The sequence below is a fragment of the Megascapheus bottae genome, chromosome 7 (genome assembly GCF_031878675.1).
Source record: "Megascapheus bottae isolate mThoBot1 chromosome 7, mThoBot2.hap1, whole genome shotgun sequence".
NCBI classification, from domain to species: Eukaryota; Metazoa; Chordata; class Mammalia; order Rodentia; family Geomyidae; genus Megascapheus; species Megascapheus bottae.
Genome location: NC_143515.1, coordinates 925,006 through 985,953, shown reverse-complemented (window position 1 = coordinate 985,953; position 60,948 = coordinate 925,006). Strand labels below are relative to the sequence as shown.

General features: G+C 46.1%; 2 protein-coding genes across 3 annotated transcripts; one reads left to right on the top strand and one right to left on the bottom strand.

The window, feature by feature from the left end:
- Positions 1-3,944: 3,944 nt before the first annotated feature.
- Positions 3,945-10,989, top strand: LOC150060161 (coiled-coil domain-containing protein 138-like). Its single transcript, XM_090336071.1, has 3 exons — positions 3,945-4,117; positions 6,886-7,024; positions 10,819-10,989. The coding sequence occupies exons 1-3, from the start codon at positions 4,102-4,104 to the stop codon at positions 10,967-10,969; spliced, it is 306 nt and encodes a 101-aa protein (XP_090192197.1). The 5' UTR covers positions 3,945-4,101; the 3' UTR covers positions 10,970-10,989.
- A 9,569-nt stretch (positions 10,990-20,558) lies between these two features.
- Edar (ectodysplasin A receptor) lies at positions 20,559-49,160 on the bottom strand. Of its 2 annotated transcripts, none has more exons than XM_090336069.1 (11): positions 49,110-49,160; positions 48,136-48,258; positions 46,823-47,004; positions 39,486-39,571; positions 32,767-32,853; positions 31,046-31,174; positions 30,876-30,950; positions 30,614-30,686; positions 26,481-26,640; positions 25,256-25,316; positions 20,559-20,881 (listed from the first exon to the last, which is right to left on the bottom strand). In XM_090336069.1, exons 1-11 carry the CDS (start codon positions 49,158-49,160, stop codon positions 20,559-20,561), a joined length of 1,350 nt encoding a protein of 449 aa, XP_090192195.1. The 2 variants fall into 2 exon arrangements, with proteins under 2 accessions (XP_090192195.1, XP_090192196.1); XM_090336070.1 differs by having other exon boundaries at positions 31,046-31,171.
- Between the last annotated feature and the right edge of the window lie 11,788 nt (positions 49,161-60,948).

Here is a 60,948-nt window from a genome sequence, read left to right as displayed (position 1 = left end):
AAGAAAGAAAGAAAGAAAGAAAGAAAGAAAGGAAGAAAGGAAGAAAGGAAGAAAGAAAGGAAGAAAGAAAGGAAGAAAGAAAGGAAGAAAGAAAGAAAGAAAGAAAGGAAGGAAGGAAGAGGAAGGAAGGAAGGAAAAGGAAGGAAGGAAGAAAGAGGAAAGAGGAGGAGAGAAGGAAAAAGCAAAAAGAAAAATTAGTAGTCACATCAAATGCAGGTGAGGATATGGAGAAACTGAACTATTCATACATTACTAGTGGGAATATAATATGGTGTGGCTACTTTGGAACAATTTGGCTATTACACACACACACACACACACACACACACACACACACACACACCCCTTTCATGCAATCCCACAATTGCACTGAGCATTTTCCCCAGAGAAACAATGATCTGTGTTCACATAGAAACATGTTCTGAAATGTTTATAGCACTTTTGTTCACATGGACCCTAGCTGGAAACAACCCAGTTGTCCATCAATAAAGGAAGGGTTAACAACCCTGGCCTGTTCCTACCAGGGAACACTGCTCAGAAACAGAAAGGAATGAACTCCTGACACACGCAACAACCTGGAGAATCTCCAGTGATTATGATTTACGAGGAAAACCAAAGCCACGAGGCTACATGCTGTATGATTACATTTTTTCCTTCCTCTCCTCCTTCCCTCTTTCCCTCTCTCTCCCTCCCTTCCTTCCTCTCTTCCTCCCTCTTTCCCCTCCCCCCTCTCTCTTTCCTTCTTCCTATCTTTAATGCTGGTACTGGGGCTTGAACTCAGAGCCTCAAGTTCTCACTTGGTGTTCTCACGCAAGGCTGGTGCTCTACCACTTCAGGCATACCTACCTCCACTTCCAGCTGTTTGCTGGATAATTGGAGGTAAGAATCTCAATGACTTTTCTGCCCGGGTTGGCTTTGAATTGCGATCCTCAGATCTCGTTTCCTGAGTAGCTGGTTACAGGTGGAAGCCACCAGCACTCAGCTCTGGTTTCACTTTTATAACATTCTTGAAAATTTGGGGAGCAGATTTGTGGCTGCCAGGGTCTAAGTGAGCAAAATAATGTAGCTATAAGGGGGTAGTAGGAAGGTCCCCTGTAGTCATAGAAAGGTCTCCACCTTTTCTTTTTTCTTTTTGCCAGTCCTGGGGCTTGAACTCAGGGCCTGGGCACTACCCTTGAGTTTTCACAAGGCTAATGCTCTACCATTTGAGCCACAGAACCACTTCTGGCTTTTTTCTATGTATGTGGTACCAAGGAATGGAACCAAGGGCTTAGTGAATGCTAGGCAAGCACTCTATCACTAGGCCACACTCCCAGTTCCCTGGTTGTGACTTTTATGTATGGTTTTACATGACATTCTCCTAAGGGCCTGGATAATGACCACACAAGGTCCCATTGTGTTACTTTTTATCATTGTATGGTAAAACTGATCCAAACGTAGCCAGGTTTCAGTGGTTTACGTCTGTTATGCTAGCTACTTACACAGGAGGCTGAAATATGGGGAATCTTGGTTCAAAGCCAACCTGGACAGACTCCTATCTCCAATTAACCAGCACAATGGCAGATTGGAGGCATAGCTCAAATGGTAGAGCACCAGCTGTGAGCAAGAAAGCTGAGCAAGAGCCTAAGGGCCTGAGTTCAAACCCTTGCATTGGCACACGCATACAAAAAAGAATGATCTCACAATACAAAAAAAAAAAACAACCTTAAAAAACTCCAAAGGATTAAGAGATGTCAATGTATGTGGATGTCTAGGGCTCGCTCTCTTCAATAACGTTAGGTCCTTCAGGGGGATGGATTGGGTTGGGTAGACAGGTAGTTTTGGGATCTCTAGGGAAGATCTTACTAGCTGATTCTGAGACCCTTAGCCAAGGCTGTGCTGGGATCGCGTTGGTGTATTCAGATGCCCTTGCCAGGGGTGGGTCAAGGCACAGGACTTCATGCTTTCACCCTTCCAGGATTCTCTGTCCTCAGAGTTCCTAAAACTAATTTTAATATCGCTGCCCTAAAGGTATGGACTCTAGAAGCCAAGGCATTCTCGGGAACACAGAAGAGCTTTTGGAGTGCTGGAATGCAAGCCTCGGACCAACCTTCACTGGGCAGACAATAGCCCCTACCATGCCAGGCTTGATCAGGCAGGCTGACCAGGCAGGTATTTATGGAGTGGCGCCAAACTTCAGCTGGCAATCAAGAAGACATTTTTTTTGGCCCTGAAACTCATGCTCAGCGGTTTTGTTCTGGCCAACAGAGCACTCAACCAGCCTGCTCAGGCTTGGTGGACTGCACCAGAGTCTGAGCACTGTCCTTGGGCTTTTTCAAGGCTAGAGCTCTACCACTTGAGTCTCAGCACCACTTCTGGCTTTTTTCCATGTATGTGGTACCGAGGAACCAAACTCAGGTCTTCATGCATGCTAGGCAAGTACTCTACCAGTAAGCCAAACTCCCAGGCCCAGATTTTTCTTTTCTTTTCTTTTCTTTGGGTCCCAGAGTCTTAAGACCTCACATTTACCAAGTTTAGGTCTTGTGTTCATGATTTGATATTGGTACGTGCCCCCCCACACATACAAAGTGTAATGATACAAGTATCTAATACTTTATTTACATTAATCCAAAAAAAAAAAACTAGTGCAAATCATCCATGGATCATCTTGAGAGTTTCTGTGACCTAAATTCTGCAGGCACCATTATAATGCTGGCCTTAGTAAAACTTGCTGCCATTGTTGGTTGTAGGACTTGAACTCTGGGCCTGGGCGCCCTCCCTTGAGCAATTCAGATCAAGGCTACCATCCTACCCTTGAGCCATAACACCACTTCTGGTTTTCTGGTGATTAATTAGAGATTAGAGTCTCATGGACTTTTGTGCCTGGGCTGGCTTTGAACCACGATCCTCAGATCTCAGCCTCTGGTGTAGCTAGGATTACAGGCGTGAGTTCTGTACCTGGCCCACAAGTTGCTGCCTTTCTTTTTCTTTCTTTTCTTTTTTTCTTTTTTTTTTTCCCTGTAGGTCATGGGGCTTAAACTTGGCTTGGGTGCTGTCCCTGAGCCTTTCAGCTCAAGGCTACCACTCTACCTCTAGGCCTTGGTGTTGTACCTGAGCTCCAGCTCAAGGTTGTCACCCTATCCCTGAAGCCACAGCCCCACTTCCCATTTTTTGGTTAATTTTCCCATTTGTTGGTTAATTGTAGATAAGAGTCTCTCATTTTTTACTTCGGGGGCTGGCTTTTAACCATGATTCTCAGATCTCAGCCTCCCGAGTAGCTAGAATTACAGGCACGAGCCACTTTGCTGGGCCAACTTGCTGCCATTCTTAATGATAGATGTACATAAAAATAGCACACTGGAGCAGTCTTCCTGTGTTGTCATGGAATGGGCTGTTTTTTCTTTATTACGAGTTAGGAAACCTTATTTAAAACTCATTCGGCAAGTTTGTGTAGTAATATTTTAAAATAGATAGCAAAGGTAGCATAGATATTAATGTTCAGATGTCTAGAAGCATGTATATAGAATATAAACACTGCTATCCTATTGTAGTATGAATCATCAGTTTTTCTTTTTTTTTTTTGCATTTTTTTATTGTAATTAGTAAAAGGATTACATGATATTTGCCAGATAGAAGGTGCATTAATTCACATACATTGATACCCTTTCACATGTCTTGGTACCCATTTCCCTCCCCCCATCAGTTTTTCTTGACATAAGAAAGTAAGCTTATTATTATAATGTTAAAATTCAAAAATGCTAAATGAAATTTACAATAACATAATGCTTCTCTCTCATTTGAATTCCTAACCAATTAAGAGGATGTTCGTCTAAATTTAGCCTCTGATCTTTCCATCGTTTAACTTGTGTATATCTTTGATTTTGTTACTATGATGATGCTTTTTTCCTTTTTTTTTTCTGACTACCTGCTGATAAACAGGTGATTTTTTGTTGTTTTTCAGCTGATTATCTGGCTCAAGCATTTGATTCTCTCTGTTTGGACTTGAAGACAGATGAAGGGAAATTATTGTTTTTGGAGTATCGAGCTGTTCCAGTAATACTAAGTCACCTGAAAATATCCAGTAAGGGGCTTTTATCCAACGTCATTGACAGTCTGCTCCAGATGACCGTAGAATCTAGTAAGCTTTTGTCTCCTATATGTAAAGAGACTAAAGAGGAGTGATTTTTCTGTCTTGTGGTATATACATGTTACTCCATGTTATTCTGTGTAATTCAAATGTTTTTGGCAATTGAGTACCTAACATCATTGAGAGTCCAAACATTCACCTTTTGTGTAGATTTTCACTGATGTTAGTAGCTTGCATTAATAATTTGTTCTGTGGGTACACTGCAGGCATCACGTATTTGAACCTCCTTTTCTGTTTGCTTGTGTTCTAACATTCTAGCAGATTCTGTTGTATATTCTGTTTGCTCAGATAAAGTGAGAGAAACTCATTTCACTGCTTATAAAATGTTTACATGGCAATTTTTTATTAATTTATTAACATTGATTTTACATCATATTTCAAATGAAATATTTAACAAACAAGTATTCAAGAAGGGAATCTCCATATACACTTAGATTTTAGGACATAATTAAAATTAGGCTGAGGGTTTGTATGTCATAGATACATATTAATCTATGTAATAAAACATTATGTCTATGGAGTCATAGATTTTTATGTCTATATAGTTGTGTTTATATTTCCCATACCATGTCCATAGCATTGGGTATGCAAATATTGAGTCCTTGGCTCTTGTACTGTTTGGATCTAATAGCCACATATTAATGATACCATGCGCCTTTTGTTCCTTTGGTCTTGTCTCACTGGTCTTGTCTCACTCAACATGATTTGCTCTAGATTTACCCACTTCCCTGCAAATGCCATTATTTTATCTTGTCTGTTGGCTATGTAGAATTCCATTGTATATACCACATGTTTTTATATCTATTATTCTGCAGTAGGGCATCTGGATTGTTTTCATTGCCTGGCTATTGTGAATAGTGCAGAAATGAACATAGCTGCGTTATGATGTTCAGGATAGATGCCCAGAAGTGGTATGGCGCGATCGTAGGGAAGGTCTATTTTCAGTCCTTTAAGAAACCTCCACATTGCTTTCCAGAGTGCCTGAACTAGCTTATCCCACCAACAGTGTAGTAGGGTTCCTTTTTCTCCACAGCCTCGCCAGCATCTGTCATTGAGTTCAAAATCTTGGCCATTCTTGTTGGGCAAAGGTGGTATCTTAGGGTTGGTTTTTTTTTTGCCAGTCCTGGGCTTGAGCTCAGGGCCTGAGCACTGTCCTTGGACGTTCTCAAGGCTAGAGCTCTACCACTTGAGCCTCAGCACCACTTCCAGCTTTTTTCTATATGTGGTACTGAGGAATTGAACCCGGGTCTTCATGCATGCTAGGCAAGCACTTTAACCACTAGGCCAAACTCCCGGCCCCATTACATGCCAATTTTTTTTTGAAGATTATAGGAAAGCAGGAAAAGACATCTCACTAGACTTGGTAGATGTCTTTTGGAACTAGAAGGCAGTGCTTGTGGGCTGTGAGTAGAGGAAGAATCATGTACCCGCTGCACTCGGTGTGGCATGATGGGAAGGGATTTCCACAGGGATGAGTCTCATGGACTTTCCTACCCAGGCCCACTTCAAACTGTGATCCTCAGATCTTAGTGTCCTGACTAGCTAGGATTACAGGTGTGAGCCATCGGTGCCTGACTCATGTGCAGTGTTTTTTCTTTGTTGTTGTTTTTTGGGTTTTTTTGTTGTTGTTGTTGTTGTTGTTCTTTTTTGGTCAGTCATGAGACTTGAATTTTGGGCCTAGGTCCTGTTCTTGAGCTCTTCAGCCCAAGGCTAATGCCCTACCCCTTGAGCCACAGCCCCACTCCCAATTTTCTGGTAGTCAATTGGAGATGAGTCTTACGGACTTTAGTGTAGTTCCCAGCAGGCTGGCTTTGAACTGCAGTTCATAGATCTCAACCTCCTGAGTAGCTAGGATTACAGGTGTGAGCCACTGCACCCAGTGGTGTGCAGTGTTTTTGAGAACTAGCAGAAAAGCCATTGTAAGTAGAGTAAATGAAGACAGTAAAATGAGTAAGGCAAAGAAAAAGCTGTGGTGTTTTTAAAAATATAATTTAATACTCCGAAATTTCTTATTGACAGTTGTCTGAATGAATTCATAATTATGAGCTTATTGAGAAATTCTATTTTTTCCTTTCAAGCATGGAATTTGAAGTTTGTTAACAGAAGTCTCTCAGTAGGGAAAATAATCTCTGCAATATTAAACAAAAACCAGTGGATTTTATATTTTGTGTGTGCTAGTCTTTGGGCTTGAACTCAAGGAATGGGTACTGTCCCTTAGCTTTTGTGCTCTAGCCTAGTACTCTGCCACTTGAGCCACAGCTCCACGTCTGACATTTTTTTTGGTGGGTAATTGGAGATAAGAGTCTCACAGACTTCCCTGCCCAGCTAACTTCAAACTGTGATCCTGAGATCTCAACTTCTTGAGTGGCCACTGGCACCCAGTGATGTTTTAATTTTTGAAATAATAATTTTGCCTCAAAATTAAATATGACGGAATAAAGATTCAAGGTAGGGGCCGGGAGTTTGGCCTAGCGGTTAAAGTGTTTGCCTAGCATGCATGAAGACCCGTGTTCGATTCCTCAGTACCACATATAGAAAAAAGCCGAAAGTGGTGCTGAGGCTCAAGTGGTAGAGCTCTAGCCTTGAGAAAGTCCAAGGACAGTGCTCAGACCCTGAGCTCAAGCCCAGGACTGGCAAAAAAAAAAAAAAAAAAAAAAATTCAAGGTAGTACTTATAAATATGTCTCATTGTTTTGTTTTTGTTTTAAGTTTCCTTTTTAGTTATTCCCTCACAGTCAACATGGGTTATTTGTTTTGCAGGATCCTTGCAGCCTTTCTTGGAGGCCTGTAGCAACTCTTTATTTTTTCGCACTTGTTCTGTGTTGCTGAGAACCCCTAAGCTTGATCTCCAAATCCTGGAAAAGCTCAGTATTATTCTACAGAAGCTGTCCAAAATCAAGTAAGAATGTCTTTTTCATCATTTCTTTAGTCTTTATTTCATTATTTAGGCCTTGGTTATTAATAAGTCAAAATGCCCATGCATAGATAACCATGCAATGGCATATGCCTGTAATCCTGACTAATTAGGAGGTGGACACCTGGAGGCTTATGTATTTATGCATAAATACATAAATAGAATTCCAGTTTAGGTCCACCAAGACATAAATGGGAGATCCTGTTTAAGAAATAATTAAAGCAGAAAGGGCTGGAGTTGAAGCTCAAATGTTAGAGCACTTAACTAGCAACTGTGAGTCCCTGAGTCCAAAGCTTAGTCCTAGCAAAAGAAAGAAAATCAAGATTCATGAATATTAATACTTATCAAAGAGCATATATTTAATAACAGACAGGGATTATAATCTGCATCTTAGACCATCTAATTGTTTCAGCTAAAACAAATTCTATAGTATATAAATCTAAGAACAGTTTAATGTTTTTGTGTGTGTATGTGTGTGTGTGTGTGTGTGTGTGTGTGTGTACATGCTCATGTGCACATGCATCAGTGTGCTGTGGGTGGCACCCAGGACCTCTCATGTATTAGGCAAGTGCTCCATCACTGAGTTCTAGCTCCAGGCCAGTGAGAGCCAGTCTTAGCAAACAAATCAGAACTAATCATGCTATATTGGCACTCTATATGCCATAGGTGAAATTTTAAAAAAGGTAATGAAACTATTTTATAATTCCTTATTACAGACTCAAATGAGTTAGAGGAAGATGGCAAATGAATTTTAGATGATTTTACACTGGGGTTTTTCTTAGGAAACTATTGTGGATTTTCTACTGCTGCTGATTGAGTTTTACTGTGAGAATCAAGGACTTTCTTTTTCCATTTTATTCTTTACCCTGATTTAAATATTGGTATGGCTAGTTTTTTATTTTATTTATTTTACTTTATTTTTGCCAGTCATGGGGCTTGAACTCAGGGCTTTGAGCACTGTCCTTGGACTTTTCTCAAGGCCAGAGCTCTACCACTTGAGCCACACAGCACCGCTTCCAGCTTTTTTCTATGTATGTGGTTCCAAGGAATCAAACCTGGGCCTTCATGCATGCTAGGCAAGCACTCTACCACTAGGCCAAACTCCCCGCCCATGGCCAGTTTTAAAATTACGAATCAAAGACAGCTTTTGAGCTATTTTCTCTCCCCTGGATTTAGCATAGTCTTGTATTTTCCTTTGCAAATTCACCTGTCCTATCTATCCTCTCTCTTCTTTCTTTTTTATCCTCCTTTACTCCTCTCCCACATTCTCCTTTTCCTTCTCTGTTTTCCTGGTCTTGGGGCTTGAACTTTGGCCCTGGGCACTATCCCTAAACTCCTTTTACTCAAGGCTAGCACTCTTATCACTTGAACTGCAGCACCACTTCTTGATTTTTCTGTCATTAATTGGAGATAAGAGTCTCACGGGACTTTCCTGCCAAGACTGGCTTTGAATCCGGATCTTTAGATCTCAGGCCTTCTGAGAAGCTAGGATTACCATTATGAGCTACCAGTGCCTGGCTTCTTTCTCCCTCTCTTAATGGAGATATTATCTTACTATGTGGCTAGCCTGGGCTGACCTCAATCTTGAAATCCTCTGCTTCCACCTTCCAAATGCTGGAACTGAAGGTATGTAGCACTGGGCCCAGCACATGTTAGTCTTTGTATATGTGCCAGTATTGGGACTTGAACTCAGGGGCTGTGTGCTCTCCTTTAGATTTTTTACTCAAGGCTGGCACTACATCACTTGAACCACACCTTCATATCCAGGTTTTGCTAGTTAATTGCTGCCCAGGTTGGCTTTGAACTGTGATTCTCTGATCTGAGCCTCCTGAATAGCTAGGGTTACAGGAACGAGACAATAGTGCTTGGCTGTTGTAAATTATTATTTTGTGTGTATATATGTGCTAGTACTAGATATTGAACTCATAGCTTCATGCTTTGCTTGTTTGTATACATATGGTATTGTACTTCCACTTAAGCCTCACCTCCAACTTGATTTTTTTTTTTTTTTGCTGGTTAATTTAAGAGCATCTCACAGACTTCTTTGCCCAGGCTAGCTTCAAATTGAACTTCTCTGATTTCAACTCTTGAGCTAGGATTATGGGCAGAAGCCACAGGTACCCAGCTATATAAATTATTAATTTCCAAGTTGTGGTATTTTTTGGTGTTTTTCTTATCCTGGGGCTTGAACTCAGGGCTTGTGTACTATCTCTGAGCTGTTTTTCTCTGCTCAAACCTAGTATTCTACTATTTGAGCCACAATTCAACTTTTGGCTTTTTGGTGGTTAGTTGGTGGTAAGAGTCTTGTCCTTTCTCCCCTGGTTGGCTTCCATCTCACATCTCAGCTTCTTGAGTAGCTAGAGTTATAGACATGAGCTTCTGTACCTGGCCGTAACATATTTTTTTGTTTGTTTGATTGGTTGGTTGGTTGGTTGGTTGGTTGTGAGGCATGAACTTAGGCCCTGAGCCCTTTTGCTCAAGGTTAGTGCTCTACCACTTTGAGCCACAGTGTCACCTACAGTTTTCTGATGGTTAATTGGAGATAAGGAGTCTCATGGACTTTCCTGATCAGGCTGTCTTTGAACTGTGATCCTCAGAGATCTCAGCCTCCTGACTAATTAGCATTACACGTGCGAGCCACTATAGCACCCAGCTTGTGACATGAATTAATTTATAAGTTACCCTTATAAATTTTATTCCCTCCCTTTTCTTGGAATCTGTACCATGACTTTCTGGTTTGTTAACGTCTCAGTGCAGCCTGTTGTAGTTAATCTGTGATGCTGTGAAAGTACAGTAACACTTAGTTCTTTTTTTTTTTTAATTCATGGAGTTTTAAAAAGTAGTCCCCAGCTAGGAAAATTGAGGGTATGAATAGGATTGAGAGGGATAGGATAGAATAATGAAAGGGATGATATCCATCAAGATATATTGTACTTATAAACTGGCATGTTGCCTGGAAACCCCATTGTACAAGTACTTAAAGATAATGAAAATATGCTAAGAGTAAAAGTAGTCTCCATGTGGAAGCTTACCTTTAAGCCAGATGCTTTTTCCATGAAGTGTTTTGTTGCCTAAGCAAGCAAATATAAATCCTATTTTAAAGAGATGGTAGGGGCCAGGGATTGGTCATAGTGGTAGAGTGTTTGTCTAGCATGCACGAAGACCTGGGTTGGATTCCTCGGTACCACTTACATAGAAAAAAGCCAGAAGTGGTGCTGTGGCTCAAGTGGTAGAGCTCTAGCCTTGAGAAAGTCCAAAGACAGTGCTGGCTTGCGAGAGAGGAATAGTGATCATTTGATGATCTTCCAGGAGACAAGAAATATTTCTTGTCTAGACAAGGAAATAAGACATATGTTATTAGAAAATAGGCCTCTTACTGATGGAAAATGAAATGATTGACTAGCTGTTAGAAAGGAGTAGTTGAAAAAGTATTCTGGAGCTAATCCCAAAGGTAAACCAGAATGGTGCCATTTTATAAGCTAGTTTACTTATGATAACCATGTGTTTAACTTTCAGGCTGCCTGCTGGGAGATTTGGGGGAGGAGATTCTTCATTTTTAAACTGTGAATAGGGCATAGTTTTCAGGACTGTGAAACCCTTTTAATACTTTTTGGTCTCAGATCTGTATCATAAAACTTGTTTTTGTTTTCTAGCATTTTAATTCATTACTCAACCATCGCCCCCAGTATTTGTAAAAAAAAAAAAATGCCATGTCTCCACCTTTATATATAACCTATATATCATGTGTATAATTGAGTAATATGCTATTTCCTTTTCAGGAGTAACAAGAAGCTCTTTGAGCTTTTTACAATTCATCTGATGCTACAAGAACTGCAGAGGACCACTCACCCAGAGCATGCCTTCCTCTGTATCAATCTCAACTCAACTCTCTTCAACTTGGGCTTAACAAAGTGCAATACAAGCCAGTAGACTGGTGAATTTGTCCCATGCAGGTGGATGTATATATGTATATAAAACAGGTGTTACTTATTTGTAGACGTGTAAAAAATCACCACAGTAACAGATTCTACTGAGTAGAGCAGAATCATCTATCATGAAAGATTATTGGCATTTTTTCATCTTGGTAAATGAAAACTCTATAAGCTATGGAAGTTTTATGTACAAGATGACATTTTCAGAATTTATGACATGGAGGTTTGGGATACTTTTTATAAAAGTACTTTAGGAAATCTTTATTAAAATTATGTAATAATTTGAAATAAATTGGTTGCTTATGTGGGAACAATTAATCATGTTGTTGTTCTGAGTTTTTGTTTTTGAATTCTCCTGGGATTTGAACTCAGGCCTGTCATATTTGCTAAGTAAGCACTTTATCACTTTAGCTACATTCCCAACCCTATTAACTTTTAGCATGTAGCTTTAGCTGTTTTTGTTTGTTTTGTTCAAGTAGACCTCAGTTTTCCTGTTTAGGCCTCTTGTGTAGCTGAAATGATAGATGTGTATGTCTCATTGTGTTCAGCTTTATAGTTGAGAAGAGGAGGGGTCTTAGTAACTTTTATAGGGGTGAGTCTCAAACCACAGTCCTTTTACTTTCCATATCTACGTGGCTGGGATTTACAGATGTGAGCTGTACAGCTGTACCTGGCTGTTTATATACTAGAATCCCTCCTTTTGAAAGAAAAAATAGGCATTTTTAAATGCTTTTTTAAAATTGTGAGCTTTTTTTAAATTGCAGTACCTTCTGCATGGTAGACAAGCACTGTACTGTTGAGCCTACACCCCCAGTCTGAAAGTACCCTTTTCTAACTGGTTTAACTATCAGGGTAACCGACAATAGGCGCCCCAGTGAAGGTGTTCTGAAGACGAGAACAGTAAATGAAGCACTGCAGTGCTCCAAGACAGAGTTAAGTTTTTCCACTTAAAGGAACTGCTGTATGTATAAATTAAAAGGCTCCCCAGAAAAATCAATGAAGAAACACTTTGTAATTAGGTACATCTTGACAAAAGAATAAATTATAAGGTCAAAGCAAGACAAAAATGGTTAAACTATAAAATAAGACAAACAAGCTAGCCTAATAGAACTCCAGAAACTTAACAGGAAGTTACAAAAAGGAAAATTTTTAAATTTTTTTGCCAGACCTGGGGCTTGAACTCAGGGCCTTGGCACTGTTCTTGAGCTTCCTCAAGGCTAGAACTCTACCACTTGAGTCATAGTGCCACTTCCAGCTTTTTCTATGTAGGTCAAACTCAGGGTTTCGTGCATATAAGCAAGCTCTCTTTTACTAGGCCAGACTCCTGGCCTAAATTTAAAATTTTTATAGGTAAAGAAAATAGATAGTTTCAGACAGGTAAGTGATCAGAAATCCTACTATGTGCATACTCAAGAAAAGAAACATTAAATTTTAATGTAAGGAATGCTAAGGAAAACAGTTTGTGTAGATCATACTTATCCCGAAAGACTAGTGAACAGTAAAACCACTTAAACATAAGCTTAAGTGATTGTTCTAAATAGGTTTATAAATTGGAGTGAGGTGTTTTTACAAAGGGTAAGTGAAGAGAAAGCAGTAATTTAGTAAATATTTGGCTAACGCTGTGTACTAGACTCGGAGCCTGGTTCAAGGGGTAGAACGAAGTGAAGTGAATGAAGTGAAAAAAGAATGACGTGCAAAAGCTCAAGTACAGCACCCAGGCCTTAAGGTCAGTCTCTAGTGCCAGCACACACAAAAAAGATTAACTTGATTAACCAAAACCGAGAATTGGTGGAAGAGGAATTGTCATACATTTGTGCTCTCTATTCTCATCAGAATGCTGGGAATCCTAGCTCAGAATCTCAGAAGGCTAAGATTTGAAGATAAGGTTTCAAGCCAACCTGAGCAGGAAAGTCTGTAAGACTCATCTCTAACCATTAAATAGCTGGAAGTGGAGCTGTAGCTCAAGTGATAGCATGTCATCTTTGAGTGGAAAAGTTAAGCAATAGCACCCAGGCCCTGAGTTCAAGACCCAGGGCTCCCCCCTCCCCCCCAAAAAAGGAGGTGAGAAGGACAGGAGGAATAGAGCATTTGCTAATTGTGTGGGCTGAGAATATGAGGCCCTATGTTTGATTTGATTCTCAACACACACACACACACAGACACATTAGTACTAACTTTGACAGAATAATGTAGTGCAAAGGATATGTATTTTTTTTTTCCTAAAAGCTGGCTCTCTACCTCCTTTTTTTTTTTTGACCAGTCCTGGGGCTTGATCTCGGGGCCTGAGCACTGAGCTTGGGCTTTCTCAAGGCTAGTGCTCTTGAGTCTCAGCACCACTTCCAGCTTTTTCTATGTTTGTGGTACTGAGGAATCGAACCTGGGTCAGTGTGTAAATGTGTATGCTAGTGCATACTAGGTAAGCACTCTACCAATAGGCCAAACTCCTGGTCCTGTCCCTCTGGCTCTTGAAGCACACTTTCATTTCCAGCTTTTTGGTGGTTAATTGGAAATTATATACATATATATATATATATATATGGATATATGTCTGGGCTGGAGTTGAACTCTGATCCTCAAATCTTAGCCTAGGTAGGTAGGAATCACTGAGTAGGTAGGTAGATGTGAATCACTGGAACCTGGCTTAAAGGAGACTTTTAAACAAGCTGTAGAGGAATGCTGTTAGAGTCAGGGGACATAATGTCCAAGTTATAAGAAAAAAACTATATCGATAGAGTAACAGGAAGACAAATATGAACAGAATATACAATAGAAATTTCTTTTTAATAAATTTTTATTGCCCCTTGTGATAAATTTGAAATCTATATAAAAGTTTTATAGAAGCATTACCAAGATTGTCTTAAGGAATTTTTAATAGAAAATATCAAAGCTTTTAATAAAATGATCAATTCTTTTAAACAGTGGCAGCAAGTACTTTGCAGGTAAATTAAAATTTTAATATGAAAATATTTAAAGTTATACAAACTATCCTGAAAGGTAGGAAATACGTAAAGTCATATTTTACAGAGCAGTAATCCAATAGCAAAAGATTGTCAGAGAAAGTAAGGAAGAGTAAAAGTCATCCCTAAGTATTAAAGAGATTATGAACAAATCAAGGTGGACTGCATATAAGGAGAGCCTTAAATCAAGTCGAAGGGATAACATGCAGCCTGCTGATACAAGAGTTTCTGCTGGGAAAATGCATTGTACTGTATTGATGGAGCAAAGGAGTAAAGCTATGTTCTCATTCAGTGCCTGGAGATAAATGTATTCCTGATAATGGTATTCCACTGTGTTTAAGGAACCAGGACAATAATGAGTTTACCGTGAAACACTAGAGATAGGCCTAGTAAGGTTAGGAATAAAATGAGGGGTCACTATTTTTGTATGGTATAATATATTTAAGGAGCCATAATGTGTTGGGAAGGAGCAAATGATTGTTGATTCAATTACCTAGAAAATTGTTGGGTTATTATCAACTTTAGTACGATAATATGCTACAAAATAACTGTAGAAAATGAAGTTATCATTTTAGCCATGGTGAACTAGGAATCTATATCTATCGATCCATCAATCTATCAATCTACCTATCTATCTTTTTTTTTTTGCCAGTCATGGATCTTGAACTCAGGTCCTGGGCACTATCCTTAAGCTTTTTCAAGTGCTCCAACACTTGAGCCACAGCACCACTTCTGGCTTTTTCTGTGTATGTGGTACTGAGGAATTGAATCCAGGGCTTCATGCATGGTAGGCAAGCACTATACCACTAGGTCATACTCCTAGCCCCTAGGAATCAATATTTTACTGTAATATTTATCAAACGAATCAAACCTAAGATACTTCCGGAATCTAAGTGAAAGACTGAAACGTCCAGCATTTAACTGAAAGACAGTCAACAATTTTCTGTTCTCTGTTGCCATTATAATACTTTGGAGACAGGACACTTGATAAAGAAAGGGAGCTTATTTGACTCGTGCCGGGGGCTGGGAAGTTGAGTGGTGCTAGCATTTGCTCAGCATCCGGGCAGTGTCTCCTTGCAGATGAAGGCTGATAGGGGGAGACTTGGCAAGTATGCTAAGACTTCTCTTCTCAGGAAGTCACTAAAAGGAGGGCCACCCACCCCTGTGGCCTCACCTTTCTTACTGCTTCCTCAAGACTGTGCCTCCAAAGACTGTTGACATCCAACTTTAGGCGTTAAGTTTCCAGCACACAAGCCATAGCAGGACCTAGCAGCTTATATCCTTGTCCCTTGTGGCTTCTGTGGAGCTCATGTCTCTCTTATAAATTGGCCCCATGATTTCCAACTTGAGTACGTTATCTGCTTCCTGGTTGGCCAGTGTCCCTCCAGACAGTGAAAATGTCAGTTCCTAGTGCTCGGCAATACCTGATAGGCCTGATTGTGAGTGTCAAGGAAGATAATGGACACTTGGGAAATTTAAATGAATTGTCCGAATGCAGGGTAGCTCACGTAGAACGTGCCTATAAATCGACAAGTGAACACACTGGATGGTAAAAAAAAAAGAATGTATTTGGATATGATAAACTATACAAGACGGTAGACATTCACACAGTGAGACCAAAGGAAGATATTCTTGGGAGAGGATCACAAAGGCTTAATCGCTATGTACATGTGATCGTGTAAAATGATGCATATCAAAATGAAGTCCCAGAGATGGAAGCAAGTGGTTTTTTGTTAGTTTTTTCCACCCCCTCACTTTTTTTTCCCCCTGTACCTTTTGTTTTGCATGTAAGTTTTATCTGTTTGGAGAGGGCAGGGATATGGTGGGACAAAGGATAAACAAATGTTGGAAAGGATCTGAGCAACTTGTTGTGGGGGGGGGAAGCCCCCGCGGGCTGGTCGGGAGGGAAAAACAGGGAGAAAAGGAGAGCAGGGAGACACTGTTCAAAAAGAAGTGTACTCACTGGGCCGGGAGTTTGGCCTAGTGGTTAAAGTGCTTGCCTAGCAAGCATGAAGACCTGGGTTCGATTTCTCAGTACCACATACATAGAAAAAAGCCAGAAGTGGTGCTGAGGCTCCAGTGGTAGAGCTCTAGCCTTGAGAAAGTCCAAGGACAGGGCTCAGGCCCTGAACTCGAGCCCAGGACTGGCAAAAAAAAAAAAGAAGACGTGTACTCACTACCTGACTTCTGTGAATGTAACTGTACATCACCTTTGCTCTTAACACTAAAAGGTGCAAGTAGCAATGCCCTCACAACGGGCAGCCTACCCCAACTGGAATGAGGACCTGCCTTGGGGAGAGTGAAGGACCTTGGTGACATGAGGCACAGCCTGGTTCCACTCTGAACAGTTGTGTGAAAGCAAAGCAAGAAAGTACATCCTAGTGGAGACGAGAGTGGGTTTTTCTTTGCATTTTTGTTTCTCTGTGATTGTGATGGCCTGCTTCAACTAGGGCCCCTGAGATAAGCCCATAAGGTCAAGGCCAGCCATACAAAGCGACTGTCTTGGCAGAGGAGCAACGCAAGCATGCTGTGGCTGTGGCTGTCCAGACAAGTCCCCTGTCAGCTAGCTAGTGTTTGTCCTACTGGAAAGAACTTGCTGGAAGCTGCCATTTTTGCATCTTCAAACTGAGAAGGGCCACTTGTGTTCTCTCTCCAAGGACAGGCATGCCACCACTGGGCGGGGTGCCTGCCTGCTGTCCTGACTGCTGGAATTTCCCTGTGTGCAAAATGAGCGTAGTGATGAAGTTCTTTTGCAAGAGTCTCTGCAGAGTATTGCCAATACAAACCTCCCAGGGCTGTGCTGGCAAGGGAGTCTGGAGAGAAGAGCATCCCTCCAGTCACTCCTTGCTCCGGGCCAGCAGTACGGGGCTACTGAGGGTGAATTTGTGTGTGGACAAATGACGTGTCAAGGGGCATGTTGTCTTGACATAGACTATGAAGCATTACTCCAGCACCACGGTTCATAGATAAACCCAGTCCCCATGCTGGGGGAGGACAGGTTTGATGTGAAGTCCTCCTCTAGGTTGCCTTGTGAATAAACTCTTCCTCTCAAAAGAAACACCAGTTCCTGCATAACTCATGCTTCAGTGATTACCATCTGCAGGCATGTGACATGGGCCTAGTACCAAGGTCACCTTGCCCTCTAAGGCACCTCTTCTCTACTGCTGTCTACTTCAGGGGCTCCTGACCCTGGGCTGCATGTGTATCTCTGAACCCTGGCCACAAATTGGGACCTAAAATAGGTAGGTCAAGCAAGAAATGAGACCATATCTTAAAAATGACCAGTGAAAACCAAGGCCAGAGGCATGAATCATGGGATTGTTTGAGCCTCCCAAATGTGAAGGCCTTAATTCAAATTCCCAGCACACGGCCCACGAATTTCAAAGACCAAAAATTTTTAATTTCGGCACTGATTAATGCAGATATTCTTAGTCTTCTGGTATAGTCAGCAATTGTCCTATGATCTGCCGAGTGTTTTCCTGCCCTTAATTTTGTGAAAATCTGCCTTCTGAAATGCTAAATGGTGCCATAAAAACAAAGCAAAAAGTGAATGTGCTTAATTGAAGTTAAAAAGTGGAAAAGTTTTAGATTTGTTGAAAGGTAGCACAAGTTGGGCCATTTAGGAGAATAATGAATCAAGTACCCACACAATACAGGACTAAGTTCTGTATCCTGAGCATGCGTGGTTTGCCCTCAGTGATGGTCTCCCTAGAACCATTCACACAGAAAAACCGGGGGTGTGCTTGCTTTTGCGGAATAAATGGCTCAGGTTACAATTTCTCAGGCATTTCCTTTCTGAGTGACTGCAACTTTTCAGCCTTATCATACCCAGTACAGCAATCAGCAGCTTCTCTACCCAACACCACCTCCAAACACAAAGAGTCGGCAAGACACCAGTCTGTAGATCTCTTTTTTATTATTATTAGCATGTCTGCTGAGGATATAAAATATAATAAGTTATATATACAGTGTTAGATAAAAAATACCCACAATTAAGACTTCACTGGCTAAGGGCCACACACAGCCTGGCGGGGGTGACAAAGGGGTCTTACTGAATTAAGCATTACAAAATAAAGACTGTCTCCAAACAAAATGCAGGCACAGTGTCCCGGCTTTGGTCAAGGAAAATCATGATGGCCCCATTGATTTCAAGTTCCATTAACACAGGCAAAAGCTCATTTCCACATAAGTAAATGCTAAGGGAAGGTGTAACTGTACAAGGATTAGTTCTCACAGAAAGTCAGGAAGTGAATGGAACAGACTCTGATGTGGGCTTCCTTCTGGCTCTGAGATCTAATCGGGTAGAATAAAGTCAATTCCTTATCGGCTGAGCACAGCTGTCCTTCCCAGAAAGAGGTGCAAACTGTTTTCCTGGACCTGTTCATTCATCACATGTGGCCTTTCCAATCTAAGTAAGAGCAAATCTTCACTGAGGCTCAGGCCTGTAATGCCAGTTACTCAGAAGGCTGAAATAGGAGGACTGCAATTCAAAGTCAGCCTGGAAAAGTTTATGAGGCACTTATCTTCAAACAGCCAGGGAGAAATCTGGAAGTGGAAGTGTGACTCAAGTGGTAGAGCACCAACCTCGAGCAAAAAGACAAGAGTTTGAGGCCCTGTGTTCAAGCCCCAGAACCAGTGCACGCACGCGTGCGCGCGCGCGCGCACACACACACACACACACACACACACACACACAGAGGGGAGACAGTCATCATTTCTACCAGGAGAAAAGGGCATTCTGAGAGAAACTGAGAAGATAATTAAGCCCCAACTCAGGGTATTTAGTTTGTAAGAGGTACCAGATAGGTTCTGGAAAAACAGCAGCAAATAGACACAATGAATGATGGCATTAAACATTCAGGCCTACGTATGGTCCTCTCACAGTACACGTTACATTCAGTGGTGGGAACTGGCTTGTTGGCTTTCAACCTGGAACTACTTCTCCTCCCCAAAGCATTCAGTCATGTGGCTTATATTTTAAAATTATCATTTTTACTTTGCACCAGTAGCTCAACACTTGTAATCCTAGATTGTAGTTTGAAGCTAACGGGGGCAGGAAAGTCTGAAAGACTCATCTCCAATTAATGCCAGAAGTGGAAGTATGGCTCAAGTGATGGAGCACTAGCCTTGAGCAAACAAAGCTAAAGGACAGCATTTAGGCCCTGAGTTCAAGCCCCACTGACTGATATGGAGAAACAAAACAAAAACAAATACACAAAACAGCAAACTAAAGACAGCACTTTCTAAGTCAGAGGCTCTGTGGTACTTCAGGAACCATCCCAGGCCAGCCTGTGCAGAGGTAGTGCAGCACACAGCTCGGCATTCATGCCTCCGGGCGTTCACTGCCTCCCTGGTTCCCTGCTCCCTGGCTCTTGGTAGTTACAAGAATGATGAGAGGCATGCCGGCTTGCTCAGTTGATAAATAGTATAGCACACAATGGCCAGCTCTGATTTTTTCTGACGTGTTTTCACATTTTGTGTGACAGCCTGCACTGAGTTCATTCATGGAAACTTCCAAGGCCCAGCCTTCGCTGCGGCTCCGCTTTCTTCTTGCTCAGTAAGATTTCAGCCTTACTTCCCTGATTACAGACACAAGATAAACCTCTGATTTCTAGAAGTGAAACTTGGGCTAACAAAGGAAAAGAAAGTAGCCCAGTGGTGACCAGTCAGGGCCCAGGACAGAGGGCTTTGCCCTGCCCTGGCCCCAAGGCTCCACAATTCCTGATTGGCTCTGAAGCCGGCATGGGAGACTCCCAACCCCTGAGCCTCACGCACACATGTCAGTCATTCTTGAAACCTAGACAGCCAATAGGGCTGAACGTGTGGGTCATCTTCATTTCCCTCCCTAAGTGGAGCTGACCACACACATCTGCTTAAAATAAAAACAGTTTAACACACTAATTTAACCTGCTGGGTCCTTGAGCTTAGCTGCTCCTGGAGGTGAGCTCTGCCTTGGACAAGTGTGGGAGAGCATGTAACCCAGACCTCAGATCAGGGAGACACACAGCATGTCAATAGAATTGGCATGTGTGCCCGGATGGACAGACACCTTACATGTTGGTTTCAGAGCAGAACACAGATGGCAAGCATCCACCATTGACTGGGAATGACCTCAAGAGCAGCTCCAGTGAGCACAAGACGACCATGGGAGGTGATGGCACCCAGAGGAGGGAGCTGCGACCTGTACTCACTGCCTCAGAACGTTCGAGAGAGTTCCTTCCCAAGGATCTCCAGCTCCGTCACCCGTGGGAACTTTGATTACGTTTTCTTGGCCCTTCCTTTCAGCTCCTGATGGAATAGTCTACCCCACACCTCTGTCTTCTACTATTAGGACCACTTCCTCCCTGAGGCCATCCACGAGATCGCATGCATGCATCAGGTGTCTTGAATGAATTCATGGTGGCCTGCTAGGCTGGCTAGAGTAGTGAATCAACATTCATTCTTCCCGGCAGGGAGTGGGTAAGATCCCAGCTTTCCATCAGTGTCTGCTCCTTGGAGCAGCCTGAGGCACGTGTGACCCATCAGAAAGCAAAACCCTTGAGTTCTGAAAGTCTGATGGCAGCACAGCCCAGTCGTACAGGCCTGGCTCTTCTCCAGCTCTTCTCAGGGAGGGCAGTCCGAGGCCCCCCCTCACGATGCAGCTGGGGGTGGGGACACGGGGGGCACAGCCCCGGCCCACTCCAGGATGTCTGCACACAGTGACTCCACCGCATCCAGCCGCTCGATCTGCACCAGCTTTGTGAGCAGCTCAGGGATGCTGTAGCCCGCCGTGCTGATGCGGTCAAAGAGCTGCATGCCATCCGTCATGCCCCCGATCTCATCCCTCTTCAGCCCGAAGCTCTCGGCCAAGTGGCGCCAGGTTTTCACAATAGCCTTCTCTGAGTTGTATGTGGAGCTGAGCATGCGGCTCGTCTTCTCCAGGCAGTCGAAGGGCAGCTCTGTGGGGCTGAGACCTAGGGGACGACATTTACAGTCCCACATCACAAATGGCAGCCATTGGGAGTTCAATGCGTAAAAACTAAATTCAAAAACGTTTACATGAGAACACAAGTTCTATGCTGTTCCAGAAAATGAAAAAAGAAGAAATAGTTACCAACTTTCTACCTGAACTAGGCCAAGATAATAAATATAAAACTATAAACATATGTGTATATACATATACGTGTGTGTGTATATATATATATATATATATATATATATATGTTTGGGGAACTCAGGGACTCCTCCTGCTCTGGCTTTGCTTTCCCAATTACAGCGGATGCTTTACCACTTAACTTTCTTTCCAACACTTCGCTGGTTAATTGGAAACAAGAGTCTCTTGAATTTGTTTGCTCAGAGTTGGCTTTGAGACACAATCCTCAGATTTTAGCCTCCTGAATAGCTGTGATTATAGGGGTGGTGTACTACTTATAATAGAAAAAAGCCCCGGGGGCTGAGAGATTGGCCTAGTGGTAGAGTGCTTGCCTAGCATGCACGAATACCTGAGTTTGATTCCTCAGTACCACATACATAGAAAAAAGCCAGAAGTGGTGCTGAGGCTCAAGTGGTAGAGCTCTGGCCTTGAGAAAGTCCAAGGAAAGTGCTCAGGCCCTGAGCTCAAGCTCAAGGACTGGCAAAAATAAATAAATAAATAAATAAATAAATAAATAAATAAATAAATGAAGAAGAAGAAGTAGAAAAAGAAAAAGAAGAAGGAAAGAAAGAAAGAAAGAAACCCAGGGAGAGTTCAAGGCTGAGTTTAATCCCCTGTAAGGTACAGAAAGAAAGAAAGAAAGAAAGAAAGAAAGAAAGAAAGAAAGAAAGAAAGAAAGAAAGAAAGGAAGAAAGGAAGAAAGGAAGAAAGAAAGGAAGAAAGAAAGGAAGAAAGAAAGGAAGAAAGAAAGAAAGAAAGAAAGGAAGGAAGGAAGAGGAAGGAAGGAAGGAAAAGGAAGGAAGGAAGAAAGAGGAAAGAGGAGGAGAGAAGGAAAAAGCAAAAAGAAAAATTAGTAGTCACATCAAATGCAGGTGAGGATATGGAGAAACTGAACTATTCATACATTACTAGTGGGAATATAATATGGTGTGGCTACTTTGGAACAATTTGGCTATTACACACACACACACACACACACACACACACACACACACACACACCCCTTTCATGCAATCCCACAATTGCACTGAGCATTTTCCCCAGAGAAACAATGATCTGTGTTCACATAGAAACATGTTCTGAAATGTTTATAGCACTTTTGTTCACATGGACCCTAGCTGGAAACAACCCAGTTGTCCATCAATAAAGGAAGGGTTAACAACCCTGGCCTGTTCCTACCAGGGAACACTGCTCAGAAACAGAAAGGAATGAACTCCTGACACACGCAACAACCTGGAGAATCTCCAGTGATTATGATTTACGAGGAAAACCAAAGCCACGAGGCTACATGCTGTATGATTACATTTTTTCCTTCCTCTCCTCCTTCCCTCTTTCCCTCTCTCTCCCTCCCTTCCTTCCTCTCTTCCTCCCTCTTTCCCCTCCCCCCTCTCTCTTTCCTTCTTCCTATCTTTAATGCTGGTACTGGGGCTTGAACTCAGAGCCTCAAGTTCTCACTTGGTGTTCTCACGCAAGGCTGGTGCTCTACCACTTCAGGCATACCTACCTCCACTTCCAGCTGTTTGCTGGATAATTGGAGGTAAGAATCTCAATGACTTTTCTGCCCGGGTTGGCTTTGAATTGCGATCCTCAGATCTCGTTTCCTGAGTAGCTGGTTACAGGTGGAAGCCACCAGCACTCAGCTCTGGTTTCACTTTTATAACATTCTTGAAAATTTGGGGAGCAGATTTGTGGCTGCCAGGGTCTAAGTGAGCAAAATAATGTAGCTATAAGGGGGTAGTAGGAAGGTCCCCTGTAGTCATAGAAAGGTCTCCACCTTTTCTTTTTTCTTTTTGCCAGTCCTGGGGCTTGAACTCAGGGCCTGGGCACTACCCTTGAGTTTTCACAAGGCTAATGCTCTACCATTTGAGCCACAGAACCACTTCTGGCTTTTTTCTATGTATGTGGTACCAAGGAATGGAACCAAGGGCTTAGTGAATGCTAGGCAAGCACTCTATCACTAGGCCACACTCCCAGTTCCCTGGTTGTGACTTTTATGTATGGTTTTACATGACATTCTCCTAAGGGCCTGGATAATGACCACACAAGGTCCCATTGTGTTACTTTTTATCATTGTATGGTAAAACTGATCCAAACGTAGCCAGGTTTCAGTGGTTTACGTCTGTTATGCTAGCTACTTACACAGGAGGCTGAAATATGGGGAATCTTGGTTCAAAGCCAACCTGGACAGACTCCTATCTCCAATTAACCAGCACAATGGCAGATTGGAGGCATAGCTCAAATGGTAGAGCACCAGCTGTGAGCAAGAAAGCTGAGCAAGAGCCTAAGGGCCTGAGTTCAAACCCTTGCATTGGCACACGCATACAAAAAAGAATGATCTCACAATACAAAAAAAAAAAACAACCTTAAAAAACTCCAAAGGATTAAGAGATGTCAATGTATGTGGATGTCTAGGGCTCGCTCTCTTCAATAACGTTAGGTCCTTCAGGGGGATGGATTGGGTTGGGTAGACAGGTAGTTTTGGGATCTCTAGGGAAGATCTTACTAGCTGATTCTGAGACCCTTAGCCAAGGCTGTGCTGGGATCGCGTTGGTGTATTCAGATGCCCTTGCCAGGGGTGGGTCAAGGCACAGGACTTCATGCTTTCACCCTTCCAGGATTCTCTGTCCTCAGAGTTCCTAAAACTAATTTTAATATCGCTGCCCTAAAGGTATGGACTCTAGAAGCCAAGGCATTCTCGGGAACACAGAAGAGCTTTTGGAGTGCTGGAATGCAAGCCTCGGACCAACCTTCACTGGGCAGACAATAGCCCCTACCATGCCAGGCTTGATCAGGCAGGCTGACCAGGCAGGTATTTATGGAGTGGCGCCAAACTTCAGCTGGCAATCAAGAAGACATTTTTTTTGGCCCTGAAACTCATGCTCAGCGGTTTTGTTCTGGCCAACAGAGCACTCAACCAGCCTGCTCAGGCTTGGTGGACTGCACCCAGCCCACGTGGGCCAGGGGTGGTGGAATGTGTACCTGGATTCATCCCTCCAGCGTGGCCAGACTGGGGAATGTGTGGAGGAATGCCAGGAAGCAGAAGCAGGAAAATCCTTACCTCAGCAATGAGGAGTTTAGCTTCAAGGTGAATAGAAGGTAATTTAGGGACTGGCTTTTGTAGCAATTGGGATATCTGTGGATTAGGATTTCAGAAGGAAAGGTTTATCTTCCTAATCCTGTCGCTTCTTACCTGCCTCTACCAGATACATCTTGGTTTTCTGTGAGGGAATCTGACTTTGCTGCTCAGGTGGCAACTTTTCAAGGAGGTAGGATATCTGGTTAAGACTAGTTGGTATAAGCTGTGAGGCTCAGGACTGGAAGGAGGGACTGCTCGACAGAGCCATGTGCTCTACGATGGCCTTTCGTCTATGACAGGGTGAAAATACAACAGTGGTCTCCTAAGATAACCTTGCCAGGGGACAGTATAGCCATCCTGGCTTGTGCAACTGCACTAAAATGTTCACATACAAACAAATCACTTAACTTGAATGGAGGCATGGCTCAAGTGCTAGAGCACCTGCTTATCAAGTACAAAGCCCTGAGTTCAAAACCTAGTACTACAAGAAAAAGAAAAAAAAACCCACAAAAGTTGCCTAACTGCAATTTTGTCAGGACACATTTCCATTATTGATTGGCATTGATTATACTGGATTGATGTCAGGTATTTGCCATCAGACATTACCCATTCCAGGGATACCGGCGCTGATATTATGTGGTTCCTGACCTCACTTGACCCTGTCATCTCCTGTCCTGCAAGGGAAAGGGCAGCTAGAACACCATGAGAGGTGCCTCAGTTAGCTATTGCAGTCAAATTCCCTTTACTTCCAGAGTGGAAGTAGAGTCAGGCTGCAGTTCTTTTTTTTTTTTTTTGCCAGTCCTGGGCTTGAACTCAGGGCCTGAGCACTGTCCTTGGATTTTTCTCAAGGCTAGAGCTCTACCACTTGAGCCTCAGCACCACTTCTGGCTTTTTCCAAGTATGTGGTACCAAGGAATCGAACCCGGGTCTTCGTGCATGCTAGGCGAGCACTCTGCCACTAGGCCAAACTCCCGGCCCCTCAGGCTGCAGCTCTGAGGGACAGGTGTTGTGGGCTGGTTCCCTCCAGGCCCCACACAGGACTGTCCTTCCAGGGCTGACATCCAGCAAGCCCGAGGGAGCTGCCAGGAAGTGGACCCTCAGAGGCTCTGCCATGCTCACCTTCAACAACACCACACACATTGGCATACACATCCAGTATCTTCTTCCTTCGGCTCTGGATCTAGAAAACAGCAAGTGTCAAAGGAAGGTTAATCTTCAGGACGGGAGAATGGCAGTAGGTATTCAGATGGTTTCATGCAGGACTGTCAGCTACATGCTTTTCCCTGATAGCTCCAGGATGCTTCTGGAGGGCCTCGGGAAAAGCAGCCCGAGGCCCCAGGGGAAAGTGGTTCCTTCATGCAATCATCCTTGATGCACACTAGAGCTGCTCCTGGGACTCAGCTGCACACTGAGACCACATCTGGCAGGAAGGTGGTAGAGATCTCAGTTGACTGGCAAGTCAGTTAGCACATCCAGGGGTTTCTCTCCTCCTAGGGCCAGACAGCTTTCTACAAAGACTGATGCTGAGAGGCCTTGGGTGAAAAGTCCCATGGGAGAGTGAACACACCCCAGAGCCTGTGTTCACATCAGGGGTCACAGACACTGCAGGGTGGCCTGCTCTGGACAATTTGTGCATGCGAGCTTATTTCTATATAAATGATACATACAGAAATGTGTGTGTGCGTGTGTGTGGTGTGCATATATAAAAGTATTCCGTGATTTGGGGACTGGTCTCAGAAGCATGAGTGTATCAAAATCTGCAGCTGCTTCAGTTCTTTGTATAAAATGGTTCAGGAGCTCCATAAAGGCTGCACCTGCTCTCTCCATTGTACTTCAACTCATCTCCAGATTACTTCTAATATCTAATACAATGTAAATGCTCTCTTGTTATAACACTTTACTCGGTCAGAAAATAATGACAAGAAGAAAAGTGTGTATTCAGTATAAATTCAATTTTTTTGGTGATTATTTTCTCTTCATGGCTGGTTGAATCCCTGGATTTGGAACCTACAGGTCACGTCTATGTTTATACTTAGAAAGTTGATTGGATATCTACCAGTATGTTTCCAAGGGTTTCTTGTTTCATTATTCTATCGCATTTCAAGGAATTCTAACTTCTTCCTTTTTGCTTATGAGCTTCCCAACTCTTCTATAAAGTATGCAATATGAGTCTTTTTTTTCCCTTTTCATCTGTCACTGTGTCCAGTCTCCTAGCAGCGGTTCCTGGGAGAAGTGTCCTGTCTTACAGCAGCTCATTCAACACAGGGGTCTTGTGTGGGGCAGGGAGTCACTGCAGGGGTACTCTGTGGGTCTTGATACAGTGCCATGGGCACAAGGGCCTCACCCCAGCTGATTTGTTGCTGGTGGCTGACTTCTCCCTGGCCAGGTGAACAAGTGACAGCAGACACAGCTCTGGGGACCCTTGTTTATCAGGGGCCGGCTCCTCATCGCTGTCCACGCTGCGGCTCAGCAGCTGCTCATTTTCAGAGGAGGCATCGTTCTCACTGAAGAAACACAAGGAATACTTGTTAGTGGGGGCCCTGACTAGTTCTCCCAGGGGTGAGCTTGTCGGCCAGGCACACACAGTGGTGGACAGTGACTTGTTTGTCAAGAGTTTCCTGTGCCCCTTGAAAGATCTAGGCACGAGGACCTGACATATCCTTGTGCCTTGCTCTTTTCCATATAAGCAGCTCTGGTATGGGTGTGGCTGGGGTGACTGCAGGTCTGGGGTTCACAAGGTACATGGGAACCTGGAGAAGTTCAGGCTGCCACTGAGGACGACGTGGGTGAATCTCTTCCACCGTGTGACATGTAGAGGATGCGTAGAATGGAATGCTTGAGATTCCCGTATTTAGACTTAGTAAGTAGACCAATCTCATATCTTCTTGCAAGGTAATATGTCTGGATCTGTGCAGGGTTTTGTTTTTGTGTTTTGTCAGTCGTGGGGCTTGAACTCTGGTCTGGGCACTGTCCCTGAGCAATTCAGCTCAAGGCTATGGCTCTACCCCCTTGAGCCTCAGCGCCACTTCCGGTTTCCTGGTGGTGAATTGGAGATATAATCTCAAGGACTTTGGTGCCAGGCTGCCTTTGAACCATGATCCTCAGATCTCAGCCTGTGCAGATTTTTTAAAATGAAAGAAAATGAACTAAGCAGAGCCTTGTGCCTGGGACATGCTTTCTGGACTAGGGGCTGGCTGAGGCTCTGGAAGGCGGGCAGGGCGGGCAGTCACACAGTCTGGGGAACAGGGTGGGCAGTCTGGGCTCCTATCACAGCACTGCTCACTGCCCTAGCCACAACAGGACCGGTGCTGGCTGGCCCCGACCTCTGTGGCGTAGAGCCTGAATTCGTAAACCATTCCAAATATACAAAAAAAACAACATTCTTTTTTGTAAGCATTCTGCTTACTTCCTGTGGTTTGGCTAAATACCTTAAAAGAAAGGGATTATATTTGCCAGTTACCAAGTTACAGCCATGAAGATCTTAGGTAAATAGTCAGGATAATACAAAGACAATGAAGTCCCACTGAAATCCCCAGCAGAGATACGTCCTCCCTGGGCTTCAGGGCCTCACAACTGAGTCTGCTAGCCCATCCCTAGGCCTCACCTGCCACAGGCTGGGGAAGAGCACACTGTCCCCACACACCTGTGTCCCCAAGACCCGAAGGCCATGTATGCAAAGAAATTATCAGGCCTGGCTTAGCACCAGTGGCTCACACTCAAGAGGCAGAGATTTGACATCATGGTTCCCAATCAGCCAGGGAAGACTAGTCCGTGAACTTCTCCAAAAAGTCTGAAGAAAGAAGGAAGAAAGTAAAGAAGGAAGGAAGGAAGGAAAGAAAAAAGAAAGGAAGGAAGAAAGAAAGGGAAAGGAAAGGAAGGAAAAAGAACTCAGGCTCTGATGTCTTTAATGCTTCTATGTCAGGTTAAATTTTTTTTCCTCCAAAGATATTTATTTATTTATTTTGCCAGTTCTGGGCTTGAGCACTGTCCTTGGACTTTCTCAAGGCTCTACCACTTGAGCCTCAGCACGACTTCCGGCTTTTTTCTAGCACGTGGTACCGAGGAATTGAACCCCGGTCTTCATGCATGCTAGGCAAGCACTCTACCACTAGGCCAAACTCCTGGCCCCCAAAGATTTATTTATTTATTTTTGTAGTGATATTTTTTAACATCATATTTCAAATGACATGTTTAACTAACAAGTATTCAAGAAGGGAATCTCTGTATACAATCACTGGCACTTAGTTTTTAGAACATAATCAAAGTTAGGGTAAGGGTTTGTATGTCATAGATACATATTAAACTAAGTAATAAAGCATCATGTCTATAGAGTCATAGGTTTTTATGTCTATGTAGTTGTGTTTATCTCCAATACCATGTCCATAGCATTGGGTATATAAATACTGAATCCTTGCTCTTGTACTGTTTGGATCTAATAGCCACATATTAAGGATACCATGCACCTTTTGTTCCTTAGGTCTTGACTTGTCTCACTCAGCATGATTCGCTCTAGATTCATCCACGTCCCTGCAAATGCCATTATTTTATCTTGTCTGTTGGCTATGTAGAATTCCATTGTGTATAAATACCACATTTTATGTATCCATTCATCTGCAGTAGGGCATCTGGATTGTTTCCATCGCCTGGCTATTGTGAATAGTGCAGAGATGAACATAGCTGAGCAGGTGTCTTTATAATATGCTGGGTTATGCTGTTCAGGATAGATGCCCAGAAGTGGTATGGAGGGATCATAGGGAAGGTCTGTTTTCAGTTCTTTAAGAAACCTCACATTGCTTTCCAGAGTGGCTGAATTAGTTTACAATCCCACAAGCAGTGCAGTAGGGTTCTTTTTTATCCACAACCCCGCCAGCATCTGTCATTGTCTGAAGGTTTAATTTTTAATTATTAATGTACAAAGTTAGTATTAATTTTCTCTAAGCATTGTCTTGCAAATTTCCACTATTCTTAGGTGAAACTTAAGCCATGAGGCGTACTCCAACACTTTGCTCTAATTTTTCTAGTTTTATAATTTAAGGATGCTGGGAAAAGAGAGCTGAGCCAGAATTGGATTATATTGACTAATGACTGGAGAAACAGATTTTTGTTGGTTTTTTGGTGTGTGTGTGTGTGTGTGTGTGTGTGTGTGTGTGTGTGCGTATACGTGTGTGGGGGGTCTGTTTGGCTGCTACTCAGGTTTGAACTCAGGACCTAGGTGCTATCTCTTTGATTTTGCTGCTCAAAACTGGTACTCTCCCTCTTATGCCACATCTCCACTTCTGGTTTATGGCTGGTTAATTGGAGATAAGTGCCCCAGAGACTGGTTAAGCTGGCTTCCAACCATGATCCTCAGACCAGCTTAGCTGGCTTAACACACACACTACTTTTCTTGCCTAGTATTGTTGTGGTTTCAGTTTGCCTACCGGTTCTGGTGTGGGGAGAGTTGAGATATGCTAGGACTTTCCACGTGAGAATGTACTAGATTCGGTTCTCAATGCCACAGCACTGGAGAGGCACTTAACTTCATTATTGCTAAGTAGAAAAGGCTTCGCAAGAGTCCTTGCAGTACTGAGTCAGAACTCCAGGTTAGGATTACAAGAGGTTTAATGCCTTGACTCCTGTGCTTGGCTCAGCAATGTCTCTGCCCACTGCAAAAGGAAGTGTTGGGTAGATGGTGTCCTTTCCCTGGCAGGGCTGGTAGGGAGGGATCCCACTGTGACTTGCTGGGACTGAAGCCCTGGGATTGATTTTTGGGACTTACACGGGACCTAGTCCAAATAACCAGCCAGTGTAGAGAATGAGGATTTTCTTCCTCCCTCATTATTATTATTATTTTTTAAGGCAGGGCTGACCCCACAGCTCCACGTGTGATGACTATGATGAATGTCACAGGTGAAGCCTCTTCCCCTGGACACTTATTGCACTCAGGTTCAATGCATCGTACGGAGAGCTGGATTCCGACCCCAGCTCGCTGACAACTTTCAAACGTTGGAAGCAGGCTTGGTATCAACATGTGCTGCTCGTGGTCCACAGCAGAAGGACACGTTGACAGAGTGGGCACAGCACCTGGCAGGCAATGAGCCCTAAATACTCCATAGCTGTCATCACCATCGTTATCACCCACACAGTGGCAATGCCAGTTCTGGTGCTCTTGAGCATTGCTGGCAACTGGAACCTAAGCCAGGGTTTAATTTCTGTCCTTGGCTTCACCTACATGGCTTCCCACAGCATGGAGAAAGGGAGCAAAGGCAAAGGCCCACAGCATTTGGGAGGTCACAGAGGCAGGGCCTGAGTGGGAGCAGCAGGCATACCTGCTCCACATGTACCTGCTGGCTCACCCGAGTGCACCCCTCTGTCCAGGAGAGTCGGCCAGAGAGTACCCCTCTGCGCCAGCGCCACATCGGAGCTCCACACGGAAGCCCAGGCTAAAGGTTCAAGGTGATTTCACCTAAGACTGCCAGCCTGCCTGGCTCCACATACCTCTTAGTGGTCTTGGCTGGGGGTGCTGTCAGTTTCTCGAATTCATCCTTCTCGGAGAAAATCACCACACTGTCTGTAGGGAGACGAGCAGTGGGGAAGGGAAGAGTGAACAGAGGCAAAGCTCTGAGCTGGGCCTCCCCTTGCCTGACTGTCACAATTCTGTCCCGGAAGCAGCACGCGATGGTGCACTGTCTTCCCTAAATGGCATGAGAGCAGAGATGGATGTGAGCCATGGGGCTGAGTGTGGTCAAGATGTACCAACCTGGGGCCTCCTTCTTCTCCTCGTCCTTACTCACGGGGACGTCCACACTCTTCCCTGGAGGGCTGGTGCAGCAGGCTGGTCGAGACAGAGGGGAGGGAGGGGGTGAGCTACTAGGAGGGCCCACAGGAAGGAGTGGGAAAGAGAGGGCACGGGGTGGGCGGAGCTGTCACCTGGGGTCGAGGGCTTGGTCTTCATGATGTAGAACATGATGATGAGGACAATGGCGATGGCCATGATGAAGATGGTGGACATGGCGATGATAAGGGCGGTGGCCAGGTGTCCTTGGCCAGAGAGCTCTGCTGACACCAGAGGAAGGTGACGTGAATGCCCCTGCAGGCCCTCCAAGCCCAAGACCCCCACCCCAATGGCCCCGCCATGGGAACGGTTTTCAGGGGCCTTGCTCAAGAGTTTAGCTCTCAGAGTACACTACGGTCACCAAGGCAGGCCTGCCCACCGGCCCCTCTCACTGCTCGCTAGCAGGCTTGTCCAGATGTGGCCAGCAAGGCCAGAGTGTGGGTTCTCCTGCTTATTCTGGGGTGCCTCCCCTGGTTTCTTAGACTGGGAGCCCACAGGACAGGAAAGTACACCCTGCAGGTCAGAGTCCTGGTCTGCTTCTGTCTACGCCATGAGCAATTTCAACACCTCAGCGCAGTAACAAGAGTCCAGGAATGAAGGGCTATGGTGCTGCTGTGCTTCCATCAGGGAGGCTCACTCAGTCCCCATTGTCAGGCATCCGCTGACGCAGGTGCCTTGAAGTTTTCTCAAGTTCTCTAAATCAGCCAACTAGAACTTCTGTTCTCAGGAAGCAAGGTGCAGGTGACCCCTCCCTCCTACCCACACAGGCGGAAGATGCCAGAACTGAAAAGTCAGCTTAGCCCTCAACAGCTATGAAGGGCATTGAACAGAGGAGAGGGAAGGGATGTGTTGGCTCGAGGACCTGTGGGGCAGCAGGCATAGTCATTCCCGTCGGCCAGGAGCTAGGGAAAATGAGATGGAGTCCTTCAACTGACCAGGAAGGGGCCAGGAATGTGGCTTAGTGGTAGAGTGCTTGCCTAGCATGCATGAGGGCCTGGATTTGATTCCTCAGTACCACACACTCAGAAAAAGCTGGAAGAGGCACTGTGGCTCAAGTGGTAGAGTGCTAGGTTTAACCAAAAGAAGCTCAGGGACAGTGCTCAGTCCCTGAACTCAAGTCACAAGACTGGCAACAACAACAACAACAACAAAAAGAACATTAAGGTTGGGCACTGGTGGCTCATGTCAGAAATTCTAGCTATTCTGGAGGCTAAGAACAGAGAATTGTGATTTGAAGCCAGCCTGGACTGGTAAGTCTGTAAGACTCAACTACAAAAAGAAATAAGGAAAATTGCCAGAATTGGAGCTGTGACTCAAGTAGTAGAGTGCTAGCCTTAAAAAGCTACGAGACAGCGCCTAGGCCCTAAGTTCAAGCCCCAGTACAAGAAAGAAAGAAAGAAAGGGAGAGAGAGAAGGAGGGAGGGATGAAGGAAGGAAGGAAGAAAAGAAAAGGGCTATTAAAAGTGTGACAGGAAGGTGCCTAGTTTATATGAAAGCCAACAATCGCATTGCCCCTGACTTCCGCTGAATTAAAGTGAGGAAGCATCCATCTGTCTACTCTGCTCTGGCTGCCCTGCCACGTGCCTTTATTTCTAGGGTCTCCTAATGGGTCCAGGACACCCACTGAGTATCAATTCCACTTCTTGCAGAGATAATTACTGACTCCCACAGCTCAGCCTCCAGCTGTGACTCAGTCACATTAGGGAAGCGCTGGAAGAGCACACTGGCGCCATCATCGCTACCGAGGTTTTCCCCTTGCTCTCAACCCATGCAAAGCCCCTAGAACCCGGAAGTCACCCCCAGGGGAGCTCCTTACCTTTATGGGCAGGCTGGAAAGGGGACAAGGTGCTGCCGCCAGAGGTGCTGGGGGAGTTGGCAGAAACTCCGGATGTGGCTCCTACACCTGCAAGGAAAACACAATCACCATGAGTGGTCTGGGGAAACACCACCTTCAAGGGTTAAAAAAAGTCAGACACAGTGATGAGAATTGACCTGGAATCCATCTTGTGACTAGCTGTGGGGAGCGGGCGGGGGAGGAAATATTTTTATTTCTTAGCATATTTAATTATCCCTAACCACTTCTATTGTGACCTCTTGGGATTCTTGATCTCTAAATAAAAAGACACATGGGCCACTTCTGCTAGGAGAAAGCAGTGTGCGCTGGTGGATTGCAGGCTCACTCACTCCATGCTCCCGGAGAAAGTTTATGACCTATCAGGATGAGAGAGGCTGTCTGGGAAAGTGTTATTAGTACGTGATTGATTTTTTCAATTACAAAGAAGAGTGTTCTTAATACCCTTCTAGCTATAAAAGTAATATGTAGTCATTATTAAAAATCTGGGAAAAATAAAGAACATAAGAAAGAAGGAAAAAATCATCTGAGTCTCATTGTTTGACATTAGTTTTGGTATATTTTCCTCTAGGATTTTTGCTAATACCTACTTTTTTTCTTTTTTCTTTTCTTTTCTTTTTTCCAATCCTGGGGCTTGAACTCAGGGCCTGAGCACTGTCCTTGGGCTTTTTCAGGGCTAGTGGTCTACCACTTGAGCCATAGCACCACTTCTGGCTTTTTCTGTGTATGTGGTATTGAGGAATTGAACCCAGGTCTTCGTGCATGCTAGGCAAGCACTCTAACACTAGGCCAAGCTCCCAGCCCCTCTTTCTTTCTTTCTTCCTTCCTTCCTTCCTTCCTTCCTTCCTTCCTTCCTTCCTTCCTTCCTTCCTTCCTTCCTCTCTCCCTGCCTCCCTTCCTCCCTCCCTTTCTCCCTCCTTTCCTCCTTCCTTCCCCTCCCCCCTCTTTCTCCTCTCTCTTTCTTTGTGTGTGTGCAGAGTGTTGGATATTATTATTACTATTTCTTCTCCCTCATATTTTTTTGGTCTTAAGATTTGAACTCAAGACCCCATGCTTTCTAGGCAGGTGCTCTACCACTTGTGCTATGCCACCAGTCCCTTTCTGTGTTGGTTATGTTTGAGATAGGGTCTCACTTTATACCCGGGCTAGCCTGGGCTGTGATCTTCCTATTGGCACTTTCCTTTGTTATTGGAGGTAACAGGTACATGGCACTGAGCAAAGCCATTGTGCATCTCCCATGGTTGGGATGTTAAGTGCATGCCACCATAGTAGCCATTGATTGAGATGGACTCTTAAGAACTTTTATACCAGGCTGGGAGTCTGGCCTAGTGGTAGAGTGCTCGCCTAGCATGCATGAAGACCCAGGTTTGATTCCTTGGTACCACATACATAGAAAAAGCTGGAAATGGTGCTGAGGCTCAAGTGGTGGAGCTCTAGCCTTGAGGAAAGCCCAAGAGCAGTGCTCAGGCCCTGAGCTCAGTCCCCAGGACTGGTACAAGAAAAAGAACTTTTATGCCTAAACTGCTTTGGAACCAAGATCCTTCCATCTCTATCTCCATAACAGCTGGGATTTTAGGCCTGAGCCTATAACCCGAGTGTCGTGGCTCATAGCCCAATTTTCCATTTGTTGCTCTTTGACTCTGCCAGTTCTGGAGATGTTTGTGAAACGGATTTGTACTTTGTGAGTCCAGAACAGTGGACAGCCTACCTCCTTAGTAAGCCTGGACCCTCTTTGTCTAGCTCAGCCTGACCAAGAGGAGTGACTGGAGGTTGTACACATGTCAGCTCACCCTCCTTTAAGACTTCCATGAAAATAAACTCTCTTAGCAGGGCCATCTTCTCTAAAAGGAGTGGAGGGAGGCCTGGGCCTGCTCTGTGCATGATACTGTGGGGCCCAGAAGCAGAGGCTACTGCAAGCCCGGAGTGGATCACTGTGGGTTTCCACACACACCCACACAAAGTGGAGAGAGAGAGATCTGACATTACGCAGTCCTCACACCTTGTGAGAAAAATAGAGAACAGGGTGGCCATGTGAGGGAAAGCCGGGAAGCAAAAGGCTTGAGATGTAGTGCATGCTCTAGATGCTTGGAGACCAGCCTGTTCCTCAGAGGTGGGCAGAAATTGAACTGTCATCTGAGCCAGAAGAAATGTCACCTGTTCACCAAGGCCAAGATATTTCCTTGTCTTTCTCAAGGAACACTGAAAGTTCTTTTTCTGTTTGTTGAGCTCTGAACTTAAGATCTGTTTTCTAGTGTGCGTGCATGGGTGTGTGCATGCGTGCGTGTGCGTGTGTGTGTGTGTCTGTCTGTCTGTGTGTGTGTGTCTGTGTGTGTGCCAGTACTGATTTGAACTCAAGGCCTGGAGACTCTAGAAGCAGCCGTCTCACAGACTTTTATGCTCAGGATTGTTTTCCATCAAGATCCTCAGATCTCAGCCTCCTGAATAGTTAGGGTTTCAAGTGTGAGGCACCTGCACTCAGCTAAGGTCTGCTTTTGAAACTAAGCCTTCACACTTGGCTCAGAACCAGTGTCCTGGTAGGGAAGGAGCTGGGAGAAGGGGTGCGGCATCCAGGTGCACCCGTCGAATGGCAGAGATTCTGTTCATGGACCCTGCTGGGGCCTTTTCAAGATACTTAGTTTCTAGACTCTTAAGGATGTTAAGTTCAGCTGCAGGTCAGGCTGGCCGTAGGTCCTGCCACTTGTGTTACACTGGGAAACATCCCACTGGTATCCTCAGGTCAGTGAGAAGAGGGGAGTACTATTTTCCTTCTTTAAAATACAAACAAATTGAGCAGCCGTGGCACCTGCTTGTAGACCCGGTGGGGAGCAGAGCTAAAGACTGAGCTTCAAAACCACCCGGAGCAGAACAATTTAAGCGTCTTATTTCCAGTTCATCAGCAACATGCCTGAAGCGGAAAAGTCTTGAGTGGAAAGGCCAAGAGAGAGCATGGCCCCTGAGTTCAAGCAGTAGTGTCGACACCCGCATACACACACAGCAAATGGAACACTGAAAGCAAACTAATATGTCTGCTTAGAAAGGTGTGTGAGGGAGCTTGGGATGTATTGGCAGAGAGAGAGAGAGAGAGAAAAGAAACATTGCCATGGGCTGCATCTGCGGTTGTCAGTTATCCTTGCTTCTTCTTGTCCCTTCTTGCTGGGTCTTGCAGGCTGAGGTAATGACAAGGCTGAGGATGGGGACACAAATATGCCCAGGCCTGTTGTTTAGTGAGAGACAATGAAAACAGCCTTCCAGCCCCACCCTGCTGGGGCCAGCCACGCTTCTGCCTGCAGTACTGGACATTGCCCTACACTGAACCCCAGCTAGCGTGGACTGAGCTTCTAGATTGTCCAGACCTGCCCGGAGGCAGCTGGGGCTCCCTTGTCTGACAAACTCTGCTCTGGGCATATGTGAGCCAGAGGATGGTCGGTGCCATAGGCTGAGGGCACTACTGCTTTTTGTCCTGAGCTCAGACTGTCCATGCTGGGCCTGGAGCTGGCGCCTATATCTGCACCTCAGTCAAACCCTCATGGCTCCCATTCATCCTTTCCACTGGTGGCCCTCAAGACTCCCATACAGTGTGCAAGGAGCTAGACCCGCCCCTCAGGTCTGCAGAGGGGATTGACACAGAAGGAGCAGAATGATGAATGAATTTCAGCCATGTCCACAAGCACTCAGGCCCTGCATGGCAGCAACTCCCCACCTGACAGCGGGCCTCTCCCTCGATTTAGAGCCACGCAATGGGGAATGGTGATGCCCTTTCAAAGAAGGGAGAAGAGACACAATGCAAATAGATGTACGTGTGTGCTAGAATGTTCTAGAGTGATGGTTCCTGTTGCAGGCAGGCCAAGGGGGTATGCAAATGCCTAAAAAGAAATGAAAACTTTGAAAAAGAGTAGGATCTTCCCTGAATTTAGCCATACTATAAAATGACCTGCCAACTATCTTCTCTGGTTTGTACCTCTGATTCAGCAACCTGTGTCTGCCAAACCAGAAGAGGTGTGAGAAGACCAGGCGAGAGGTCCCCACTGCCCCGCCTGCCCCAGGCTGCCAGGCTAACCTCGGTGGCTGTGCGTTCTGTCTCACTTCAAGTCCCTGTTGCCATCATTATGCACATGAGCCCATTTCCAGGGACAACCTGGACTTGGCCCTAAGGAGTCACATCAAGGGTGGTTGGAGAGCAGCCAAGGGGTATTTAGGAATCTGAGTGGTTGGCAAAATCCTCAGAGCAAGCAAACACCTGCTCCTCATGAATTGTCCCAGAATCCTTGAAAAATATGCCAGAATTTCAAAAGTGTGCATGCTAATCTTAAAAATTTGTCTAAGAGGGCTGGGTGCAGTGGCTCACGTCTGTAATCCCAGCTACACAGGAGGCTGAGATCTGAGGGTCGAGGTTCAAAGCCAGCCTGGGCACAAAAAGACCTGAGGCTCTTATCTCCAGTTGACTTCTAGAAGGTGGGAAGTGGGGCTTGGCTCAAGGGTAGGCAGTAGCCTTGAGCTGAGGAACTCAGGGACAATGCCCAGGCCCAGGGGCAGGGTGGTAGCCTTGAGCTGAGGAAACCAGGGACAATGCCCAGGCCGAGTTCAAGCCCCATGACCCACCAAAGAAAAAAAAAAGGAAAAAGAATTTGTCTAAGAGGGGCTGGGAGTTTGGCCTAGCAGTAGAGTGCTTGTTTGCCTAGCATGCACGAAGACCCAGGTTCGATTCCTTGGTACCACATACATAGAAAAAGCTGGAAGTGCTACTGTGGCTCAAGTGGCAAACTGCTAGCCATGAGAAAGCTCAAGGACAGTGCTCAGGCCCTGAGTTCAAGGCCCAGGACTGGTAAAAAAGAAAAAAGAATTTGTTTAAGGGGCTTGGGCGAAACAGTTTAGGAAAACAGAGTGGGAAAGAAAAGAGAAGGCTGGGCTCTTCCTGCTGCTTCCTGTGTGCACGTCACCAGCTTCCAGTTCACAGGTACATGGCTCATCCTCACACCCGTGGGTTTGCCCAGTGCCCAGTGCGGGTCCTCCAGGATAGCAGCAAGCACACACGCTCTCCTGCACCAGCTTCTGCTCTGCTCTGGTGATAACTTAGCAGCATTTTGACAATGGCTGGTGCTTGGGCAGTCACCCTGTTCAAAAACCAAGCTCACAACTCCAGGTTACATGGCTTCCTTGGAACAGGTAATGTTTCTCCATCTGGGTTTCCTTGTGTACTCCACTGCAGAGCCCTGCTTGCTTTCATGTGGGCTCTGGCGTGTGTGCGTGCGTGCGTGCGTGCGTGCGTGCCTGTGTGTGCGCTGGGGTTTGAACTCATGACTGTGGCTTGTCTATTTTTTACTAAAGGTTGGTGCTCTACCAAGTGAGTCACAGCTCTACTTCCAGATTTTTTCTGGTTACTTAGAGATAAGAGTTTCACAGTCTCTGGGGCCAGGATTGTAGCTAGGATTACAGACATGAGCCACCAAGCCCCACTAGACCTGGTTTTGAATAAGCAAATCAAGGTGTTTCACACAAATTGGGGAAACATACAGTATCAACAAGGTATTGGGTCTCCACTCAGGGATGAGTACAATACGAGGCCCTAGAGTGGATGCTCTTGGCTCCCTGTAAGCACTTGGCGGCCCTGGGGAGGTGCAGGTGCTGTGTCTCCTCCTCGAGGCATTCTAGGATTGTGAGCACAAGGCTTATTGGGGTTTATATCCTCCTTCAAAGTGATGATAGAACATACAGGGGCCTTTGAGGTGTGTTAATGCAGACAATTTAGAAGTAGGCTACTGTGTATTAATGACTGGCAGGGATTTTCTACAGCAGGTAAAAAGTTTGGACTTTTAAGACTGAATTGTTTATTGATCCTTGAGCTGTCTAGGTGCACACCCAGTACCTACAGCATTGGCCAGGAAACACTGGAGGCTGATTCTGGAAAATAGGTCAACACAAGACCTGTACCAGCTGCTCAGAGTGGGGGACAGCAAGATTTGCTAGAAACATAACTTCAGGCACCTCAGACCTACAGCATCAGTGGGTCCCTGAGTGAGCACGACGTCAGACCACTTCTTTAAGATCACAAAAGCAGCTGGATGGGTGCCGGCGGCTCACACCTCTAACCCTAGCAATTCAGGGGCTGAGATCTGAGGATTATGGTTTGAAACCAGCCCAGCAGGAAAGTCTGTGGGGCTCCACGACTCCTCCTCACCTTATTTGACCCCATCCTCACCTGCTTAGTGTTCAGTGCAATTGCTTTCCTGTTATTTTCCCCCATTGAAATGCATCTCACCTTTTGCCCTTAGAGTATCTTTGAGAAGTTGTACAAAGGAGGTGTCATATAATAAAGCAGTGTATGAATACGCCTCTTGATTAGGGTCACCCCTTTTGTAATGTCAGCACTGGGGCTTGAACGCAGGCCTGGGCACTGTGCCTTTGCTTCCTCACTTAAGGCTGTCTGTCAGTCTACCACTTGAGCCATAGCTCCACTTCTATCTTTTTGGTAATTCATTGAATGTAAGCATTTCACAGACTTTTCTGCTCAGGCTGGCTTTGAACCACAATCCTCAGATCTCAGCCTCCTGAGAATTACAGGCATGAGATACTGTAATAATCTCTTCCAGGTGCTGGGACTAGCTTTTTTTCTACACCCCCTAGAGTGGAAGACCACAGTTCAGGACAAATGATTTTTCTTTTAAGAAGTGGGGCGGAGCACTCACATTCCTTGGTGTTTGGGGGCGCCAGGAGGCAGGAGTAGCACACCATGCCGTAGATGTTCCTGGGTCTGTTCTCCAACATGTAGTAACTGCAGGAGGCGAGGAAAGACAAAGTGAAGACGGGTGAGTGAGCCGGGCAGGTATTGTCTCTGATGTCATGATGGCCAGGCATTAGACTACAGTGGGAATTGAGGCCCAGTGGAGTACAACAGCATCAGTGCCCACTGAATTCTCCTGAGGCTGTTGAGCTGGGCTGGTTTTGTAATAAGTACTAAAAAACTGCTTTTACTGAGGAGCAGAGACTCCTTACTTGCACCCGTGAATTAACCACAGGCAGAAGAAAAGGCAGGCTTCCCAGCCTGCATCTTCAGTTTCTTGCTCTGAGCCCCTGTCTCCTGCAGTCACTTGGTAGCCATCTTGGAATCCAGAAAGGCTGGGACAGGATGCAAAGAACATTTACCAGGCACCAAAAGCGAATGGAGAATGCCCAGGCCCCAAATGTAAGCCCTAGTACCAGTGATTGTGTGTGCATGTGCACGTGCCACATATCTACACACATGCACACACACATGATACTGCTGCCTCTAAACCTGTCCTATGGCAACATAACTTGCTATGGGCATCTGCCTCCGAGGCCTGGCCCCTGCAGGCCACTCCTTTCCTGAGGCCCGGCCTCCCTCTGACCCTGGCTTCTCCTCTCAGCTTCCTTCCCTCAGCAGCTTTGGCTTCCACTTTGGCACGTGCCATTTTCCATAAACAAGCACTCAGTAGTGATCATGAGCCATTTAACATGTTGTGGGAAGCTGATTAAACGAACTGAGCCGTGCCAATACTTCTTCAAGGGATGGAAATTGCTCTCCGCTACTGGACTTTTTCTGTGATGGTTCTCTAACCTTGGTCTTATTAGCTGTGCTCCATGAAGGTCCTGATGCAGTACAGCAGCTTGCTGTGAAGGAGGGGTGGGCGGGAGCGGCTTTGGGCCCCAGCCTCCCTGAGCTTGGACTATTCCCAGTAACACGATGGCTGCAATTGCCTGCTCTTCCTCAAAGCCTTTTATCCTCAGATCCTTGTGTATTTTGTAAACACTAATTAACCAGTCTCAAAACACCTCTCAGAACCCACAACAGCCAGCCTTGCAGGTAAGCCTTCTAGAAGCAATCTTCCCTCAAACATACTCTGTGCCCCCGTGGAAGCCGCCTTTGTCGGTGACTTCCCACCAGGGGGCGTGCGCCTGCCACTGGGCTCCCGAGCAGTGCTTCCCCGTCTCAGATTTTAGCATGTGGATGCTCTGAGCCACTTCAGTCTCCTCTTCTCACCTCTACCTCCACCTCTGGCATTCTTTCTCTCATCAAGCACTGGGGGCTCTTGAGGGAAAACCTTGTTCACACTGTGTTCTTTGTACTTTGGGCTGTAGACTGGAAGGATGATTCTCGGTAGGTCTTGGTGAGCCAAATGAGTGAACGACACAACATGTTTCCCTGTCACAGCTCATACGCTGAGATGGAGAGGTCCCAAAGGGCTATTTGTCACCTTTCTTCCCTTTAAAAAGAGCAGAGCCACAGCCTCCCCCATCCTGTTAATACCCCTTCTAAGCTATGCCTCAGATGACAGGTATGCCAAAGTGACACAGGTAGGTAAGTGACACGGGACCCTGTGGGGCCCCTTGCATACTGGGCACCAAAGGGGGGGCTGGTCAGTTCTGTCCTGGGGCAGATTGTGATGGTCTTTTACTGTCACACAGGCACTTGCTACTGCCCACTGTTTGCTCTTAGCTGAGGGGGGTCAGGTAGTTTCTCTTTTTTTCCTCTCCCTCCTCCTCCTCCCCCTCCTCCTCCTCCCTCTCCTCCTCCTCCTCGTCCTCTTCCTCCTCCCGTGCCAATCCTTGGGCTTGAACTCGAGTCTTGAGTACTGTCTCTGAGCTTTCCAGATTTTGGTAGTTACTTGAAGATAAAAGTTTCATGGCTCTCCTTCCTGGGCTGGCTTTGAACATCGATCCCCAGATCTGTGCCTCCTGAGTAGCTAGGATTATAGGTGTGAGCCACCAATATTCAGCTTTTTCCTTTTTTCCCCCTTTCCTTTCTTCCCTTTCCTTTCCTCACTTTCCTTCCCTCCTCTTTTCCCTTCCTCTTTCCTTCCCCCCCTCCCTTTCTCCCTCCCCACCTCCTGCCAGTACTGTATCTTGATTTAGAGCCTCCAGCTGGTGCTCCACCACCTAAGTCAAACCTCTAGTTCTGGGTTTCTTCTGGTTCACTGGAGATAAGAGTCTTGCAGATTGGCCTGCCTGTGCTGACTTTGAACCTGGATCCTCAGATCTTAGTCTCCTTAATAAGTAAGACTATAAGTAGGAGCCACTGGTACCCAGCTGAGTGCATGGGGTCTCACTCTAACAAGGGCTCTGTATGGGTTTGGCTTCAAGATTCTTCCCTGACCCCAGCTGTGTGTTTGGACCAAGCTGTGCACTGCAGTACTAAGTCACATAGTAAAGAAGCAAAATTGAAAGGCCATAATATTAAAAAAAAAAAAAGCAAAAACCAAACCTAGGTTGGATCCAAGAGACAGGAAGTTGTGTTGACCACCTGCCATGAGTGGCAAATGCCGGCAGACAAGCAGAGGCCATCGTGTCTTCTCGCTGCCACACAGAACGTTTCTAAATGCATACGAGCTTCCGTAGTGCTCACGCAGAGCTAGGCAGGGCTAGAGAGCACTGGCTTGTCTTATGCCACCTGACAGTTTCATCCGTTTGAAGGGATCAATGGCTTAGCTACCATATCGAATTCATTCACCTTTTTATAAAGGTCTAATGTCACACTGCTCTATTCACATTTTGATGTTATCCACAGATGTTACAGGTCTTACAATGGGGCCATCTCCTAAATAAATAATACCATGAAACGGAAATTGCCTCCAGGGCACCTGCCTTCCCCTTGCCGGCCCAGGGAGCTGTCCTCTGGGTGCTCAGAACATGCACCGATACCGCATCATGGAAGCCTACTCGTGATAAAGTATCCGGTATTTCATGTCCTTACCCCAATCAGTCTCAGTACCACTGGGCTCTGGCAGCTCACACTTCTTGTAATCCTAACTCCTGAGGAGGCTGAGATCTGAGGATTGTGGTTTGAAGCCAGATGCAGCAGAAAAATCCCCGAGACTTGTTATCCCTAACTACAAAAAGCCAGGCGTGGAGCTGGCTCAGGTGGTAGAGTGCCAGCCTTGAGTGAAAAAGCTAAGGAAGGGCCTGTGGCCAGGTCCTGAGGTCAAGCCCCAGTATTGGGGCACATGCACACACGCGCATGCACGCACGCACGCATGTGCACACACACACACACACACACACACACGCAAACACACACTCAACCCAGTTCTCATTGTTCTGAGAGTGCATAAGCATGGTTGTCTGGGGACTAGCCATTAGCTAAGGTTAATATATGTTGAAGCATAGTTTCTGTTGAATGAAATTTGCATTTTCTACCACCCTAAATTAAGTTGAAGACTGCCTGTCATTCTTTCTTTCCTTCTCTCCCCTAGAACAGCCCAAGGCAAGATTTAACTGGAGCCTCCAGAGTTTTTCCCAAGATGATAAGGGCAGATTTCTCAGAAAGATCTTCCTAGCCTGGGACCATTAAGCTTGCCAGATATGTCCGTGAGCCCTAAGATGCTGCATTTTCCTGGGATGGTGAGCAGAGCTGGCCCCTTGTGAAGCCTCTGGTCTGAAGGGGGTGGCTGGGGCAGGGCCAGCCCACAGGAGCTCCTCAGGAGCTGGTGATGCCAGGGAGGTTTTAAAACCCAACTGTTTCCTTCTTCCTTGCCCAAGGTGGCATGGTGTGGGGAGGGTTTGTACCAGTCTGCCCACACAACAGGAAAGCCCATTGTTTAGCAAGTATCTCAGCCACATTGGATGGGTGTGAGCAGGGATTGTGAAGGAGCTAGTACCTGCCAAACCACAGGAAGGGCGAGGGTAGAGCCACTGAGGCTGGGAAGACAGAGCAAAGTAAAGGGGGCAATCTGCATCTGTAGCCTTTAACCACAGGGGTTCAGAATGAAAGCAGCCTTTCACCGGGCTAATGATGACAGTCCACCAAAATGCCTATACTCCTTCTCTGTGACACAGCATGAGACCTTTATATTGTTCTCTGAACCTACAGCATGAAGATCAGTGCTACTCAGGATCCTGCCCCATTCCAGCCTTGAGTTCCTAACAGGAGTCTCCTTAGCTCCAAAAAGGGACCTTAGAAACCGGAAGTAAGGTGGGACTTTCTATTTTGGTGGCCTTGGGATTGGGAGAGTTTGACTGAAACAGACAGGCCACCACCCAGAGCCAAGTAAGGCACTGGCTGTATTGTTTCCGCAATCCCCGGAGGAGTGTTTGAAGCCAGCCTCGCTCTGTCCTGGGTGCTGAAGACAAAGCTTCTGCTCCTATGAAAAATTAAGTTGCAGATGGTCTATAGTTCTTTCTTTCCTTTTCTACCCCCATGTTCTTGTTAGGTTGATTAAACATGAACGGTTAAGTACAAGATTCTGTTTAAATGAGGTCTTGGGCTGGGTCCCAGTGGCTCAGGTTTGTAATCCTAGTTACTTAGGAAGCTGAGGTCTGAAATTGAGGTTTGAAGCCAAGCAAGACAGAAATATCGAAGAGACTCTTATCTCCAATTAAACAACAAAAGGCACAGATGTAGGTGTGGTTCATGTGGTAAAGTGCCAGTTTTCAGCAGAAGAACCTAAGCAAGAGTGAGAGGCCCTGAGTTCAAGTCTGAACATATAAACAAACAAACAAATAGGACCTTTAGGGTAAGGAGAGGTAATCAATTTGGAAAAAGTATGCGGCAGGCTCCTCAGTAAATTCTACAGATGACTGTACCTGCTCACATTTTTTAAAGGCAGGAAACTATTGACATGTTCTTTAGAGACTTGCCACTTTCGGGTAGATTTTGGGACTAAGCAATTTGTAGAGTGTGTGTGTGTGTGTGTGTGTGTGTGTGTGTGTGTTGCACATGTATGCATGCACATGCATACATGCACCGGAATTTGGTTCTGTTCCTTAACATTTTTTTTTTCCAGTCCTGGGCTTGAGCTCAGGGCCTGAGCACTGTCCTTGGACTTTCTCAAGGCTGGAGCTCTACCACTTGAGCCTCAGCACCACTTCCAGCTTTTTTCTATGTATGTGGTACCGAGGAATCGAACCTGGGTCTGCATGCATGCTGGGCAAGCACTTTAACCACTAGGCCAAACTCCCGGCCCCCTTAACATTTTTTTGCTCAAGGTTAGTACTCTACCACTTCAGCCACAGCTCTACTTCAGACTTTTTGGTGGTTGATTGAAGATAAAAGTCTCAGGGATGTTCCTGCACAGGCTGGCATTGAATAGTGATCCTCACATCTCAGCCTCTTAGTTGTTCATGATGGCTCACACCTATAATCCTAGCTACTCAGGAGGCTGAGATCTGAGGATTGCAGTTCAAAGCCAGCCTGGGTACGAAAGTCTCTTATATCCAATTAACCGCTAGAAAATGGGAAGTGGCACTGTGGCTTCAGGGATAGGGTCGTACCCTTAGCTGAAGAGCTCAGGGACAGCCCCGAGGCCCAGAGTTTAAGCTTCATGATCCCCCGCCCCCACAAAAATCTCAGCCTCTTCTTTTCCCTGGTCCCCACCTTCTTTTTTTTTTTTTTTCAGTGCTGGGTCTAGAACTCAGGGTCACAGCTCTGTCCCTTAGCCTTTTCACTGAATCCTGGAACCCTACCATTTGAGTCACAGCTCCCCTTCTGGCTTTTTGCCAGTTAATTAGATAGGAGTCTCACTTCCTTCCTTTCTGCCCTGGCTGGCTTTGAGCCATGACCCTCAGATCATCACACCTAACTCGTCTCATTTCTAACCTGATCACCTGTCAGCCACCCAGTACCACCTCCAGAAGTTTAGGTCCTATGAACCCCACCTCCCTAAGCATAAAGTAGGGGGGCTTTCCCTCGTCTGTAGAACACTCTGTGTGCCTCACCACACTTATGGTTGCAGTTTTCTGTATCTGCTCTTTGTCTCACTAGCACCTACTTTTGGTTGAAGGGTTTATTTATGAAAACAAACAGTGGAGATGTTAAGGTTGCTTGTGAGTGCATGGTTAGGTACTCACATTGCGATCCTCCTGAAATAAATTTAGGTCTTTTTTAAAGTTTATTTCTTGTCTAGAGAAACATATAATGTAAGCATAATTTTCTATACATAATCCACGAAGCATTTGCATTTCTCTCATGTATTATGGATTCTGATCAAGCAAAGTTAATGAAATCAAGGACTCAAAAGTCAATCAAGATAAAATTCGAGTGTGCAGTTAAGCTATCAGGGGATAATTCTAGCTGTCTATAGCCTTGGTGAACTTCTGTGGCAAGCTCAGGGTTTTCCCAGAGCAGCCTCTTGGGAGATTTGTGTAGCCAATGGAACACAATGATTTACCCCTTCTGTCTATTGTGTCTCTTTTGGTGGCTTTCCAGGACTCCTGGACTGAAAACACTTGATCACAAACCACTTATTTCTATTGCATTTTCCAGGAGAATAATCTAATATCCTTCCTATTTATAAAAATCTGGTTTTGTTTGTTGGTTGGTTTGTTTGTTTCCAGTCTTGAACTGGGGGCTTGAACTCAGAGTCTGTATGCTGTTCCTTAGCTTCTTTTGCTCAAGACTAGGGCTTTCCACTTAAGCCATAGCTCCACTTCCATATATATATATGTATATATATATTTATAATTTATTGGAGACAAGAGTCTCACTGGCTGTCCTGCTCCGGCTAGCTTCGAGAATGATACTCAGATCTCAGACTCCTGAGTAGCTAGAATTATTAGGTGTGTCCAGTTGAGTTTGTTATTCTTATTTTCCTGCTGTACAATATATGTACAAGGGCTGCACTGCAACATGCTGGGGGTCCATCCACCATCACCCGCATCTCCCTCATCACCTGTTATTCTATCTACCACCATCACCTGCTCTTACCTTCATCACCATCCTCATCACTGTCACGGCCCCTACTACTTCCCTCACCACCTGGGTCATCATTATTGCTACGGAGACCTTCACCAGCATCGTCTCCAGCATCTTCGACCTCTCTCTGCATGCTTTCCCTCTCCCTCTGTAGCACTGCATTATGATTTGTAGCCACTAGAGGGAGACAGTAGCAAGAAGCTGTGGCTTAGTATTTATTGGGTGTCAAGGCCCTTTTCCTGGTCACAGGCTTCAGTAGCTCAGGAAAGGTCGGGCAGGCCCTGCACCAGACCTGCGGTTCCCAAGGTCTCTCATTCAAGGGATTCCCACTCTTGGCTCTCACCAGGCAGGGGTCTTCCCAGCACATCCTGTACTTACCCGGGAAGACACGCGCCACACTCTGCATCATTCTCCATGTCCCCTGGTGTCAGCACGGTGGCCCGGAAGAAGCCCTCACAATCTTTGTGGCGCCGGCATATCTGGTAACCGCCTTTGGAAAACTTCTCTGCTGGGCAGGGCACGCAGCTATAATCTTCATCTTTGATGCCATAGCCGCAGGACTGGCCAGGGAGAGCCAGACAGAGGACATGGTGAACACAGGGGCCGGGGGGAAGGGGGGTCTGGGATGTTAGATCTTGGCTTTTTTCAGAAGCTGCTCTTGCTCATCTTAATTGCAAATCCCTCACTTTTCCAGATCTAGCTCAATTCTTTCTTCTCCCTGTGAGCTTGAACTGTTCTGAGGTCCCCAAGTCCGCTGGCTTCTGGAATTTCCCATCAGTAGAACAGCTCTGGGCACCTGACTTTGCTCAGTGCTATGCAAGACTGAATCCTGGAGGCATTTAGCTTCAAGATACTAAGGCTCCAGGTGTAACCTACCTCCCTGCACAGGAAAGGAGGTGCTACCCTCAAATACATAATTCTGTTACTGGAGACCATTTCAGTCATGTTTCTATTTTAGATAACCAGACACTCATTTAATTAGGGTAAAACAAGAAAGTAATCTTCCTTAAAACAACAACAACAACAACAACTCGAGAACCTTCAAAACCTTCCAGGTGCTAGGAGCTTATATCTGTGATCCTAGCTACTCAAGAAGATGAGGTCTGAAGACAGCAGTTGGGAGCCAGCCAAGAAAGAAAAGTCTATGAGACTCCTATCGCCAAATAACTGATTAACCAGCAAAAAGCCAGAAGTAGAGACGTGGCTGAAGTGGCAGAAGGGCAGCCTGGAGCAACAAAAGCCAAACAAGAATGTGAAGCTAGCCAGCTGGCTGAGGTCTGAGGATCATGGTTCAAAGCCAGCCTGATACTAAAGTCGGCGAGACTGTTATCTGCAATTAACCACCAGAAAACCGGAAGCGGTACTGTGGCTCAAGGGGTAGGGTGGTAGCCTTGAGCTGAAGCGCTCAGGGACAGCGCCCAGGCCCAGAGTTCAAGTCCCATGACCGGAAAATAAAAAATAAAAAAAGAATGTGAAACCTGAATGGAATCCTCAGAGTCAGCACACAAAGAAAAGAATCGCCAACTCTGGAGGAATCTACTGACAAGGGCTCAGCCAGTGAGAGCCCTGGGCACATTAAAGTTCAACCCCAGAAGCCAGCAACCACAGGGAGACACTTGGTAAAGCACGATGGTACTGCAGGCATCCAGTGGTGCCCAGTCTCCACATCACAGCGTCAGGCTGGTCCTTACCATATAGGGCTCCTCCCCCGGCCCACAGGGGGGACACTGGTGGCACATTCCGGTGGTCTGGTTGTGGTACTCATTCTCACCACAGTTGGAATCTTCTGCCCTGGCTGAGCACATCAGAGATACCTGCCACAGAAACAGACATACACGCTTGCTCTAAGCTGTGCCCCAAAGGCTGAGGTCTATCTAGGAACACAGGGCCCTGTGGTGCCAACCTCAGCCTGGAAGGTGCAGGCTGGTGAGTCTTTTCTTTTCTTTTTCTTTTTTTTTGCCAGTCCTAGGGCTTGAGCTCAGGGCCTGAGCACTGTCCTTGTGCTTTCTCAAGGCTTGCACTCTACCACTTGAGTCACAGCACCACTTTCAGCTTTTTCTATGTAGGTGGTACTGAGGAATTGAACCCCAGTCTTCGTGCATGTTAAGCAAGCACTCTACGACTAGGCCAGATTCTGGCCTTAGTGAGACTTCTATTGGTGTAACCTCGTGCACTTGTAGGCCATTGGCTGGCCATAGCCACACCCACCTACCACCAGTAGCCACCACCCAAAACCATTTCCTTTTTACTGTGCTGTCCAAGCCCTGTTCCCCTGTCCCCTGCCTTCCCTCCACTCCCTCAGGGTTGTCCCAAGTTCCCTTCACCCACACTGTCCTCCTCTGGTTCTCTCTACATTCATGGTTGAAGTGGCACCTCTGAAGCTGGCTCTTCATCAGGCAGTATTGCCACCATTTCCCCTAAAATGAACCCTGGATGTTTCTTCATCTAAATGGAGGGCAGATGGTGCTCAGGGCTCTGCTGGAGCGCCCTCGCTTCACCCTCAGAAGAACCCTAGGAAGGAGCACTGGCGGGGGGAGCTAGGCTGGAGAGGCTAAGGGTCTGATCCATCTAAGGTAGCACAGCTGTGACGGCTGAGATCTGGAGGTGAGGGTCTGGTTCACCATCACCAGAGGGGGCAGTATGAGTAGTGCTCACAGACACTTACCACCAGGACGGGGAGCCAGGGCATCCACGGATAGTCCCCCATAGAGGCCATGCTCTCCTCAGGGTGTATCTGAAAAATATGTTGTGATTAGCATCAGCTGGACACTGGCAGGGCCCCCCAGGCTCAGACCCCCCCGCCTTCCCCTTCACTGGACACACCGTATGTTTCATCACACAGCATGGGAAGGGATGCACCCTAAAAGAAAAGGTGGGCTTGAAACCAAGTCCCAGGCTTGTACCCTTGGACCAGCTCTGGGCTCTTCTCAGCATCATGCCATTTCCCAGAAAAAGCTCTTAGAAGAAGCATGTAAAATCTACTGTTACGTCCAGGACCGGGGACCAATACTAGATGAGCTCATGACACTTAGGGTGCTCTTTCACAAGCTTTTATAGGTGGGGAGCCCCAGGCCAGTCCTGGTCCTTAGTCTACAGTGCAGCAAGAAGACCCTTATCTTTCAATGCTCTCTCTCTCTCTCTCCCCAGAGGGTGGCCACAGCCTGGGTTCACAAGTTTCTCACTGACAGCGACATGAATGCCTTGCTTGGATGGTCTGCCGAGTCACCGTTTTACTTTATGATCTTGTGTTTTCAGCTCAAGCAATTTTACCTGGGACTCTGGGTTTCAATTTGCCTGGTTGAACAGGGAGAGAAGACAGGTTTCTCTGAGTCCCTGGACTCTGCACTGCCTCACTGGTCACTGCGTTGACATGGAGAGTGAATCAGTGACAAACAGTCCATCTTGCCCTAGGGGAGAGGAGATGATACTTAAACTGCTTTCTGCTGGAAATGAAGACTCCCTACTGGGCTGCATTAACGGAGGCTGCGTAAAAGCTGGGCATCCCCACTTTGCATCTGTGTTTTTGATCTGATCCTTTATTTCCTGAAGTCACTTTGCAATCGTGTTGGTTCCAGGAAGGACAGGATTTACCCATAAAATCATGGGATACAAGGGAAACTGCCCCTCAGGCAGGCAATGCCACCTTCTTATTCTGTGGCAAAATTACTCCAAGGAAGGAACTAGCCAGAAGCAGAAGACAAACCATATGTCAGGTAACAGAGTCCTGGTGACAGTGAGTGGCTTAGTCTCACTCCCTTCAGGCATGAAGTACTAGCAAATAACTATAACTGGGATGCTTGCACCTCTTTCTCTCTCCAGTTCTTTGTTCCCCAAAGATGGCAGGCCCATGCCATGTAATAAACCCGTCTCTGCCCTTCATCATGTCTTTTTATTTGGTGTATGGGGTAGGGTAGTGCAAGTGGCTGGACTTGGCATGTGGAATTTGGGGCCTGGAAGTACCCAATGCATAAATCTGTAGAGAGGGTAGAGAGGCTGGCGAGGATCTGATCATGTGAGAGCAGCTGGGAGCCAGCTACCTTCCACTGCGTGAGCCAGGATCCCTGTTTACTCTCCTGCTTCCCTTCTCCCCTCTCTGTGTGGCAGCAAGTACCCCTCCCCCCGTCACTGTAACAAGATTGATAGAACCTAGGTGGAACCTTAAAATATCACTTATTTATCATTGCAATAAACAAAGAACTAGCCCAAAAAAATCCAGGCTGGGTGTGGCTCACTAATGAGAAGTTATCTAGAATGGGTGAAGCCCTAAGTTTCATTCTCAATGCAGAAAAAAAAGGTGTGTGTGTGTGTGTGTGTGTGTGCACGCACATGCATGTGCGCGCGCACACGCACACACACACACACACACACACACGTTTCTTGAAGTTCTTTGCTGAGTCTATAGAGCACTGTTCAGTAACAAAGGTATCATACGAATGTTTCTGTGGCTTTATTTCTAAATGTTTTTAGTTAGTACTGGGTCTTGAACTGAGGCCCTCATGCTCGTCTTTTTTACTCAAGGCTGGTCTCTACCCCTTGAGCCATACTCCACTTCCTGCTTTTTTTCTGGTTAATTAGATGTAAGAGTCTCATAGATTTTTCTGCTTCAGATGTCTTAGAACCTTGATCCTCCAGTCTCAGCCTTCTGGGTAGCCAGGATTACAAGCATGAGCCATTAGTGTGTGCCTTATAAAGTTTTTCATATGTGTAGAAGCAGGTCTGGAAGATAGATGTCCACTAACTTTCTGACAAAGAGTTGCTGGCAGAGAGTGAGAGCATCTGGAGGTGATCAGACCTCAGGTTTAGAATGAATGGTGTTGTAGAATCCTTGAGAGCTTCAAGATAAAAACCAACCAGCTAACCAACCAACCAACCAAGATATTTTTCTCTCTGGGAGAAGCTCATCTGCCTGATTTCTCAAGTGGGTTAGATACAAGGTGGGGGTTGGATCTCTCCTGGGGCCCATGGCATAGGTACATGGAGGTGGCTCTCCCTAGGTCATTTCTTCCAGGTTCCTTTGGGGAAAGGAGCAGACGACTGGATTCCCTTGAACCTCAGTGTTGCATGTGTATCTGAAAACCATGAAACAGATGAAGGCAAGATGAAAGCACTCAGGCAGCCCCCTATCCTTGAACTTGCTGGGTGTTTTTCCTTCTAGCAACAGCAAGCTGGGGCAGGTAGGTGAAAGGCCGGCTGCAGCTCTGCCAGCAAGGGAGGAGACCAGAAAGGTGGGCTGCTCAGGGCCCCCAACCTGGCCTCACTTCAGAAGGACAATGGGGTAGCAGAGGTTAGTTTCCAGGAGTCTGTGGACAGGGCCAGGGCCTGTCAACCATGTTGGAGGCCTTCCAAGGAGCCATATTAATGGTTTCTAATTTAAGTGACTTCTAATTATAGCTGAGCCTTGGGGGCTTCTTTGACACACTAGGCCTGCCAAACTGTGGTGCCAGCTGGGAGAATTTATGGAAAGGCTCATTAAAGACATTCCCAATAAAACCAAAGAGTCAAAAGGAAAATAAACAGATAAAGCCCAATGGAAGATCCACGGCATTTTCATTCCTGGGATCAGTTTTCCTAGAAGGAAAGAGGGGTCAATGTATGCAGACCCAGCTCTTTGGGGTTCTACCTCTGAGGGCTGCAAGAATGGGGGCAGAGCCTGGAATAATGGGGCCTGGTTACTGCCAGATGTGCTACCATTAGCCCTTGGTATTGGGCACGGTCCAGTGTCACTGGCAGTGGTGCAAGGCACAGACCTGAGGGAAGGTGCCTCCAACTCAGATCCTCTGATTGATTGGTGGGCAAAAGACAGCGTCATCATGTCTCTTCCCACTCACCCATGGGCGAGGTTTCTGCTTAACTTGTGGAACTCATCAGCCGGCAAACAGTGGAAATCAGCAGCCTCTCCTCGGGTGTCGAAACACATCACCGCAGTCCAGCAGCACCTGTTTGCAACCTGGTACCTATGACCTTTCTTCTGCTAGATACAGCACCAGGAAGACCAGTTAAACCCAGAATGTCTGCTTTCTGCCTTGGGCAGGAGAGGCCAGCTGACCCGCCTCCCTGACTGCCTTCTTCCTTCCTTCCTCCTGACTTCTCTGCTTCCTGCAACTCACATGGCCACAAGCTTTCTACCTAAAAAGAAAAGATGGCCAGGCACCAGTGGCTCACACCTGTCGTCCTGGCTATTCAAGACTGAGATGGGAGGATGGAAGCTTGAAGCCTCAGCGAAGTCCATGAGATGCTTGTTTCCAATGAACCAGCAAAAAACGGAACATGGAGCTCTTTCTCAAGTGGTAGAGTGCTAGTCTTGAGGGACAGTGCCCAAATCCAAGTTCAAGCATCAGTACACACACACACACACACACACACACACACACACACACACACACACACACACCATTGTCATAGGAACGGGGCAGGTGCCAATCCTGCTGTGATTAAGTGACAAGGACTTTAGGGGATGGAAAACACCACCACAGAAATAGGGTGACCGTGCTTTTAGGAAAGGGGACCCCAAGGGTACGTGTGCTGGTTGCTTCCACTTGAATTCATCGGTCAGGTTATTGTAGGACTCTGGGAGCTACCACCACGCACAGCAGGTCTGCCTGCCTGGCCTCTTGTCCAGTCCTGGGGGGATAAACTGACTAGGAGAGTTGTGGCCAGGAAGTGGCTTACGAAGGTGATGTAGCTGCAACCCCAGGCGTGAACCTGCTGGATTAAACCCAGCCTCGCAGAAAATCATCAGAGGAAGATTTGTAAACTGTAAATTAGGCACAGGTCAGATAAGAAGCTCATAAGCCACACACAGTAGTGTTCAGGGGCTTGGCTGATCAAGGAGAGCTTGTTAAAAATGCAGGTCTCAGGCCCGGTGCGGGGTTCACTCCTATAAGGCTACCTACTCAGGAGGCTGAGATCTGAGGATCAGGGTTCAAGGCCAGCCACTGGAGGAAAGTCCGTGAGACCTTTAGCTCTCCAAGAAACCACTAAAAAGCCAGAAGGGAAGCTGTATCTCAAGTGGCAGAGTGCTAGCCCTGGGCACAAAAGCTAAGATGAAGTGCCCAGGCCCTGAGTTCAAGCTCCAGTATTAGCTTGCCTATCACATCTGCAGGACTCTATGTGCTCATTAAAGTTTGAGGAAGGTTATCTAGACAGCCTCCCGGCAGCCTCTTCCTGAGAAGGAGTGTGTTTAATGCTCAATTAGTGTTTAATTCTCCCTGAGACCCTAGGGAAAAATAGTTGGCTGGGTCTCCCCCGCTCCTTAATGAAAAATCTGTCGTTCTTAGGACCAAATGCCATCAGTGGATAGCGTCCCTATGTGAACCCCACACTAGACATTCAGTATTTTGTCTGTTACTTAACTCATTCATTCATTCATTCATTCATTCAGTTCTTCCAATCCACATGGCTCTATGGAGTTGTCACTGTGTGGTAGTCTTAGAGATCTGGAGACAGATAGGTTGCTGGCCACGGAGATCCTTTATGTCTCGCCAGACATGAAGCATCTGTGTCTTATGTGGACATCTTGCCTCTTTTCAGCATGGCTTCTGCTCTTAGAGGATGCCGGGGCCTCACGCAGCGTGTCTGAGTGGAAGTGCTGCTTGCTTCAGGAAGATGATGGCCGTTTCCCTTGTCGGTGACCACTGCTGGGGTAAGGACAGTGGCCAGCCCAGCCTCTCCATCCAGGAGCACCAACCCTGAATATAAGTAGGCTACTTCCCTCAGTGAGGACCACCCCTGAGGAGCTGCCTGTGGCTCTGGGTCTGCAGGAAGAGCTGAGCAATGTGGCCCTGGGGAGTTTCAGAAGGAGCACTTTCAAATGTGCAGCTCTTCTCTGTCCTTGGCTGGTTTCTGAAGTCTGCCATGGGTGATGGACACTGGCACTGAAAGGCCGGCCGGTGCTGACTGGGGCCCTGGTCTCCATCAGGCTCGGTGACTGGGTGCAGAGGCCTGCCCAGCGGCAGCATCCTCAGCTCTGTGCTGCACCCCCCCAAGGGGGCAGCTCACCTCCTAGATGGGAAAGCGATGGCCCTGGGGCGGCCCACCCGGCTCCCTGGGTGCAGGCTCTTCCGTGGAGCCAGGCCAAGTACTGGCAGCTGCCTGTGTGGGGGGCGGCCAGAGGCTGGCTCTCCACCCCCTTCCTCCCCCTTCTTCCCCTCCCCTTGGCCTCCCAGGCTCTCCAGTAGGGTGGAGGAGCCTCCACCCCACACACCGGATTCCCTGGCCTCCCTACAAGGTTCCATTTCCCTCCAGCAAAGACATTCTTATTCCCGCTAGAAGCTAGAGGCCATTATCCTTCCCACTTGACGTGATTTACGGCCCAGCCAGACAGCGCTAATTAATACTAGATTGTACAGAGATGAACCCATCCTCGATTTGCTTCTGTTTTTGTCAGATCTTTCTCCCTACCTCTCCAGCCACTTTGGCAGGGTCCCCACACCAGTTCTGGTGTGATGCTCTGCCCACTGCTAGATCCTCAGTGATTTGTTTGAAGAGGAGCTCTCCGTGTGCGCTGTGAACCTCCGACAGGTGTGGAGAGCCTACTTTCCTGCCTAAAAGGAGCCTAGGGCAGGATGTCCAGAGACAGAGCGGAAGACAGAGCTTTGGAAGTCTTGTCAGGGCCTATTTTTTTCTTCTATAAGGCTGTGTCTTTTCCAAAAGAAATAGAAAAAGGAGCTGGCTCTGATGACAGAGCCCACTGGGGACCGGAGAATTGAAATACCCTCATACAGTGACGTGGAGAGCCCGGTGCCATGAAGTTACCCAGAAGTTCTTGGTTAAGAAGTTGAGGCTCTGAGGGGGTCATGCATCTCAGCGGGGGTAGCAGGGGACAGTTTAGCCTGGACATACATGACATGCCCACATGGAGTCCAGTGTCTCTTCGTGATGGACATGGCAGGGGCTGTACCTGCACACCTGAGGATGGTGCAGCCTCACACACACCTGCACTACTGGCTGATGTGGTTCCAGGGCTGTGGTCTAGCAGACAGCTCAAGATAGAGCAGGAGAGGAAGATATACACACCAAAGCTGAGGTAAATCTAATATACGGGGCTGCTGTCAGCATAGGATCACACAGTTTTACAGTTCACCAATGCTTTCATAAGTAAGGATATACTCTACAATAATAATTAAAAGAACAATATAATGAAGACATAACCAGCAAGAGCAGTTTATTATCATTGTTGACTATGATGTGTGGTACGTAGCCATAGGCTTGTTTATACCCGTGTCACCACAAATGTGAGTGATATGTTGAGCTCTGCTATACTGTGTTCTTTGTGTGTATGTGTATGCTTGGTGCAGGGGTTTGAGCTCAGGGCTTTGTGTTCTCACTTAGCTTAGGTTTTTCTGCTTCTGGCTGTAGCTCTATCTCTTGAGCACCAGTTCCCCCTCCCTCCGCCCAACTAAACGTCATGTAGCCTGTAACTGTGTGTGGGGTGTGTGGTGTGTGTGTGTGTGTTTTGACTACTAAGAATTGAACTCAGGACCTGCACTTGCTAGGCAAATACTGTAACACGTAAGCCACACTTCACTCCCAGCTCTTTTGCAATTTTACTTTATTTTTCAGGTAGGATCTCACACTACCTTTGTTTGGCTGGCCTTGCACTGTAATCCTCAGAAGATAAGATCTGAGGATCAAGGTTTAAAGCTAATTCAGGTTAAAAAAAGTCTCTCTTTGTCTCTGTCTCTGTCATTGTCTCTGTCTGTCTCTCTGTGTCTCTCTTTCTCTCTCTCTCTGTCTCTGTTTTTGCCAGTCCTAGGGCTTGAACTCAGGGCTTGAGCACTGTCCTTGAACACTTTTTGCTCAAAGCTAGTGCTCTGCCACTTGAGCTACAGCACCACTTCCGGCCTTTTCTGAGTATGTGGTAGCAAGGAATCAAACCCAGGGCTTCATGCATGCCAGCCAACCACTCTACCACTAGGCCACGCTCTCCGCCCTTCTTGAGTCTCTTATTTCCAATTAATCACTAAATGCTGGAAAGTGGAGTGGTGACTTAAGTGGGGAGAGCACCAGCTTTGAGCAAAAGAGCCACAAGGGAGTGCATAGATCCTGAGTTCAAGCTCCAGTCCTGGCACACATACCAAAACACAAAAGCTGCAATCCTCTTAGCTCTGCCTCCTAGCATTACAGGCCTGTGCTACTATGTGGAGGTGTATGCTTTCCTTTCAAGGTCTGAGATGTTTCCCTCTCTGCTGGGGGCATTTTGCTCAGGTTTGACCTGGCTGTGCACATGAACGTTAACTCTCAGGATGATTGTAGTATAGTTTGCTGTCCCTATCTGCCCATGGTGTCATGGACTGGGTGGGTGGCAGGCAGGAGCTTGTATCTCCTAGATAATGCATTACAAAAGGATTGACAGAAGAGAGGCATCATCTACTTTCCCAGCGTTGCTTGGGCAGGGAGGCAGAGGAGAGGAACTCTCTCTAGTATTTGGCACGGAATGTAGCATTTGAATACATTGCAGTCTTAAAGACTAGATCATGACAAAAAAAACATGGCTAGCCAACCAGACATTCAGAGGGAGCACAATGATTATTACCCACTATTTATACTATAAAGGTATGTATTCACTGTTCTCATGCAATGCCTCGATGCTGAAGTTGTAAACCTAGAGAAACAGGGCATTCTTTCATTGCTTTATTGAAGGGAAATGTTTTGGGGAATAAAGTGAGGGAGGTGATTGTAAGTAAAATGAATTTTAATTATAAAATGTAAGGTTTTCTAAGACTCGTATAAACATATTGATGTGAGATTTTCTTGAGCAATAGCAGAACTTGAACATGTATTTCATCTGTCATTCCATTCGTCCATCCATCCGTCCATCCACGCATGCCATCTTTACTGAACACCTACTTGAGACCAAGCTCAGCCCAAACCAGCAGCATCCCTGTCCTGGCAGAGATGAGTCACCATGATTTGGTGGAGATAAATGCTGAGAGCGCCCGAGTACAGGCACTGTGGGAGGGGTCAGAGGAAGACCTGACCCTCTTGGGGGCTAGGAAGACTTAGCCAGTGTTGACTGGCTAAGTTTACAGACACAATTTGAATTGCAGTGGCACAATTGGAACAAAACATCATCTTCCTTCTTGTTCCTTTTTAATATCGACCTGGTCTGCAGCCCCTGCCCCAGGTATTACTGTCATTATAGATTAATATTGATTTTTTTGAAACAGGGTTTCACTATGTGAGATCTCTCTCTCACACCTCAAACTGTCAGTCTTCCTGCCTCAGTCTTCCACGTGCCTGTATTATAGATATGCATCACCATCCCATCTGTAAAACAGCCTACCTAACATACAGGTGGACTCTTCCATGGCCCATGTGGTAAGAGTTAGGGATTTATTCCTTTCTACTCATACTAAGAAGCCTTTTTATTCATATTAAGATGTTTATTCATTTGCCCATTTGATTTACTTGTGCTGACTGCATTTTTAAATGATTTTTTAATTTCCTGTGCCTTGTACTGTCTTGACCTTGTAGTCAGCCCTACATCAAAGGACTGGCACCCACTTTTGTTCACATTTGTTTTAGATTCTTCTAAAGGAGATCACTCTAGGATAGTCTTCCTTCACGTCACCAGGCAAGCAGCAAGACACCATGCTTCTGCTCTGGTTCCTGGGACCACGCCTACCATGTCAGCAGGCAATTATACCCATGGGTCTGAGGACCCACCCATGATACATGAACCTCTTCCCATCCCTGCCACAAGTGTGCCCAAAAGGAGAGGGTTCGAAGGTTGAGAGAATAATAGTGTTTTCCTGGAGTCAACCACAGAGAATGCTTTTGGTAAAGTCACAATATTATTAGTGTGTTGAAAAATAGCTTCCTATTGGTCATTATAAATAATTGTCCTCAATAAATTCCTCTGTCCTGGTTTTTAAAAAAAAGGGATGGGGGGAGGGCCTCAGAGGAGCAGCAGCCCCTATCTCGTGTGTGTGTGTGTGTGTGTGTGTGTGTGTGTGTGTGTGTGTGTGTGTGTGTGTGGTCTTAGGTCTCTATGAGCTATGGCCTTTATGATCTCCTTTGGCCATCTACAGAACTCAGGCTGTCAGGGAACCAGGAAGCATCTGCTTGCTGGGGGAAAAAGGGGAACTGATTATGTTAGAGTGGGTTAAGCTTTTGGCAGGAGAGACCTGTCCACATGCGCAGTGGCTCCCTCTGCTGGGTGGGGACAGCAGCACATGTGCAGGTGCCCTTGGAGTGTGGACACTGGCTGGGCTGCTAGGGAACTTCCTTGCATGTTTTCTGCTATCTGTGTGGCATGAAGACAGCAGGTGTGCTCGTGGGCACAGGATCCAGCCCTCGGTGATGAGGCTTCCATTTGCAACCTCCTGGTACTACCCTGGAGGCCAGAACTTGCCTACGGGCACACAGACAGACAAGTGAGACGGCTGATGTACCATCCAGGTACACTTGGTTTTTTACCTTCTCACATAGCTTCAAGAATAGCTATTGCAGAGCCTTGGTGAATGGTTAGGGTGGGATGGTAAGAGAGCAAGGTAGGCTGGGCGCCTGTGGCTCATGCCTGTAACCCTAGCTACTCGGGAGGTTGAGATGGAGGATCACCAGTCTGGGTAGAAAGTGGTGGAAGTGGCACTGTGGCTCAAGTGGTAGAACACTAGCTTTGATCACAAAGAGGCTCAGGGTCAGTGCCTATGCCCTGAGTTCAAGTTCCAGGACAGGCAAACGAGAGAGAGAGAAAGGGAGGGAGAGAGAGGGGGAGAGAGAGAGAGGGAGAGAGAGGGGGAGAGAGAGAGAGGGAGAGAGAGAGGGGGGAGGGAGGGAAGAAGAGAGAGAGAGAGAAGCAGACAGACAGACAGAGACAGAGGGGCACAGAGACACAGAGACAGAAGAGGAAAGAGAGACAGAGTGATAGCCAAGAAGATCTGGTGTAAAGCTATGCAGACAAGAAATTTTCCTTCCTAGGAAATGTCCAAACTGGCCTGGTCTCCCATGAGTCTGTTAAAGAATAACACCAGATTGTCTTCCTGTCTTTGGCGATTCCTGATTTTTCTTCTTTCCTTTCCACATCCAGACTGGCTCAACCACCAGGAAGGTTTGTACTCCAGAACTTCAGGGGTGAACTGCTCAGAACACCCACAACAGCCATGTGGAAGGGGCTTGCACATATGGGGGGGCAGGGTTTGGTTTGTCTGTGTCACCCAGATCCTAGCTCCTGACTCTGGGGCTGGCCCCTCCCTCTGGCCCTTGCAGATGAGAAATAACCCCACGGGTGACCCGGATGGCTCAGAGCTATAAATAACCATTAAATGTCCCTTTCAGAGAGGACTTTGTTTTTCTCCCTTAAATTCAAGTCCAAGCATGAAGCAAGGAACTCATAAATCTGAATCATATCTGTCAAACTCAGGGTCTTGTTCTACCGGTTTGAAAGAGTTTTCACTCTGCAAGTATAGGAATGGAAAGGCCTTGAAGAGGCCAAACCTCACCTTGGCCAGACCACCTAAGATGGAGCTGTCTGGTGTCCTCAGGGCCTTTGCCATATCAGGGAGAAATAGGGCTGTTCGAATCCCTCTGAGCTTGGGGTTCAGAAGGGAATGGATTCTTGTCTTGATTTCATCCTTCTCACAGCTGAATTACACACAAATAGGGTATCAATTATACTGCAATCACACCAAGCTCAGATTGGTTTCTACTCTAGGTCTTTTTTTTTTTTTCAAAATGGAGGGAGCTAAAGTCACCACTGCAGTCTTAAACAGACTTAGGGGGGAAAAAGGAACAAGGGCCGGGAGTTTGGCCTAGTGGTAGATAGAGTGCTTGCCTAACACACATGAAGACCCGGGTTCGATTCCTTGGTACCACATACATAGAAAAAGGCCGGAAGTGGTGCTGAGGCTCAAGTGGTAGAGCTCTAGCCTTGAGAAAGTCCAAGGACAGTGCTCAGGCCCTGGCTCAAGGCCAGGACTGGCAAAAAGAAAAAAAAAAGGAACGAAAGGCAGAATTGTGCTCACCCAGACAGAGGGCCTCTGAATGTTCTAGAATGTTCTAGAACCAGTACCATATATAGATAGGTGTGGGAGAACTTGATCTTATTTCATCTTGATTTCTGAGCAAAAGACTCGGAGCAAAGACTGGCCTTCAGGGATGGGGAAGATGGCTGCTTATGTTCTATGGTATTTCAGGGTAATTAAGGTTAACAGTAAGTGATTATTCTAAGGAGCTTAGTTGAATATTCCTGACATTTATAAGTAATAGAAGCATGAGGTGATCTATGTACCTATTGCCCTGATGTGATCGTAATATATTGTATACATGTATATATACGTATAGATAGCCACTATGTGCCAATTAGAACAAAAACATTTTAAGAAAAAAGACTGGTACATTTTCATGGCTTTTCTTGGATGCTACATCTAGCAGAGGCGATGGATCTAACAGGCTGTCACAGGTCAGGGATAAGATGGATGAATGGGAGAGGGCTCTAAGCCTGTGACTTTCCTGTCACGTCTGCTTCTTTCACTTCAGGGGCCTCACAGTGGTTACACCTCTTG

Bases quoted from the DNA above. Each gene is read 5' to 3' on its own strand.
- Edar (XM_090336069.1), bottom strand. From the start codon at position 49,160: ATGGCCTCTATGGGGGACTATCCGTGGATGCCCTGGCTCCCCGTCCTG. The intron at 26,641-30,613 runs GTATGTGGAGCC...GTGTTTCTTCAG, and splicing joins CCAGCCAAGACCACTAAGAG to TGAGAACGATGCCTCCTCTG. The intron at 25,317-26,480 runs GTGAGGCCCTTG...GCTGTTTTCTAG, and splicing joins CCAGCAACAAATCAGCTGGG to ATCCAGAGCCGAAGGAAGAA.
- LOC150060161 (XM_090336071.1), top strand. The intron at 7,025-10,818 runs GTAAGAATGTCT...TTTCCTTTTCAG, and splicing joins CAGAAGCTGTCCAAAATCAA to GAGTAACAAGAAGCTCTTTG.